This window comes from Salvia miltiorrhiza, chromosome 3 (genome assembly GCF_028751815.1).
Source record: "Salvia miltiorrhiza cultivar Shanhuang (shh) chromosome 3, IMPLAD_Smil_shh, whole genome shotgun sequence".
Taxonomy (NCBI): domain Eukaryota; kingdom Viridiplantae; phylum Streptophyta; class Magnoliopsida; order Lamiales; family Lamiaceae; genus Salvia; species Salvia miltiorrhiza.
In genome coordinates this window covers 44,828,173-44,900,261 of record NC_080389.1, presented here as the reverse complement: position 1 = coordinate 44,900,261, position 72,089 = coordinate 44,828,173, and the positions used below count along the sequence as shown (strand labels likewise).

Below are 72,089 nucleotides of genomic sequence, written 5' to 3'. Positions count from 1 at the left end.
ATTAAAACATGTAAATCAATAACCGAACCCGTTTATAATTTACATACACGTGCATGTCTCAATTCAAACTCAATTTAAAGTTGATTTTATTGGAAATTAAGAAGATAAATATTATATATATATATATATATATATATATATATATATAATTCATACAGTATAATATATTGCAACATATACATATAATATATGTGCTTTTGAGAATTATAAAATTAATAACAAATATACATCTAATCACTAACATTAATTCAATTAAAATTATTTATTGTATATAAATTATAATTTTTTTCTTCTCAGACATGTAAATCTATTTTTTATCGAGATAAAATAAATAATAAAATTTATTAATTTAGATTATATGTAAATTAATATTATATATATATATATTTATTATTAATTATATTTATTAAAATTAATGAATCTTTAGATAAAATGTAATAGTTATTAATTAATAAATGATGAAGATTATATATGGTAAATTTTGAAATGGTGATATTCTAGATATGCCACATAGGTTAAGGCTTAATCCTATTATAGTAATAGATAACTAAATCAACACTCTACTCCTTTTCTTTTTATAAAATCTTATTTCATTTTGGGGAAGTGGATGACAAGCGGCGTAACAATGGCCGTAAGTTTTTTCTTTTTTCTTTTCTTTTAATCTTTTAAGGAGAACATGCGTAGCACTGTAACAACGATATTTAAAACATAAAACAAATTTACCTAATCTTTTACTATTATGTAAAGAGGAAATGATGACTTCACCTATTTAAGCCCATTGAAAATTATTGTTACTGTGTCCTGACTTTTCTTTTAGTGATTAAGACTTCCACCAAGTTATGCAACAACCTAACTCGAATTATAACAAATTTGTCTTATGTTAAAACAAATTCAGAGCAAATCATTGAGTTTGATGGAAGATACGGACCTTCGCGCCATGCAAATAGCACGTTAAATTATAACGGGAGAAGTATTAGCTACATTTCGATCATTTAACGGTTCTAGCATATTTATTTCTTCATCTTTGAATTTGGTCTATCAGCATCTCATAACGAGTATAAACTTTCCTTATTTTTGACGAACATTTAACTCCGTTTAATATATATATATATAGGGGCGCGCTCCAGTGAGACCCCTTATTTTTCGTGTAACATGAGTACAATGAATAAGACATATAATACTAATGAACAAAACGCATATCTAATGAACAAGATGTATATACTGATGAAAAATAAAATTTAAAAAATTCGTAATGAATAAGACATATATACTGATGAACAGGGCCGTATATACTGATGAACAATACAGTATATATTGTTGAATAACAAAATTTAAAATATTATGCTCCCTCCAGGATTCGAACCCTGGGAAAAAAAATCACCCTCCAGATACAATATCAGCCATAAGATTGATAAAATAAACGCACAAGATCGTGCCCTAGATCTCACTAAAATTAGGGGGTCTCATTGGAGCGGCCCCCTATATATATATATATATATATATATATATATATATATATATATATATATATATATATATTGGGTTGCATTATACAGAAACACAAGATTAGATGGAAAATGGAGTCGCAATCTGGTTCGTCAGATCAATCTTGATCAAAGGCTGAGATTAGAAGGTAATATAATTAAAATTGGTAAGATTCATAATATCCCTTAATTTACTCTCTTCTCTCTCCTCTCTCCTCTCTCCTCTCTCCTCTCACGTCACCCCTCACCTATCTCCTCTCTCTCTCTCTCTCGTCCCCTCTCTCCTCTCTCCTCTCTCCTCTCTCTCTCTCTGTCTCTCTTAAAATCAAAATACATAATTAAGTTCATGACAAGTTCAACACAAGTTCAGAAGTTCAAGACAAGTTCAAGACAAGTTCAACAACACAAGTTCAGAAGTTCAACAAATTCAGAAGTTCAGAAGTTCAAGACAAGTTCAACACAAGTTCAACAGAATACGCCGCCGCGCTCTCGAATTTCAAGTCCGTGAACCCGCCGTCCGCCGCCATCCCCGCCGTGGCAAACGCCGTGGTCGAGAGCCCCATCAGCAGCTGCATCTCCACCACCATCGCGTAGCACCGCACCTCGCGGTAGATCACCTCCATCACCGGCAGATAGACGGCGAAGTAGATCCCCGCGCCTAGAATACCTGTTACAACCTTTTGTGTGTGTTCTGTGTGTGTGTGTGTGTTCTGTGTGAGAGACGAGAGAGAGAGAGGGAAAAAGGGAAGGGAGAGAGAGAGAAATGAGAGAGGTGAGAGGGAAAAAGTGACGAAAGAGAGAGAGAGGAGAGAGGAGAGAGGGATGTGAGTAATTTAAGGGATACTAATATTAGCTTTTAATCTCAGCCCTTGATTAAAATCGATCTAACGAACGAGATTATGACTCTAGACTTTGCAAATATTTATGTTCTTGTTGAACTCTTCCCTATATATATATATATATATATATATATATATATATATATATATATATTAGTTCTGAAGTGAATCTCACTCTAATATTTATCAATGTACGAGGAAGAATAAACTTCCTTTATTTGACACTTTTAATAAATTTTTATTTTGTTTGATATAATCCTGATATTATTGTCTCAAGCTTTGTAAAAAATAGCAAGTTTCGTGCCTTCGTATTTGATTGCTTCATTTAGTTCTATTTTTTCATTGGATTTCACTGCATTTTGCTATGTTGAAGAATAAAATTTTCATTTTCTCTTCTTTAATTTATTTCTATGTGCACTTGATTAATATGTGATGAGGATAGAATCTGGGATTCCTGTACTTCTAAAGAAAGATCCATCCAAGGCCCGAATATAGGTTGTACACAATTAAGATTAAATTGTTATATGTGTATTATTTTGATATTGTCGCAGGTTTAAAAGTTGTGTTGGGCAGATCTGAAGTAATTATAAGCCAAGTTCAGCCGAGCCGAGTGTTATATTTCAGAGCTGCATTAAATCTAAAGAGAGAAGTTAGATCTGAGGATATCAGTCAAAGTTAAAAGAATATCGAAGACACGTGACAGATTAATGGGTTTTAGCCAATGAACTTATATTAATGGGCTTTAGGGTTAAAATGGCCTAAAGACTTTAGGTTATTTCTTATGCTTATAAATAGGACCTTAGGTTATGAGTTAAGGGGAGCTTTTTTTCATTATTCTTTTTCCACAATGTAAAATGTAACCTTCCAAATATAGTGAAAAACCTGATAATCTCCCGTGGATATAGGTCTTAATGACCGAACCACGTAAATCTTGGTGTCTTTATCGTTTCATTTTATTTTCTGCTGTTGAGATTTAAACCCAACTCAGCAAAATACTAAATGGATTAATACTTATGATATTAAATAATAGTTTTAGAAGAAAACTTCAACCTGTGGAAAATAAAGCTAATGTTATGTACTTTTGTATATGTGTTCTTTTTTGTTGCAAATTTATCATGAGAAAATAAATAAAAAGATAAGAAAATTTTACCACACCCACATTTTTCTATTCTTGTTCTCTAGAATGGAAAACATTAAAAAATATTATCACAATAATACCCCATGATGCCAATAAGGCCTACGACAAAATTGAGGCACCCAATTAAAGACTCTCCTTTATGAGAGGTGTTGGCACCTGATAATTTTTTCACTTTTGTGTGGGTAGTGGTCCCACCTGCGTGCAATTATTTTCTGACCTTTGTGTGGTGTAGAAGTCTCATATGCGTGCGAATTGCTTATTTGATTATATATTAGATGATGATGATGATAATAATAATAATAATAATAATAATAATAATAATAATAATAATAATAATAATAATAATAATAATAATAATAATAATAATAATAATAATAATAATAATAATAATAATAATAATAATAATAATAATAAGGGTTAACTGCATATAATATCACGAACTTTGTCAGAAATTCATTTTTCCCACGTTCTTTAAAAATTTCATTTTTTATCAAATACTTTGACATTTGTTCAATTTCCCCACGATTTTTTTTTTGATAATCGGAAAAATGACATAGCGGTGACGTGAATTTAATTTCACACGTAACACTGACGTGGAATATATATGAATTTTAAATTACACATATAATATTAAACCATAATAAAAAGCCCTAATTTTTTTTAATTTCTCATTTTTATCGGACAAAAGGAATCAAAGATAACTTTTGGCGCTAGAAAAAAACGATTGCTTTCCTTTTCACCACCTCTGTCGAAGGGTTACTCTCCATATCAGTGTGGAAGTCTTTGTGTCGAGGTTTTCCAAACCAGCGGCGTCGATTGCTTCGTGTTTCCAGTCTTTCAAACTAGTTTGCCGATTGTTGGCGTCGGTGCTTTGCCCATTGGTGGCGCTGATTGCTGAAACGATGGTTTTAATGTTTAAACTGAAACACATAGTTTAATTTATTGGAATGGCGTGTGTCGGGGAGCCACATCAGCGCCACGTCGATTCCAAATTGAGGGTAAAAAAAATTGTGGGGAAATTGAACAAATATCAAAGTATTTGATAATTTTTTTTAAAAAAAAATTATGGGGAAAATGAATTTCAGACAAAGTTCGTGATATTATATACAATTAACCCTAATAATAATACTCCATAATAATAGTATCATGAATTGGAGTAACATGTAACAAAGAAAACTTTCATGTATCACAAGAAAAATTATCTACTATAGAGAACATGTGAAAAAAATTGTAAACTGAGTAAAAATATATGTTTTGCATAATTTTTCATCAAGATAAACGCATTCAAAAAGTACTGGATAAGAAAATTTAAGGCCACTTATTAAATTTTATTTTAATGGTGCACATATTTTTTATCTACTTCTCTCTATAGTGTAATTTTTTTTATAATACTCATTATTCCTTTCTTAAAAATATTTTTTTGAGAGGTCATTTTATAATAACAGTATCACACTACAAATCCATAATAATATTATTCATAATTGAAGTGAAAAGAGAAAAAAAAAATTCACAACATGATCATAAAAAATTATCCCCTCTAATGAAAATGGTGAAAAATAGCGAAAAGTAAATAATTATTTTCCATTGTTCATAGAAAAGAAAACGTCCTAAAAGTAAAATACCAATCATAGGTGTAAAGTGAAGTGGGCGAGCCCACAATTTTATCTATAATGACTTCCAGAGTCCAAGGAGCATTGAAAGGCCCATTTCTTTATCGTGAGCTACAGTGTGGGCCACCTTGTTTCCACTTTTTTTTAATTTTTTGGGGGTATTATCGTAATATATTTATTTTTAATTTATATACTGTATTTTATGAATGGGACTTGACGTTGTTTTCACGAATGTATGAAAAAAGAGTTCAAGTGGCTGAAAGTGAAATCTTATGAATAATTGTCATTTCTTCATTATTTATTTATTTTGAAACTTAGCTATGCAATTCCTTGAATTAAACTTAAATCGACAAAATTAAACGCATCATATATAATTAAAAAAAAATGCAATCCCTTGAAAAATAAGCGAATACATAATTTTTTTATTAATTCATTTTTAAAATTTTAATCTTTTAAGTTTTATTTTTAAAGTACATATGTGTATATGTATTTTTTTTCATTTCTAAAATTTTATTAATTTTGCCGTACATTTCTTTTCTTAATTATTGATCTATTAACTGTGTATACAAACCTAAAATTAATAGTATTAATTTATCATTATTAAGCTTGTATTTTGAGAATCATTTTATTAAACATATGATTTTTGGAGAAACATACAAGTAATTTGGAAACAGAGTAGAAATTTGGAAAATGATTTCTGGTGTGGAAGATGCATATGATGTGGCAGACAGGCGACGCGGCTAAAGTTGAATGAAGTAATCATCATTTCATGAAACCATTTATCTATATGAGTTCGGGTACATCCGATTAAGCCGTTTATTTATTTATTACAGTATATGAGATTGAATTTAATTATGACGTATAAATTAAATTTGATAAAATTTTGTAGGTGGTGACTGGTGGCTGACTAGGGGCCAAAATTGCCAGCATATTTTCCCACTTTCATACGGCTGAAAAGCGTGGATCCACATCACCCCTCCCCAAGAAGAAGAATCCCGTGCTTCCTCTATCAAACAAAAATATCCTCAATTCTTTTACATCCTACTGCCTAATTACTTCTTCTAACGTCTCAATTTTCTATATAGAACGTGTTATTTATAATATTTTAATCTAAAAATTATATATATTATTTAATTTTTTTATTTTTCTCTTAATTTACTTTATTTTCATGTATTCTTTTACTATTCTCTCCATCTCTCTTTTCATTTACTTTATTTTTATTTAGATTATTTATATTTTCATAATTTGCTTGCCTCATTTTTTTTTGTATTTGAGGGGGAAAGCGGTGGAATTTAAACCCTAGATCTCACTATTCACGGAGTTCGCACCGCTTAGTGTCCCCTTAGGAACGTGTTTCATGTTTTTAGAACGTCATAAGTGGGACAAAGGGAGTTCCGTTAAATGGTCAAAAGAATATTTTTCTTAAATTCATCATTTTGTAATTAATTTTAATCTGTATATATACTATTATGTTATGATATCGGAAATGGTGGAGGATAATGCAACGGAGACGATGAAGGGGTTAGCAATGGAGGAGAAGATAGGTGAGGGAAGTGTTGCTGCTGTACAGTTGCTAGAGAATTTTGTTCAATGCGTTAGTGGGGTGAAAGGAGTTTTGGAGGAGAGTGTTGACTGTTTTGGGAAAGAAGAGCAGATGTTAAGGAAAGCTTGGGATGGTTAAGCTAATCCACATGGCTGAGGGAGCTGGAATAGTGTGGTCTCCTTTCTTTTATATTTTAGTGGGGGGACCATTTGGTATAACTATTTGCATGGGTGTAAACAACCCTAATCAATGAATTAAGTATCGTTTCTTTCCTATCCAGCCTCCATTTCTTACCTTCTCTATCTCTCTGCCTAAACTTATATTCCCTATTCAAGATCATATTTCAATATTTGATACATCTAAGGAATCACATTACAATGGCTAGTAAACAACAAATCCATAACATTTGGTATATCAGAGCTTAGTTTGTGCATTGATTGTACAAATTTTGGTGATCATGGCTGACGGCACTCGCGTGAAAGAGCTTTTGGACGCACAGAAAAAGTTGGGTCAAGTGTTGCAAGACGAATCCATGAAGAGATCTGCAACAGAAGAAAAGTTGCAAGAACAAATCATAATCGTCGATCAAAAGATGGAGAAGAAAATGAGTGGAATTGAAGCCAAATATGATCATCTCACTACCACCTTAGCTGGTGTTAAGCTGCAGCTGCTCAACCTCGGAAAAGACAGATGATCTGGTATTCTGGGGCCAACTCATTCATCTACAAAATCAGGAGGTAGCTATATTAAATCTTCTGCTTATAAGTCAAAGTTCAAAACAGATTATTCCGCGCAATCTGACACGGGTGGTTCCTTGCATAAAGCTGATTTTCCTTGGTTCAATGGTGAAAATCCTAGGGCTGGATGATAAATGCAATAGTTATTTCACTCTTACTTCTTCTCTTGATGATGAACATATGGTGCAAATGGTTATTCATAACTTTGATGGAAAAGCAATACAATTGTTACAAAGTTGTGGTTATAACCACATTTCTGAGATAACTTGGGATCAGTTATCGCAAGTTGTTTCTGCAAGGTTTGATGATCTTAATGAGGGAAAGATTGTTATGGAATTCAAGAATCTTAAGCAAACAGGAGATTACGATTTATATGTTGAGAAATTTGAAGAACTGAGATCATGTCAGTTGTTGAGCTCTAATATGGTATTCTGTGAGGAGTACTTCGTTGTTAACTTCATTAGTGGTTTATCTGAGGAGATGCAAGGATTCATGCTACTATTTAAGCCACAATCTGTATTTAAAGCTTTTGAAATGGGTATGAGGCAGTTATCTACCCTAGAGGCATTAGCAAGGAGAGTTAAACCTGCTCCTAAAGGTTTTCCTAGCCAAGCTTCCACAAACAATAGGTCTGCTATGGTTGCTACAATTAAGCCACAGGCTACCAACAATAACAGGACTCCAATTAAGTTGTTAACTCTAACAGAAATGTCAGCAAGGATGGAGAAGGGGTTATGCTTTAATTGTGATGAAAAATTCTTTGCTGGACACAAGTGCAAACATAAGTTGTTCTTTATGGAAATGACTATTGAGCATGAATTGGCCTATGTGCAACATGATGAGAGTGTGGAGCTAGTACTAGCCGAAAATGAGCCAATTGAGGAAGTTCAAGTCAATATGCATGGCATTACGGGCAGCTTAAACTCTAGGACTATGAGGGTTATTAGAATGAAGGGAGAACAACAGATAAGGATCATTATTGACACTGCAGTACTCTTAGCTTCCTTTAAGAGAAGTTTGCCCAAGAGATTGGAGCTGCAACAGAAAACTCTACTCCCATTATTGTTAAGGTTGCTAATGGACATAAATTTAGCACAAGAAGAGCTGTGGATTTAAATGGCAGGTTCAGGGTCATACTTTCACCTATTCACCTAGAATCGGCTAGTGAAGGGTATGATATGATATTGGGGAGTGATTGGCTAGAGTTCTGCTCCCCAATTGTATTGGATTATAAGAAGATGACATTCACTGTGCAAATGGGTACCAAGAAAATTAAAATCAAGGCAGAAACTGACACTACCAAGTTTCAAAAGGTCAGTGTTCAGGGGCTGTTCCACATGATACACCACAATATCAAGGATACTGAAGAGATTTACCTGATTGATGCTCAGGTATTTTTCTAAAATGGATCTAAGGTCTGGTTACTTTCAGATTTTGGTCAAGGAATCAGACAGGTTTTTGACAACTTTTAGTACTCACCATGGGCATTATGAATTCCTATTAATGCTATTTGGTCTTTGTAATGCTCTAGCTACATTCCAATCCCTAATGAATCAAGTTTTTGGTCCTCATCGGAGGAAATTTGTTCTAATGTTCTTTGATGATATACCACTTGAGAGAGGTGTTGGGAGTACTCAGGGACAATTGTCTCTATGCAAAGAGGAGTAAATGTCAGTTTGACCAAGTGGAAGTACAATACTTGGGGCATATTATATCACATAAAGGTGTAGCTACTGACCCGGAGAAGATCTCTAGCATGGTCAACTGGCATGAACCTAAGAATCTTAAACAACTCAAGGGTTTCTTGGGTTATTACATGAAATTTATCAAAAATTATGGTATAATAAGCAGGCCATTAACATATTTTCTCAAGAAAGATTGTTTCAAGTGGTCTGTGGAGGCAGATGAGGCCTTTTCTTCCCTCAAAACAGCCATGACAACTGCTCATGTCTTGGCTTTACTTGATTTTACTCAAAAGTTCATATTAGAGACAAATGCTAGTGGTACTGGAGTGGGTGCTATCCTATTACAGAACAAAAGGCCCATTGCTTTCATGAGAAAGTCTTTATATCCTAGGAACCAGGCTTTGTTCGTTTATGAGAGAGAATTCTTAGCTATGGTGCTAGCAGTACAAAAATGGAAATCTTACTTGCAAGGCAACAAGTTCATAATTAAGACGGACCAACATGCTCTACGACATTTACTAGATTAGAAGATTATGAATCCTGTGTAGCATAAACGAATCACTATATTGCTAGGACTGGATTATGAAATACATTACACCAAGGGAGTAGAAAACGAGGCGGCTGATGCCTTGTCCAGATGTCAACAAAATCCAAAGGGTTGTTTCACTGTTACAGCAGTCTCTCCTAATTGGATTTTACAGGTGAAACAAAGCTACGAGGGTGATTTCCACTTTACATAAATTTTTACAATTAAACTCATTGATCCCTCCGCACATCCTTAGTGTCAGTTGGAGGCTGGTTTTCTCACTTACAAAGGTAGAGTGGTGATTGGATCCTCAGTAGGGTTTAGGGGTACTATTTTGGCAGAGGTGCATGGCTCGGCTTTTGGTGGTCACTCAGGTGTTCAAGGTACTTACTCAAGGCTCAAGCTATTTTTTTTCTAGCCACACGTGAAGAAAGAGGTACCAAATCTAGTACGAGAGTGGGATGTTTGTCAGAGAAATAAGTCTGATCTAACTATTTATCCGGGGATTGCCTATATTTCTATGGATTTCATGGAGGGATTGCCTAAATCCTCAGGAAAGGATGTCATTCTTGTGGTGGTTGACAGGCTCAGCAAGTATGCCCACTTTATTGCTTTGTCAAATTGTGGCAAGGTTGTTCATGAATAACATTTACAAACTACATGGGCCGCCTGTGAGCATTATGTCCGACAGAGATAAGGTATTTACAAGTCATTTCTAGAAGGAGTTGTTTAAATTGATGGGTACTAAACTAAATCTTTCTACGGCTTACCACCCTCAATCCGATGGGCAGACAGAAAGGATCAGCTAATGTTTGGAGGTTTATCTCAGTTGTATGGCTGGTTCTAATCCTCAACAGTGGGTTAAATGGTTATCACTGGCTGAGTATTGGTATAACACCAATTACCACAACTGCCTCAAGTGCACCCCATTATAAGCCTTATATGGTATACCACCACCACGCACTGGACTAAGGGCTTTCCTAAGCTCAAGCAATGAGGAGGTGAAGGCTTAGCTAACTCAAACACAAGCAATTGTGAATGCATTGAAGGAAATCTTAATCAAGCACAGGCACATATGAAATTTTATGCAGACAAGAAACGAAGTGAGCGCAATTTTGAAATTGGAGATTTTGGTTACCTAAAGCTCTAGCCTTTTCGCCAAAAAAACTTTGTATCGTTGAGGAAGAATTTGAAGTTGTTGGCGAAGTAATGCGGTTCTTATGAAGTTCTGCAAAAAATTGGGCCATTCGCATACAAGTTGGGGTTACCGGAGTCTTCGAAGATCCACCCTGTTTTCCACGTATCTCTGTTGAAGAAGTGTATTGGTCGGGATATTGTTCCATTTGTGGACTTGCTGGAGGTAGATACCGATGGGCACTACAAGCTCACACCTTTCGCTTTGTTGGAAAGCCGTGTAATTAGTCTCGATGGAAAGGAGGTTCCGTAAGTTTTAGTGCAGTGGTCTTCCGACGGTGCTGATACTTCTAGCTGGGAGGATTTGAAACCTTTCATTCGCCGTTTCCCAGATCTAGATCCTCGAGGTCTAAGATCTCAAAATGGGGAAGGTATTATGATAAAGGAAATGGTGGAGGATAAGGCAACGGAGACGATGAAGGGGTTAGCAATGGAGGAGAAAATAGGTGAGGGAAGTGTTGTTGTTGTACATGTGCTAGAGAATTTTGTTTAGTGCGTTGGTGGGGTGAAATGAGTTATGGAGGAGAGCGTTGTCTGTTTTGGAAAAGAGGAGTAGATGTTAGGGAAAGTTGAGGATGGTTCAGCTAATCCATGTGGCTGAGGGAGCTAGAATAGTATTGTCTCATTTCTTTTATATTTTAGTGGGTGAACCATTTAGTATAAGTATCTGCATGGGTGTAAACAACCCTAATCAATGAATGAAGTATCGTTTCTTTCCTATCCAGCCTCTCTTTCTTACCTTCTCTATCTCTCTGCCTAAATTTATATTCCCTATTCAAGATCACATTTTTATATTTGATACATCTAGGAAATCACATTACAACGGCTACTAAACAACAGATCCATAACATATTCCCTCGGTTCCATTATTATTATCACACTTATTATTTTGAATTGTCCTGTTATTATTGTCTCATTTTTATAAAATGTATTACTCCTTCCGTCCCAGTAATAACGTCCCAAATTTCTTTTTTATGCGTCTCATTTATAATGTCTCAACTCAAAAAATGAAATAATTTACTTTATCTACTTTTTCTTTCTCTCTCCCTATTTACTTTATCTTTATCTCTCACTCTCTCTCTCTCTCTCTTTCACTATTATTTCTATCTCTCTCCTCATTTAATTTATCTTTCTCTTACTTTATCAATATTTTTTTAATTTTGTGTCCCATTTTTTGGGACGTTATTATTGGGATGGAGGGAGTAATAATTAATCATTCAAAAAATATATTTCCTACCGCTTTTAGCTATTTTTTATTATCTTTTTTTAGTTTTCGTGTTAAAAACATTTGGGACAATAATAATAGAACAAAGGTAATATATGATAAGTTTGTAGTAGTATAACTCTACCTAAAGAATTAAATTCTCAAGGATACATAGTACTCCCTCCGGCCCAATATTGTTGGCCACATTTTCTTTTTAGTTTGTCCCACTATTCTTGGCCACTTTCTAAAAGTGGAAATGTTTAGTATTTAATTAGGTTAAATTAAACCCTATTTAAGTTAACACACACACACTAAGCGGCCTCCCCCAAACACAGCACCCCATTCTCTCCTCTTCTCCGGCGACCGATAGCAGCGCCTGCCGTCAGCCGTCGCCCCGCCTCCTGATTCCCTTCTCTCTCATCCTCTTCCTCCCCAGATGACATACACCGACGCACACACTCACCTCTCTCTCTCTCTCTCTCTCTCTCTCTCTCTCAGTTCTCTCTCTAGTGTTCTCGCTGACCACTCTCTCTTTAACCTCCGCTGCGGCACTCGTCGGCGACACCCTAAAATTGGCAACTGCGGCACCCAAATAGCCAGAGAAGAAGGTGAGTTTCGCTCCAAAGCTCCAATGTCCCCTGCAACCTCTGGAGGCGGCAGTGACCGTTTCCCCTCACCACACAATTTTGGGGGCTAGGGCTCCGGTTGGTGGCGAAGACAGAGGGCGCGACACTTCGGTGTCTGATTTTGAGGGCTAGCGCTCCGGTTGGCGGTGGCAAAAGCCGAGGGAGGTGACACCGCGTGGAGCGGTGTCAATGCCTAGATCTGAGGGTGGTCAGCTGTGGTGGTGGTTCGCCTACATCTGAGGACTGAGGGTGGTCGACGATTTATCTCTTCTCCTTGTTCGTCTCCGGCTTCACCTTGAAGCTCAGCTCTTGGCTGAGCTCTGGCTTGTCATCCAACTTCCTTGTGATTTAGATTTAGATTTAGATTTAGATTTAGGTGGTTTGAAGAATTGATCGGTGGTTTGAAGAATTGATCCACTATGGCAGAGATTTAGATTTAGGTGGTTTGAAGAATTGCAGAGATTTAGATTTTCCGGTGGGATTTTGTTAGATTCCAAGAGGGAAAGACCACACATAATTTACCCACTAATAAAGTGAAGCACCCATAATTAAAGGATCACTATTATTTTCTTAATCCCCGTGCCGAAAAGAATGTGGCCAATAATATTGGGACGGAGGGAGTAGTACTTAATCATAATTAAATAAAGGGATATTAGATTGTAAATATTAGGGTTGTCAATCGAGCCAACCTATCGGATTTCGGACTAGCCCTATCAGGTTACGGGTTATTCGGATGCGGGTTAATTGAGTTGAAAAAAATTTCGGGTTAGAAACTTTCAAGCTTAACCCTAAATGTTCGAGTTTCAGATTAGCCTATCAGGTTAGTCAAAGTAGTGTCACATTTCCTTTTTGGCAATATATTATCTTTCTATACCTATTATTTAATTAATTTCCACCAACTCATTTTATCTACTTTTTACACACTCCTTAATCTATGTGCCCAAAAGTAATGAGACACTATTAATGGGACGGAGGGAGTATTTTTTAAAAAAATTAACTAATACATTTCTCTTAACAATATTATATTTGTAATAAATAAATATACGCATAAATAAGTAAAATTTCAACATCGACTTAAATAATAAAGATATAAAAATGTAACATTTTGGACAGTGTCATGTATGAGATGCTAGTTGTTTTGCTTTATTTACTGGTTGGGGGTCTACCTAACCCCCTCACCCTTGGATGTTTCTTTTTAATATATATATATATATATATATATATATATATATATATATATATATATATTAGATGGAGAATGGAGTCGCAATTTGGTTGCATTCTACGAAAACACAATATTAGATGGAGAATGGAGTCGCAATTTGGTTCGTCACATCAATCTTGATCAAAGGTTGAGATTAGAAGTTAATATAATTAAAATTGGTAAGATTCATAATATCCCTTAATTTACTCATTTCTCTCTCCTCTCTCTATCTCCCGTCACCCCTCACCTCTCTCCTCTCTCTCTCTCTCTCTCTCGTCGCCCCTCTCCTCTCTCTCAAGTTCAACACAAGTTCAGAAGTTCAATACCACAAATTCAAAAGTTCACAGAATTATACGTATAAGTTCAATAAAATTATTTACAAAATCTGCCGCCCCCTTCCTCTTCTCCGGCGAATGTTCAATGCACGGAGAAGGGGGCGGCGGCCGGAGTTCAGAAGGCGGCGGTGGTGGCTGAACTTGGGGCGTTCGAAGGCGGCGGCGGTGGCTGAACTTGAGGGCGTTCGAATGCGGCGGTGGCTGAACTTGATGGGGTTCGAAGGCGGCAGTGGCTCTGAACTTGAAGGCGGCGGTGGATCTGAACTTGTGGGTTGAACTTGGGGCGTTCGAAGGCGGCGGTGGTGGCTGAACTTGAGGGCGGCGGTGGCTGAACTTGAGGGCGTTCGAAGAGGCGGCTTCCGATTGCTGAACTTGGGCGGCGGTGGTGGTGTGAAGAACATAGATCGGACGGAGGGAGGCGGCGGTCGAAGAGGCGGCTTCCGATTGTTGAACTTGGGGGGCGGTAGCTTTGAACTTGAGGGCGTTCGAAGGCGGCGGTGGTGGTGTGAAGAACATAGATCGAACGGAGGGGGGCGGCGGTCGAAGATGCGGCTTCCGATTGCTGAACTTGAGAGATGACGGAGAGAAGCGGCGGTGGTGGCGTAGAGAACAGAGAGATGACGGAGGGAGGCGGCGCCACGCTGAGGTCAGAAGAGACGGCGCCACGCTGAGGTCGGAAGAGGCGACGCCACGCTGAGGTCGGAAGAGACGGCGCCGGCGGCGGTGGGCTTGCCTGCCGCTGCGTGGGTTCAATGTGTGTGTGTGTTCTGTGTGAGAGACGAGAGAGAGAAAGGGAAAAAGGGACGGGTGAGAGAGAGATGAGAGAGGAGAGAGGAGAGATGAGAGAGGGAAAAAGTGACGGAAGAGAGAGAGAGAGGAGAGAGGAGAGAGGGATGTGAGTAATTTAATGGATACTAATATTAGCTTTTAATCTCAGCCCTTGATTAAAATCGATCTAACGAACGAGATTATGACTCTAGACTTTGCAAATATTTATGTTCTTGTTGAACTCTTCCATATATATATATATATATATATATATATATATATATATATATATATATATATATATATATATAGATATCAATCCTATGGCTGCTATTGTACCTAGAGGACATATTTTTTTCTCAGGGTTTGAATTTTGGAGAGAGCGAAATATTTTAAATTTCGTTATTCATCAGTATATATGTCTTATTCATTGAAAAATAAGGGTCTTAGTGTCTCACGAAAAATAAGAGTCTCATTGTAGCGCACTCCTATATATATATAGGGGAGGGCTAGAATAAAAACACTCTTAAATGTATAAAATATAAATGATTTTCAGCCCTTAGATAATCAAGATCTACGATTGATTCGTAGCCCTATTGGATGAATTCGTGGTCCTGAGTTCGAATCCCAAAGGTAACAAAAATTTATTTTTCGCAATTTGTAACTCTGTTGGATAAATTCATACGTGTTCTATATAAAATTCGTACATTAAGAAACATTTATATTTTATTCTAGCTGTTATATATATAGGGAGAAGATTCATGGAGAATGTTGAATATTTAGATAATAGAGAATTCGTGAAACAAAAACGAACAAGTCTACAATTTTAATGAACAAATCAATGTATCACATGAACAACATTTTGCCCTGGGTTCGAATCTTGATGGTGATGAGTTTTTCTCTATTTTTATTAAATACGTCTGGTTATTAATTATGTTGATCTGTTCGTAAAATGTATAGATTTGTTTATTCTCTCGTAAAAGATAATTCTCCGTTGAACTTGACCCTATATATATATTAAATAAGTATCAATGATTTAATTTTTATATCTAAATATTTTATGTTAAGTATTGTATTAAAAATACAAAGAAATGAAATGATGAGACTTTATAATATTATATCATTTTTTAATTTTTATATCTAAATATTTATGTTAAGTAGTAGGGTTTCGGGCTAGCCCATCGGGTTAGTCGGGCCAACCCTATTGGGTGTCGGGCTAGTCGAGTTATAATTTTTATCGGGTTGAAAATTTTCAACCCTAATCCTCTCAAATTGACGGGTTAATCGTGCTGGATTGACATTCGTAGTAAATATACAAACTTTTAGTCAATTCTTAAATTGCACATAAATATTATTTTTGATATGACAATACATAAACTTTTAATTTGTTACTCCCTTCGTCCCACTCCAATAGGCTCAATGAAAATTTTTCATTTTAGGTTGTCCCACTCCAATAGGCCCAGTTTTAATATGGAAATTTTTAAGGCTTTATTAAGAGCATCCGCAACACTCTACTCGATCACTTACTCGAGTAGAGCGTTGCACTCGAGTAGGGGCGTTGCGGGGGGGGGGGGGGGGGTTACTCGAGCAATACTCGAGTGCTCGGGTAGCACTCGAGTAGGCACGCTCTCAAATAAAAATAAAAAAATAAAAAAGTTAAATTTTTAACATTCCAATGGCTATTTGGCTGAATTTAATTTTTTTTAATAGTGAACGGCTATTTTAGCCATTTGGCAATTTTCCTTTTTTTTTTTCTTTCTTTATAAATACTACTTCTACCTCTCCCATTCATCACACCCCACTCCTTCTACCTCCTTCAATTTTTCTTAAAAAATTCCATCTTTGTTCTTCCAAAAATGGCGGAACCCCAACATGATTCTTCGCCTGATTCCGACGATGTAGTTGAAAGGTTCATAGAGTGGGTAGAGTTGCAGAAACAAGTGCTTGCTCCATACTGCTCCCAACCGGCGCCAGAGCCGGCGCGTGTGAAACGTCCTCGATCATACGTTCACCGTGATCGTGAGGAGGCCCATGTACGTCTTATGCAAGACTACTTCAACGACAATCCGACGTACGGTCCTACTTTTTTCCGGCGTCGTTTTCGAATGCAGAAGGAGCTGTTCTTGCGCATCGTCGATGTTGTTCAAGGTGAAAATACTTTCTTCCAGATGAGCACTGATGCAATCGGTCGAGACTCTCTATCCCCTTTGCAGAAATGCACATCGGCTATCCGCCAATTAGCCACCGGGGTTAGTGCGGATGTTTTCGACGAGTATCTCAAAGTTGCCAAATCCACCGGGCGTGTATGCCTCAAGAAGTTTAGCAAGGCGGTCATCCGGGCTTTCGGAGCCCATTACCTGCGACGTCCGATGCCGGAGGACGTCCAATGCCTCCTTCAGATGCACGAGGCGCGACACGGCTTTCCCGGGATGCTCGGGAGCTTAGACTGTATGCATTGGGCGTGGAAGAACTGCCCAAAGGCGTGGCACGGCGCCTACACACGCGGTGATTAGGGAGAGCCCACCTTGATCTTGGAGGTCGTTGTATCCCACGATTTGTGGATTTGGCACGCCTTTTTCAGCAACGCTGGTTCAAACAACGACATCAATGTACTAAATCAGTCGCCTCTCTACTCCGACGTGTTAGGAGGAACGGCGGCGCCGGTGGTCTTTCATGCCAACCAGCGCGAATATCGGATGGGCTACTACTTGTGTGACAGTATATATTCGGAGTGGCGTTGCTTCGTCAAGAGTCCACAAATGGCGACCAATCCGAAGGAGGTGAAAAATGCAAGAATCAGCACAAAAGGATGTCGAACGTGCCTTCGGAGTCCTTCAGGCTCGGTGGAGAATCATTCGAAGTCCGACGCGCAATTGGTACGTGGAGCACCTCAAGGACATCATGTTGTGTTGCATCATTCTCTACAATATGATTGTGGAGCACGAAGATGCGGCTCTCAATTGAAGAGATGACGACGGGGCGTCTAGCAGTGACTCGACGGAGAGTGCTCGACAAACACCGGTGTCCTTCGAGGAATACGTGCGAAGAGATTCAATTCTTCGAGATAGACATCTACATGCTCAGCTCCGAAATGATTTGGTGGAGCACCTTTGGGCACGTTTCGGACCTCTAGGGTCGGAGTAGTTAATTTTTAGGAATTATTTTTATTTCATAAAGTTTTATGTAATATTTAGGATTTTATAATTAACGCAATTTAAATTTGAAATAAATTGTGTTATTCAAATTTGAGCAATTAAATTTAAATGAAAAGCATAAAAATCAAAACTAAAAAAATCAAGTAGGCTATCAAGTAACCCCAATGTAGCACTACTTACTCAATGTGGTCCACCACTATCAAGTAGGCTATCAAGTAAGCTCATTGCTATTTAGTCTTTTCATAACAAATACTCTTAAAAGGTTATTTTTTGGTGGACCACACCACATTTAACTACCAAAAAGTAAATTTCTTAATTTTCGTGCCGAAAAGAAATGAGTCTATTGGCCTGGGACGGAGGGAGTATGATTTTACCATGAAAAAAAAAATCCTAAATTTAAATCTCCATTTATCAACCAATTTCCCATTTCTCTATTTTTGCTTCCCCATCTCTCTATCGAACCTTTCTTTCTTTTGATTGGATGCTGCTGGCGTCCTCTAAAAATTCGATGATGTCACTACCATCGTCTACATTAGGGCTGGGAATCGAGTCGGGATCGGGTACCCTACCCAAAAAAATTGGGTACCCGACCTCGAGTAAGGCCGGAAACTGATACCCGACCCCGAACCCGATTTCGTAATCGGGTACCCTAATACCCGACTCGGGTACCCGAGTCAGGTATTCGGGTACCCTAAATTACCCGAATACATTGACATAGTGAAATTCAAGGACCAAATTAGCAGCAAATTCAAGGAGCAAATTCAGCCGAAATTCAACATTGACATAGTGAAATTCAAGGACCAAATTCAATTATTCAAAGCAGCAAATTCAATTATTCAACATTGACATAGGAAATTTGTATTAAAGAAGAAGAAGAAGAAGAAGAAGAAGAAGAAGAAGAAGAAGAAGAACTGGTGTGACGATTGTTGGAGCTCGGAGGCGGCACGGCTGCTGCAGGCGACAAGCTCGGCGCCGGCGGAACGACGGGAACGACATGGCGACTGGGCGAGGGTCGCGGTGGAACTGCGGGGGCTGGGAGCGAGTGGGCGACTGCGGGCGGACGAGGCGAGGAGAACGGCGATGGCGGGCGGGCGAGGCGAGGAGAAAGGCGACGACAGGCGGGCGAGGGGCGCCGCTGGGTCGCCGGATTTCTGGATTGAGAGGGGCGGCTCGGCGGAGTCCTAGGACTGGGAGTCCAATTCAATTTAAACAGACTAATAGTACAGCACAGTAAAAGTGTTACTCTTACACTTACACTTTTAGTTTCATATTTTTATTTAATTATATTTAACTAAATAATTTAAATATATTAAATAAAAAATCGGGTATACCCGATACCCGATACCCGATTTTTTTGCACCCTAAATACCCGAACCCGATCCCGACCCCTAATTTTTTGGGTATAGGGTACCCGATACCCGATTTTTCGGGTCGGGTAATAGGGTACCCGATTACCCGAACCCTATCTTCCCAGCCCTAGTCTACATCAAGTCATCATCTTATTCGATTCATTGCCATTGACGACCAACACCTCCATCTGACCTGGTGATTCTGAATTCGCTGTGTAAATGTCTATAATTTCAAAAAATAAAATTTTCGCTATATAGCTCAGTACCTTGAATTCATTCAACAAAATGACAAATCAAATGAAGGTTGGAAATGATCCATATTTTATATTTTAAAAGAAATTTTTATGTTTGCTCATTCCTTTATATATATATATATATATATATATATATATATGTATATAATTATAATTATATAGGGAGTGGTCAAATAAAAAGTAACGAACCATTTACATTTAATATATATAAAATAGTTGCACTTTTGTGCTCCTAGATTCAAATTTTATTATTAAATTAAGATTTTATAAAAGAGAAAAGAGAAAAACGAAACAAAGAACCCTTGAGAGCACAAAGGAGCAAATTTTATAGAAAATATATACAGTTACAATGTATTTATAAAACCATGAAAATATAATAATTATTTTATATACTAAATCATTTAAATGCAATTATTTGATGGTCCAGTACAGTAATTTTATAATTCATGATTTCATATTAAATGAAGTTTTTATTATAACCTAATCTTATAACTATAACCACTATTGCACGTAGGTCTAGTTTTGCAAAAAGAGCCAATTTTTGATATAGTCATATTGAACAATGAAACTAAATATTTAATCATCTATCTTAAAAACATGAAATTTGACCATTTTTTGCAATTTCGGACTGTACTGCACTTAATTTAAGCGGATTGGACCGATTTGGCGCGCGAGTTTGAGTTGTACTTTTGGCACTATTGTTATAATTTGTGCCAAAAAGTACCAACATAAAGCAAAACAAAAAAAAAAATACTAAGTAATTTGGTATTTTTGGTACTAAGGTTATAATTTGTGTTAAAAGTACAAAATTACTTAGAAGTTAGAACAAATGAGAATATTAGTGTCAAAAGTATCAACAAAAAAAAAATCAAATAATTTAGTATTTTTGACACAAATGATGACAATATTAGTGCCAAAAATACCAAATTATTTGGTATTTTTTTGTTCTAAGTAATTTGATACTTTTGACACAAATTATAATTATAATTATAATATTAGTGCAAAAAGTATCACTCGAATTCACGCTCAACCCGGACACTGAACCCGATCTTGTTCATCCAATTTTTTTTTTTTTTGAGTTAAAAGGAGAGATTTTGTTAAACGCACTCCAAATTTCAATCTAAAATTAAGAGCAATACAATCTAAAATTATAAAAAAAAATGATCAAAAATTGTATTTTTAAGATAAAAGGATCAAATATTAAATTTCAATCCTCAATTATTTGAGCGCATATTCTCTTGCAAAAATGTATGACTATTATCAGGCAGAATAAATTCTCTCAAAGATTTATCCACTTCTGTGACATTTTTGTCACACAATTTATTACCCCTTTTTATTATTGAATAAATACTTCTTTGATCTATCGATGTCGCAAAATTAACCAGAACTGACACATATTTGTGTATAGATGAGAATTTTTTCGCCAATCTTGATAGTCGTACTATCTTATGAGTCAAGTTTTATAAAAGCTGTTAAAATAGTATCGTCTTTTTGTGTTCATTATAGATTAAGGCACCACATGATAAAAATAAAATAAAATTAATTCATATTTAAAATTCTATTTTTAATATATATAAATGCCATCTAATATTACATTTACTTAAGAATATAATAACAAACATATTAAGACAAATAAATATTTTTTTTCCCACACAATTAAACATAAATAAAAGTTAAATAATCTAAATCATATTTGAAATTTTAATTTTAATAAACATAACTAATTATTCCATATAATATTAAAGAGGTCTAAAACGAATCAATACAACATGTTACTTTAATTGCATTAAAACTTATTATACTTAAAAAATTCATATACATAAAAAAAGCATAAAAATAAACACAAATTAAAATATTGAAAGCGAAATAAAATCAAAATAAAAAAGAAGACAAAGAAAGAAATATGGATGTAAGGAGAGATAAATACAAAACATGAAAATAGTTAGTTTTTTAATTATTAATTTCAACCTTTATATATTGGTAACTTGTTTGTTTTAAATCTATTTATTGGAGTAAATTTTTTATATTAAATTAAAAAATTATCATGATTTTTAATTTAAAGTACATATTGGATATTTTTCATGAATCAGATGTACTGATATTTGAAAAATATTTAGAATAGAAAGAAGAAAAAACGAGGAGAAAGAAATTTGGAGAAAAAAGATTGTTATTAAAATTATATTTTTATACTCCATTCGTCTCACAAAAACATGAACGTTTTTCCATTTTGGGGTGTCTCACAAAAACATGAACCTTTCCATTTTAGTACATCATGGCCCACCACTACTTTTCCTTAATTAATTCATTACTCTCACAACACCTTTTAAAGTGAGACTCATTTTCCACTTACTTTAACTCTCAACTAACATTTTTTAAAACCCGTGCATTTTTCTTTGTTCATGTTTTTGTGAGACGGAGGGAGTATAATATATAGATTATCATGAACACCTCTCTATACAATTATCGAACTAAAAAAGAAAAAAATGTGGCGCGGTGGCTACTGACAAGCGCCACCGCAGTTAACCGATTTTATTCATAGGCGAAAGAAAGGAGCGGTGGAACTAATTTATAAATATTTAATACTAATTATTTTCATAGTGGACAATGTAATCATATCATATGCGTATGTGTGTAGGACTATTGAATACTGAAATCTCATCTAAATTTAGAAAGAATTTTAAATACATGTTCACATCGTGGCTACACGTCATATCTTATCAACCAATTCTTATCCATCACTATCACTACTATTAAATTAAATTGCATCTATTCGAATTATTTCATGTCACCTGCTTTGTTGCTATATGTCTTGCTTTTGCTTATATGGTACATTTTTCAATTAATTTTTTTTTTCAAAAAACAAAGTACAGTATTAAAAGGTAGAGAAGATTAATGAACTCATTTTCTTTTTGGGAGAAGTACATTTCGATTTTCATCTCGTTCTCAAATCTCACTGTTGCATTACATGTTTTTGTTTTTTGTTAAAACGGAATCTATATTATATATAAAGCAGCAGTTTCAACGGTAATATTTTCCCACCAATTTTTTTACAGTTTTTTTCTTTCAAAAAATTTAAATAAACGTGTGGTGAATCCGTGTGTTTATCTTTCATCCAAATCTTCTTTATCCAAAAAGATAATTCCTCATTCTAAAAAAACAAAAAGGATAATTCCTTTATAACTCAATCAATAGAAAAATCTGAACTGAAATAGGAAGAAAGATAATTTTCCCAAAAGGTCAATCAACCAAATACTGGCCGATTCCAAAGTTGAAACATCAAATTAAAGAAAAGGTGCCTGAAAATTTAGATTTTCATTTTCTTTTGTCAAAAAACAACACAAGTATTCACATTTTACCTAAAGATTTCTTCTTGAATTTTTATTTTTTTCCCCTTTCTTCATTTACTCTGCTCTCCAATCTCGCCATCTTTGACGAAGCCGGCCGGCGATTAAGTCAGGCAACATTTACCCATGCGCTTAAAAATCATCGTCTTTGCGAATAACACCTCAAGCAGCGACGAAACACTGAAAATTGTTGACGAAAGAGGCCGACAAAATCAATGTGCCGCACAAGTTACTCGACGATGGGAAAGATGAATACGCTGATAGAGAAGAGATATGGCAATAAAAAAAAAAGAATAAGAAGAAGAAATACAGAAAAGAGAAGAAGATTCAAAAACAAAATGAAAAGTAAAAAGTGAAAAACGCGGCGCCGTTGGAGTAAAATGAATTAGGGTTGCACTACGTTTTGTTTTATAGTAGGAGAAATAATTATATTTATTTTTATTTTTTCTATCAAGTTTCTGTTTTTAACTTTTGTTTTTGTATTGTTAACTCAAGTATAATAAACTTTTAAAAATTTGGGCTTTTGATTTTTGAGCTATTTAATTGCGGATTTCAACAATATAATTTGGACTTAAATAAGTGTGGTTATAAATAAAACCATAACAATGATATTAAAATAAACTTAAATTAACACGATCACGATGTACTAAAAAAATTAACAATTTTAACTAAAACATGTATCAATTCGGAGTCTCAATTTTAGCTATTTTAGTGTTTTTAATTAAAAAAAATTTGGTCAGAAAGTGTTTTTAATTAATATCTACGGTAGTTTGTTTTAATGTATTTTATTTTTCAAAGTATGTTACATTTTATTGATTTAATAATTATAATTTTATTACATTTATATTTATTAAGAAACAGATTTTGGTATAATACTTTTATGAAATTAATGATTGAAATTTTTTTGGGTGAATGTGTAATCTATATCTATATCTGTATCTATATAATATATGAAAGGGGAGTTTTTTTTCCCTCCATATTATTCCTCTCTTTTTTTTCTCTCTTCTTTCATCGTTTTTTTAATTATTTTTATCTCTATTTTGTTATATATAATTTATTTATTTTTTCTAAATATTATCAAATTTGATTTATGAAGAAATATGCATCTTAAATTTAAGTTTGTGATTAAATATTTGATATTGCATAAAAATCATCAAAAATGAATTTAAAACAAATAAGTTATGAGAACTTCAAAAATGTTTATTTTCTTTCTTTCCGTTAAAGTTTTACAATTTTTTTATTTAGGTTTATGTATGAAAATGCTTATTTATCTATTATGTGTAATAATCTATAATAATAATGTGTAATGTTAATTTTTATTATCAAATGATGTAAAATCATTTAATAACTATAATTATCATATTACTTTATACAGAGTTGAAAATTTAGGTTTTTATTATGTAGTACTTGATACAAATTATTTTATTTTATAATTAATCTATTTATACTAATTTATTTAAATATATCATTTAATTTGAATGTTCATCGTGCATCGCACGAATGGGAGTACTAGTTTTAGATAAAATTTTAACAAATTCAACATCCCAATATCTAAGTTCCACGTTATTGATACATCACTTTTTATGCACGATAAGTATAGTTTTATTGTGTGCGTGTATTGGGTCAATGGTAGGAGGTAGGGCTGTCTAAATGGATAACGGGTTTTGGATAATCCAATAACCGAACCGAAATTCTCGGGTTTGGATACCCAATAACCGAAATTTTCGGTTATCGGGTCGGTTTCGGTTAGTGATTTTTAAAAAATTTCGGGTATCGGTTAACCCGATAACCGATTCGGGTTAACCGAATACCCGAAAATTATTTTATTAATTATTTAATATATGTATTATATATAATATATTTGTAAATTAAAATTAGAACTTTAGAAATTAGAAATGAACCAGAGGCCAGAACCCCAAGTTCCTCTTCAGCCCGCCTACTCCCAGCTCCCTAAATCCCGTCGGTCGTCGCTTCATCCGCCTCCTTCACCCTCTTCAACGTCCGACGTCGTCCACCACCCTCCGTCGGCTCCTTCCCTAAGCGCGACCTGCCCTAAGCGCGAGTCTAGTCCAGGCCCCTCCGCCACTCCGCCACGCCGCCGAGCTCCGGCAACCGACAGTCCGGCAAGTATGGTTTGTTGAAGGGTTTCAAATTAATCCTATTCCAATTTTAGCTGCATCTGAAATTAGATTCATTTTTTTTTTGGAATTTCTTTGAAATTTTTTTGACACATGAAATTTCTTTGAATTTCTTTGAAATTTTAGATGCATATGAAATTAGATTCATAGGGGTGGCATTCATTTTCTAGCGTGATGTAGCGTGAAATTAGATTCGAACTAATTGCTTTGGAATTGCTTTGGATTTGTTTTGCTTTGAATTTACTTATGAGCTGGATTTCTTTGAATTTTCTACCCGATTTGTTTTGCTTTGGATTTACTTATGAGCTTTGAATTTTATTTTTTAAGTGGGTATTTCGGATACCCAAATAACCCAATCGGTTAACCGAAGCGGTTATTGGGTAACCGAACACCTAAAACGGTTCGGGAACGGTTATTGAAATTTGGCAATTTCGGGTTCGGGTAACCGAAAATTCGGGTACGGGTAACCGAACCCGAACCGATCGACACCCCTAGTAGGAGGTAAATGATCAAGACTTGATGAGGTCCTAGATTCGAGTCCTTCGTCACATGGTCTTTAAATTTTTTATTTACTTATATAATTTATCAAAAAGAAAAATATATATAGTTTTATTAATATATATCAAAGTTTTTATTTGTTATCATCTTAGTGTTAATGAATTATCAGAATTGGGAACGATACACTTTATTTGTTAGGTTGAATCTAATTAATGTATTTATAACTTCATATTCATTCAATGCATTTCGTTCGTAACCCCTATATTTAGTAATTTTGTTATTTTAGAAAGGCAAAATTTAGAAAAATAAGCCTAAGTAACCACCATAGCACTCCACCAAGTTGATTTGTCTTCAACTTGATTCATTCCATAATCATCGAAACAATTTAAATTCTTGCTTATCCATCGAAGATAATGTTTAGGTTAATTGTCGAATTATCCTATCGTCTTAGTTATTGACAATATAAATATAATCATTTTTTTCCAAATGAGTCGGGGTTCATCATTCATGAATTTAATTAAGAAAATAAAGAACTGTGTTTTTCTAAAAGGTATTGGAGTAAACAATTTCTCTAGAAATAAAGCTGTTTATTCATATTCTTTTGGTGATGATTTACAGATGGAACGTGTGAATCGTGATCGAATTTGACTAATAATTTATAAATCGAACATATCATAATAAATTTTCTCAAAAGAACATATCATAATAAAATTCATCAGTATAAATTTATCTTTACTACTATCGTAAAATAAAATATGATTATGCATTTTCTTAAAAAGAAATATGTATATTTCATATTTTACTCAACTTAAATATGTAAGATTATATTAATATGATGAAACAATGGTGTCAAATGGCCACATTGAATATGCAAACACAATATTTGGCCACTAATTGAAAAAACACAAATTATGGCCATTAATTAGGCAATATGCCTAATATACCCCTAATTGGGCGGACTGGGTAGGGTCAGGAGCGCGGGTCGCGTGCCGGGTAGGATCAGGCACGCGGGGTCGGGTTAGGCACTTATGGCACTATTAGTGCCATAAGTGCCAATGAATTTTTTTTTTTTACTCCCCCTGCCATGTCTACCCCCCCAGACCCCCGACCCCACCCACCCCCAAGCCAAAAGGAACTTTTTAAACACTTCCCCTAGGGTTTAGATATTCCATTTAGGGTTTAGATTATCCATTTAGGGTTTAAATGTTCCATTTAGGATTTAGATGATGTTGTTGTTTCTATATTTGTTCTGCATGTTTGGCACTTATGGCACTAAATAGTGCCATAAGTGCTAAAAAGACCATTTTACTTTATTTTATTTTGGATTTTCGTTGGCACTTATGGCATTAATAGTGTCATAAAATAAAATAACGAAAGTAAAATTTGATTTATTTTTATCTAGGGGGAGTAAATTTTTTTTTTGTTTTTGGCTTGGGGGTGGGTGGGGTCGGGGGTCTGGGGGGTAGACAGGGCAGGGGAAGTAAAAAAAAAATTTCGTTGGCACTTATGGCACTAATAGTGCCATAAGTGCCTAACCCGACCCGCGTGCCTGATCCTACCCGGCACGCGACCCGCGCTTCTGACCCTACCCAGTCCGCCCAATTAAGGGCAAAAACGTCTCAAAGCTATAAAAATGACCAAAATTTATGTTTTTTCAATGAGTGGTCATAATTTGTGTTTTATGATCCATTTTGGCTATTCCAAAATTTTACTCTAATATGATTGTGCGAATTTTAGTGTAGAGGATCCCAGAGTCTCCCTCCAAAGCTTAAAGATTGTGATTTTCCAAACCAAACCGTCTTTTTCTTTGGATATATTCTATCGCATATTCCTAACGACTTCTGGAATAAACCTTGCTTTCAATGCATGCTTCTTTTAAATTGCATGCCACAAAATAATTTTATACTTATTTTTAGTGCGCCGCGATTTTATTGGTCAAATTCGTTAAATTAAATTTTCTTAATGCAAATTACTTTTCGTGTCATTTGCAATTTATAGAGTGTACGAATGAAGTTTATTCAGTACTTGAATTGTGACCGTTGATTTGTCATAAAAAGAAATGGTATTATTATATTTTAATTTACCCATATGAACTTTGGTCAAATTTATGACAAAGCTTTATTCAAGAACCACCAAAAATGACCGCGTTTTTTTTTTTTGATAAAAGATGACCGCGTTTAATACTGATGGAAATTGAAATTGCTACTGTTTGACACGAGCAGAGCAACCGTTCTAGTTTATACATACATCTGCCTGTGTTTAATCTATCTTCTTGATTTATGAATACAAGTTCTAATAGAGATTCATTCCAATCAAACAACAAAATAAAGTACTTTTTTTTATATTATTTAACATTTATCCTCAGGGTTGATTATAATAAAAAACACAGCATTTATCCAAACATATTAATTATCTCGCGACTTCTAAAACATTGTACATACAAATATATCCTAAAATTTTCAGCACCACTACAAAGGCCGTTTCATAAATAAAACGTCATTGTTGTAGGAAGCTGGAAGAAATTGTGGATATTGTAAATACAAAAACTAAATATTTTATTTTGACGATTAATCATTTTGAAATAAATTATTGCGAATGATTTAGAAGAAAAAAGTTAGTATAATTTATATTATCTTCCAGTTGTAGCATGTGCATGATTTAGAGGTAGACACGATTTCGAGTTTTTGTATGATTAATATAGGAAAGGTATTGAGTGATGAATAATAAAATGCGAATTGTGAAGAAGGAATATCCAAACGCATAAAACGGATTTAGGAAGGAAAAAACGAATATTCTGGGGGGGCGATTCCGGCCTTCTAGGCTCCTTAAATACCCTTTGTCCAACCTCTTTCCCTCACAACAAATTCGACAATTCCAATTGTATCCTCTCCTCCTCTCTCGCTCTCCGTCTCCCTCTCTACATCCACAATGGCCCTCAAAGCCGTTCACGTCTCCGACGTTCCCAATCTCGATTGTGTCCACGACAATGCATCTTTCTCTCTCTACCCTTCGCGCTTCTCCAAAGGTACGTAACCGCTACTATTGTGTTTGTTTCTGAATTTCGTCTGAGACAGCGCTTTCGGATTTCCAGGTGTGGACATTGAGAGGGCAACGTCGTTTAAGGTGCCGAAATTCCTGGTGATCGGGCATAGGGGGAACGGGATGAACATGTTGCAATCATCGGATTTGAGGATGAAGGCAGTTAAAGAGAATACGATCCTATCGTTCAATACTGCCGGAAAACACGCCGTTGATTTCATCGAGTTTGATGTTCAGGTAAACATTCTTTTTTTTTTTGTTTTTTTCGAATGGAGTTTCCGGTTGTGATTTTCTGTAATATTTATGTTCCCTTCGCCGTCGCCGTACTCCGTCGTTTTTGAACTACATTGTTTTTTGTCCAAGATGCTCAAGTTTAAAGCCTTTTCGCCGGAATTCGCCATTTTCAGGTGTTGTTTTACGTAATTTTGGCCGTCTTCGTTAAAATTTGTCTTTTCCCCCCTTTTTCTCTGACTGCTGTTCAACACGGTGCCTTGTCGCCACGTACGGCACGACGACGTTTTGTCTTTCAAAAAATTTCATCTTCCTTTTGTTCAATCTTAAATTTTATTTTTCAAAACCAAACAAATTATCCATAGCTGATCCCCAAGCCCGCTGATTTTCAGCTGCCTGATTGATCAAAAGAAAACAAACAAAATCATTACTCATTTAATTCGCGGTTGAATTTGTTGATATTCTTTTGTTTCCTGCCCTTGAATTCAACTGGTAGATTTGATGAATTCAGAAGTAGGGTCTGGTTAATTTGAAGATATCGTTTGTTAATTTTGTCAAGATACTGATTGGTTTATTTTTGTGGGGTTTTTCTTGTTTTTCTCGTTATGCGTGGATGGAATTCTATGTTTATGGTCTTTGCTCTTGAATAGAAAAAGTACTGGATGAGTACTTTTGAAGCAAGAGTATTAGACAGGGGAGTAAAGAATACAACTCTGGTTTTTGTAGGTGACAAAGGATGGCTGCCCCATCATTTTTCATGACAACTTCATCTACTCTGAGGAAAATGTATGAACATCTTCCCCTTCTTCTTCTTTCGAGTATAGTTTTTGATTGTATAAGAAACAAATCATTATAGAGACATGTTTTGAATTTTCAGGGAGCAATTTATGAGAAGAGAGTCACAGAATTGTCGCTGTCCGAGTTCCTCACATACGGTCCTCAGAGAGAGCTTGGTTTGGAGGGGAAGACATTGTTGAGGAAAACAAAGGATGGAAAATATTTAAATTGGGCAGTTGAATCCGATGAACCTGCTTGCACTTTGCAGGAGGCATTCGAGAAGGTTAACCCTTCTTTGGGCTTCAACATTGAATTGAAATTCGACGACTACATTGCTTATCAGCAACAGCATATAACCGATGTGTTACAAGATATATTGCAAGTCGTTTTTGATCATGCCAACGAACGCCCAGTTATATTTTCCACCTTCCAGCCCGATGCTGCTCTCGTAGTAAGGAGACTCCAGAACACCTACCCTGTAAGCAGGCTGAATGAACTCGATTTATTCGTACAAGAATTATGGCCATTTCTAATGTTTGTTGCGTGCAGGTGTTTTTCCTCACTAATGGGGGGAATGAGATCTATGAAGATGTAAGAAGAAATTCCTTGGAGGAAGCCCTCAAACTATGTTTGGATGGTGGTTTGCAAGGGATTGTCTCTGAGGTGAGGGGCATCTTTAGGAATCCGGGAGCAGTCAAGAAAATCAAAGAACTAAAGCTCTCTTTGCTCACATACGGCAAATTGAAGTGAGTATATACATACATACATGCTACATTTTGGTTGATACTCGTGTGGTTTAATTTAAGACTGATGATTTGGTGGTGTTGATTTCAGTAATGTGGCTGAAGCTGTGTATATGCAACATTTGATGGGGGTGGACGGGGTTATCGTGGATCTGGTGAGGGAGATAACGGAAGCTGTGTCGAAGATGATGAGGCCGAGGGGCGATGTTGAGGAGAAGATTGTAATGGAGGGAGAGGAGCAAGTTATAGTTGAGGGGAGCAGGCCCCAATTCTCACAAAGGGAGCTGGAATTCTTGTTGAAGCTCATTCCTGAGTTAATTCAGCAATAATAATGATACACACCACCACCATTGTATACTAGGTGATTTGAGGGATTAGTCTTGTGTTTCTGTGTGTGTGTGTGTGTGTCTTTTGGGGGAAGGTCTGTAGTTTCTTACAATGCACATAATTCTTTTTTCTTCTTTTCTATTTTATGGGTCTACTCCTTTTTAACTTGGGAGGATAGTTAGCAATGAGAATATGGTGCTCTATTTGTATCATTACTTGGATTATGTCTAGTCATTTTCTAGTTGTATGTCCTAACTCTTTACTCTCTTTTCTTATTCGGGTTTTAATGTCCCCCTCTGTGTAATGTAACATCTGTAGGGGCAAATTTTTATGACATTTTCTCTCTAATTTGACAAAATATATTGTTTCGTTAAATGTTTCATTTATTTCCCTTGCACGACTTCAGAAGAGAAACACATTCGTCAACAACAGTTCAATGAAAAATGAAATGTATTGAAAACTCAAAAATAAGTACTATGAATTTGAACGAATGTTTCATAAAATGTGAAAACATGGCATTTATAGGCTTGATAAAAATATTATTTTGAAAAAGAATCAATATCATAAAACGAAATAGTATCTAAAAACTAAAATGGCTTTGTCTTACCGTTATATTTCTAAAATAATCTTATAATATAATCGTCTTATTGTCCTGAGAACGATATGATAATTTCATTTGTCCTTTTGAAAACGATATGATCATTGGTAACTAATTTCATTATGAATTACGACGTGTACTATTTTCATTGTCCTAGTCCATTAGTTTCCCTAATGGTCCCACCACTATTCATATATTCTTTTAATTTATTTAACAAATATTTAAATCTTTCAACTTTTCCGAAGTTCACGGTTCCAAATTTTTCCTCAAAGGAACCGTGTGTAAGTTTTGGATTTTTCACTAAAAAGTGGTCAAAAATAAGAATCTTCTGTCGGTTATCAAATAGGGTTAATGGTCGAAAAATATACGAACTATGTTCGAATTTATATTTTGCACACGACCTTTCAAATTAGCTATAATATACTATTGATTTAATTGAAATGTGCACACGACGAAAACTCCGAGTAGGATTAATGTTGACCGGCAATGACATGAATAATAACAAAAGTTATGTGACAGTATGCGCGGCCTTATTTACACAGTGGCAATACATGTGTCTAAAACGACGTCGTTTTAACTTTAGTTTTAAATCCTAATTACCCTAATTTCATTCCCAATTAGTCCTAGGGCAAAAACGAGGTGGGGACCAACGGAGACTTGCCTGCCTTCGTTGAGGAGGACGGGATGCCAGCGAGTCAGGGGGAATCGAGAGCCGATGGCGTGATGGATAATATCGCCTGAATCAAGAGAATCTAAGGCATGACTTATGTTTCGTTTGTGTGAAAGTTTGAATCTGATTTGAGAATTGAGCTGATCTAGTTTCAGCATAAGAGTAAGAATGAAAGAGGGAACCCAGGGCGGGTGTCCGCCTCGCCAGAGACGAAGAGGCAGCAGCACGTCGGTTTCGAATTCCAGATAGATGAAGAAATTTGGGGCTATTTTGAGAGAGAATGTGATTGAGAGGGGTAAACAGAGGGAGAGAAGAGCAGATGCGTTGAAAATGCTCAAAACGACAGCGTCTTTGTCTAAGAAAATGCCTAAAAAACGACGTCGTTTTAAATGATTATCGGTGCATCCATGTATGCAAATCCGGGAGACACGTCATCTACAATTTATGTAGTGGTTAACGCAGTGTGCACATTTCAATTAAATCAATACTTCGTGTATTATGGAACTAATTTTAAAGGTGATGTGCAAAATACAAATTCGGGCATAGTTCGTGTATTTTTCGGCCATTAACCCTATCAAATAATACCTTTTTATTTTTTATGGTCTATCACTATTTCTCTTTCTTTTACGGGTTGAATTCATCTTCTCCACAAAACTAAGATCATATATCCCATATTCATAAACCAAAACTGTAAACCGTATAATCGTGCATTAGTTAACTTCACCGATTCATAATGAGTAGTGATATTGAATTGGATTACGATAAGGAGGATGAAAGGACCAAACAACAACATATTGCCGGGAAAAGAAACATATACAGCGCTACATCCGATGACTAATTTTGTGATTTTAAATGTTGTCTTTAGACTTAATGTTGAATTTTATTAGTTTTTAAATGTTGTATAATTAATTTCGTACATGAACTAACGCATGAATTGAGGCAATCTGCCTCACATCACGGTGATCTGTCTCACATCGTAGTCATCACCCAGATACATCAGCTCGTTCGACGCAGCTTAGTCCACACACGCCTCCACCGCGATAGGGAGATGACGATGTCTAGTTCAACTAGACTAGTTAAGATGAGGATCGTGAATCCATGATGGGAGAGGCTGCGACGTGTGATTAAGTCGTTTGCTACTTTGTAGAGTCCATACGTGATTGATTGCCTACTTGATACTGCTAAGGCAAAGAACCGTGAACGACCGTTGTATACCTATAAACATGCACAATTGAGCATGATGTTGTGCACGGTTTCAAGAACACGTAGTTTTAAGTCTTTTTACCTATTTGATTGGGTCCTAAACACTAAATTACGAATCCAAAAAATGTTTAAGTAATACTCCCTCCGTCCCGCCAAGATACTACATATTCCTTTTCGGGCCGTCCCAACGAAGATGCTACATTTCTATATTTGGCAAAAATAAGGAAATTTTAAACACTTAATTAACACTAATTAAGTATTTCTTTATTACATTCTCTCTCCTACTTTATCACTTTATTATTACACACTTTAGTATTAATCTACAACTCCTTAAATCCCGTGCCGAAAAGCAAATGTAACGTCTTGGCCGGGACGGAGGGAGTATCATTTAAAAATATAGAATGGCAATTGTGTACAACCGTATACTATAAAACATAATTGTGCACTGAAGAATTGAATAAATAAATAAATAAAAACTTATTTCACATACCTCACATAATATATGACTTCGAGTGAACTCTTTTCCAAGTTTCGATTAACCGTGCACGAGTCATTAGTTTGTTGTAGCAAGTTTTCTATTCGTGCACGAATGTTTCATTAATGAAACATTCGAAAATTGCAACGAAACACTTATTAATTATTCTTGCGTCATTAATTCCACACCAACTTATCTTACATGTAATGAATGTTCATTTAATTGATTGTGGTTTTGGTTTTCTAGGTGACAGTCAGCGAAAATTTTCCTTGCACATGATATCATAAAATCATAAATTTTCTTTACACATAAAATCATATAAAAAGTCAACGTGGTTAACGTTAGAGTTTTTGAGAATTATAATTTTCATTTGGGAAGTTCAGCCGTAAGTTTCATCAAATTTTAGGGTTTCAGTGCTGTGTTATTTTTGCAGTGGTGAAGGCAACAATATCTTTAGGGTTTAGGTTTTATAAATAACACTCCCTCCATCCCATTACTTTTGAGCACATAGATTCAGAAATGTGTAGAAAATTAATAAAGTGGGTTCGTGGATGTTGTTTAAATATTAGGTATAGAGAGAGAACATATTGCCAAAAAATGAACGAGACATTTGTAATGTGATGTCCCAATATGGAAAGTGGGACATTTGTAACACTACAAAAAAACGCGTAAATACCGAAGAAAATTACCGACGGCGGCGCCGTCGCCGGCAATTACCGACGGCACGGCGGCGGCAAAAAACGCGACCCGCCTTTTGACTATTACCGGCGCATTACCGACGGCAAACGGGCCACCGCTAATTAGCGGCGGTTACGCCGTCGCTAATTTAAATATATATTAATATAAATATATATTATTTATTACCGACGACAATTGCCGTCGGTATTTACCGGCGGCAACCGGCCGCCGCTAATCACCACCGCCGGTGACATCGGGCGATAGCACCACCGCCGTCCGGCCAAAATTACCGACGGCATTTTTCCGCCGCTAATTACCGACGGCAAATGCTAATTACCGACGGCATTTGCCGTCGGTAATTAATTTTATTTTTTTTATTTTTTTTTATTTTTTTATTTTTTTTTTCATTTTTTTTTCATTTATCATCTAATAAATTGATCAAAGATAAAAATACAAAAACATTAAAATCAAATATATATTGAAATACAAGTGAAAATTTAAACATTGATTATTACTAATCTAAGATTATTACTAAGAATTCAAGATTCTTAGTAAGAATAAGAATCTTATAATTATAACTTAAGAATGTTAATTTGATTAGTGATTCACTCATCAATCATCACTAATACAAGATTATTACTAAGAATTCAAGATTCTTAGTAAGAATCTTATAATTATAACTTAAGAATGTTAATTTGATTAGTGATTCACTCATCAATCATCACTAATCCAAGATTATTACTAAGAATTCAAGATTCTTAGTAAGAATCTTATAATTATAACTTAAGAATGTTAATTTGATTAGTGATTCACTCATCAATCATCACTAATCCAAGATTATTACTAAGAATTCAAGATTCTTAGTAAGAATCTTATAATTATAACTTAAGAATGTTAATTTGATTAGTGATTCACTCATCAATCATCACTAATCCAATATTATTACTAAGAATTCAAGATTCTTAGTAAGAAACTTATAATTATAATTTAAGAATGTTAATTTGATTAGTGATTCACTTGATTAGTGATTCACTCATCAATCATCACTAATCTAATATTATTACTAAGCATTCAAGATTATTAGTAAGAAACTTATAATTATAACTTAATAATGTTAATTTGATTAGTGATTCACACATCACTCATCACTAATGTAAGATATTACTTAAGAATTCAAGATTCTTAGTAAGAATCTTATAATTATAACTTAAGAATGTTAATTTGATTAGTGATTCACTCATCAATCATCACTACTCTAATATTATTGCTAAGCATTCAAAATTGTTAGTGAGAAACTTATAATTATAACTTAATAATGTTAATTTGATTAGTGATTCACTCATCAATCAACACTAAGGTTATGAATGGTGTATAAACTAGATTGATTAAAAAAAAATCGAAAATTAATAATAAATTAATTAATAAATATTTTTCCGACATAAAAATAAGAACGGAAACGAGCCCAATCCGTAATTAACAATATTTTTTGTATATCATCTCGACATATTCTAAGGTTATGAATATATATGATATTGTATATTGAAGTAGACTTTAAATGAATTAATAGATACTATATATATCAATAATACGAGTGTTCTGTACTGGTGACCATTCGAAAAGAACTTCAAGGTTAAGCGTGCTTGACTTAGAGCACAACTAAGATGGGTGACCGACTGGGAAGTTCGTCTAAATTATGCAATACTGTATAAATACCGAAATAAATTGTGGATATACAATAAAATAAACAAATAAATAAAATAAATAAATAAAATAAAAAAAATAAAAAAAATAAATTAAAAAATATTACCGAGGGCAAATGCCGTCGGTAATTACCGACGGCATTTTGCCCTCGGTAATACCTTGAACAACTCCGGCGTGTGCGCCACCACCGTCCGGTGGAAATTACCGACGGTGATCTCGCCGCCGCTAATTACCGACGGCAAATGCCGTCGGTAATTTTCCGGCAACTCTCCGCCGTTCAACGGCGGAAATGCCGGCGGCATCGCCGCCGTTAATTGCCGGCGGCGGTCGATCGCCGTCGGTAATGGCGTTACCGACGAGCCGGTTAGCGACGGCGAGTTGCCGCCGGTAACGCCGCCGGTAGCCTTTATCACCGGCGGCCGTGTCTTATTACCGACGGCAAAATGCCGTCGGTAATCGTGCGTTTTTTTGTAGTGTAATGGGTGAATGGAGTACTCAATAAAATGAGTTTTTAAATTAGATGTCAATATATATTATTCACTTTTTGACTTTTCATGAGGGTGTTTAGTATTTTTACCCTAAAATGGCTACTAAATTCATGAATGAGGATAAAAATCTTATAAACTTTATGATTTTGGCTATTTCTATGTATTACCACTATTAATATTCATTCCAACTGATCACTAATTTCTTAGCACAAAATACCGCAATTAACACGGTGCAATTGTAGCAAATAATCAGTAACCGTGTATCGTATCCACAGGGACTTAAAATCGAAACAACCCTAGTTATTCCCTAAACAAATTACTACAGTAGACAAGCAAACATAATAAAAAGAAAGTTTAATTAAAAATAGAATTTAAGAAAAAAAAATTGCGGGTTTGGCTCGACCGCCCGGTGACCCAATAGGAGTTGGATTGGGCTTGCTATTTTGAGGCTCGATCATATTTTGGACCGGCCCGACCCGGTATAATTCAAAAGCCCAGTGGATTGGGCCGGACTGGCCCGACCCGACCCATTGACAACTCTAGTATTATATAAAACATATCTTATTGTATTTAGTTCTATTTCAAACAATCATAAATTGTAAAATAAACTGAAAACAGATTTTTCATAACCGATCAATTTTTCGTAACAATTTAATGTGTTAAAGATCAAAACTTTCCAACCTAACATAAATCATGCATTTGTACAAATTTATCCATGATACAAATAGAGGCAAAATTATCAATACTTATCAGAACCGATCACCTACCCACCGTGGGCATGCATAACGTGCCCACCATGATGTGGCAATTGTAATTATAGTGAGATAATTTTAATTAGAGTAAGATTTATTAGTTATCTTTCCTAATTAAAATTGCCACATCAATGGTGGGCACGTTATGCTTGCTCACGGTGGGTAGGTGATCGGTTCTGATAGTAATAATAGAAGCTTGAAATCGATTTTTGTTTGCTGCTCTGACTATATTAACTTATTCTACGTTGCTTGGGCTTGAATTATAATTACAACGCCCATAAGCTTGTACATTTCTCCTTAAGACCCAACACATTAACACAGCAAAACAGAAAGGGTGATTCTATTCATGGCCCTCAATTTATATTTTATAGTCCCATATGTAAAATAATAATTACAGATTTACTATTTATATCTACTTCATAGCTTCAAAATTAAATTAAAATAAATTTAGGGTAAATATAACCTTTTGGCACATCGCTTGAACATTTTTTCAAAAATGTCTCACCCTAAGACTAATTACAAAATAATATTCATCGTTTTATTTTTTATTTTTTTCTTATTTTTGACCCACAAAAATGATCCAACAACTAAAAAATGATGTGTTCCGGCAAATAGTCATATTGTCAATACAAAAGTAAAAATAAAAAAATCACACATACAAATCCCCAATCTCAAAACTAGTTTGTTTCACAAAGGAATACACTTTCAATTTGTGCTTGGATGACTCATCCACCACAACCATCAATCAGCCAGCAGTGAATCCTTCGCGGTGATGAGAAGGGGTAATGTCTTAGCTAGGTCATGCGTAGTGCGCTTACCTGTTAGGATTCGAACGTCGAGTCAATTAGATCGCTTCTCTTTAATTTATACTGCCAGTTCCACATTTTTCTGGTTTATCTTTTCCAACTAGTATTTAGATTTGACAGATTGTTCACACACTTTTTGATAAACATTACTTTATATTTTTTTTGTTTAATTTTTTAGTCACTAATTTATGTTCTTTCGAAAATCCCAGGAAAATGCACTCATCTTGATCAAATTTGAACCTATCTGGTAGAGTTTGTTTTACAAATTCTTTGGAAAATGCACTAATCATGATCAAATTTGAACCCATTTGATAGTTGTTTTACAAATTCTTTGAAACCAACGGTCCAACACTTTTTTTCTCTCTTGCTTATCTTCCTTTAAATTTGCAAACTCATTTTCTCTCACTAAGCATAGATCTCTCTTTGTCCTAATCCAAAATCAGAACCACCAAAATTTCGCACAACAACGGAAACGATTGAAATTGTTGACGATTCAGATAAAGAGAAAGTGGTGTGGCTCATCTATGGCCAAACCAGACGAGGTGCGGAACTAGGTGGGTGGAGTTCGATGGGAGTTGCTTTGCAATATTTATTTGAAAAATATTAAATTTCCAAGTTATGAAAAATCTTAAAATATATATTTATTTATCGAATTTATAATATATATGTCAAATTTTCTAGTCGTGCCCCTAATTAGATGGATGATTCATGCCGAATAAAAGAAAATGAATTATTTTTAATTCCAACAAAACGATTTACAAAGATTTTATAAAACGTAGTTATTTAAATTTTTTGTGCATTTCATATTATTTAAATATGAGTACGTTTATATGTGAAATATTTTACATATAATTAATATTGATTCTTACGAGATTTAATTATTTTGGGTGTTGGAGTTTGATTTTATAGGCCCTAAGTTTCAATTACCATTCTTATTTCTCATCTCTGCTCAAAATTTCAATCTTCACATTCTTTTCTAAGAGCATCTCCAGCGGGTGTGTCAAAGGAGGCGTCGATCCGGGTCGCCAGGGTGGTGGCCGCGCTGGAGATGCGGCGTGGTTCGAAGCAGCGGCGAAGCGAAGACACGAGGCGAAGGCCGATTTTGTGCGGAGCGTGTATACCACGCTCTGAAATTTAAAAAAAAAATGAAATCAAGAGAGACAATTGCAGAAGGGAAGAAGAAGAAGAAGAAGAAAAAGAGAGGCGGTGGGAGACCGTTGCAGAAGGGAAGAAGAAGAAGAGAAAGTGGCGGTGGGAGGCAGTTGCAGTAGGTAGAATTTTTTTATTTTTGTTTTTTGAGTTTGAGCCGATTTTTTATTTTGATTTTTGATTTTTAAAAATTTTAAAAATCTAATTTTTTTATCATAATTTTTATTTTTTTTATTGTATTTAAATTATGTCTTTAAATTATTGTAATGTTTAATTTTATTTTTAATAAAATTAGAAATTTAAAAATAAAAGTGTAGAAATATGAATTTTGTGGAAATGTGGATTTAAGCACCCACCTAAGACACAATGCATTGGAGAGGGGTGTGTCTTAGGTGGGGCCCACTCCTAAGACACCCCTCTAAGACACCACCATTGTGGATGCTCTAATAATCGTATGTTATATACTGTTTTCATATGCAAAGGATAAGGAACCACATGCTATATATCTATCTCCATCACAGAACCCACTTCAATTTCTTTATACTCCACCAAACATCTCCGTCATTCTCCACCAATCCACCTAACGTACTCATTATACCACAAAGCTTTCCACCCTATACCACTTTAAATTAACCATGATTAAAATGGCTGTCTTGTCTCCCAACTCCTCTCTCAATTTCAATTCAAATCCTAATTGTATTTGAAGGTTACTCTTTCACTACCATTTCAACCTCAAACAAGAAAAAGAAACCATGTGCAGAGCCTTTCAATCAGAGGTTTATTAGCAGCAAATCCAGCAACTACACCTTTCAATTTCAGCAAAACAAATCAAAGGTTAAAATATTTCAATTTCAGTACCACAAACATTTTCAGACTTCAAATTCATGATAAGCAATAACAAACCTTTTCATCCACATAGGTATACATATCGATTATACTTATATGAAATCACTCAGAATTTATATATGTACATATGCATATTTTAAGTATAACTTGAGTTGGGATGTTGCTGTTGGATTTGAGTGAGTATCTGAGTCAGTGCGGCGTCGGGACTGCTGGCCGTCCGGCCGAATGGAGAAGAAACAGAGGACCGGCGGTGGCGGCTCTCGCTGCTGCTCGCCGGAATCGGAGATGAGGCAATAGAAGCTTTGGGGCTTTGTTTGAGCTCGGCGGCGGCGGCTTTCCGGTCGTGCGGTCTGACGGCGATAGTGAACCAACAATAGTCTAAAGTTTCTTTTTGCTGTTTTCGTTTTCATTTATCAATGGATACACTGCTGAGTCTTCAAGCTGTGCCGGCAGCCGCCGCTATCGGCGGACCTGTGGTGGCTATAGGTGGAATCACTTTGTTTTTCATCAGAGAATATGTCAAGGATCAAAGGAAAAAATCTTCCAGCTTCCCTCCACCGCCTAGTACTCTCTCTTTCTCTGTCTCTCTCTCTCTCTATTATATATGAATGATTTCTTTTGCATTGGTAGCTTATGAGTTTTGCGGCGGAGTTTGACTTTAGAGCTCAGATCTCTACACTTCAAATTCGTGGAAATAACTGAAATAGCAATTTATATGTATTGTTAAACGAAAATATAGGCTCTCTGTTACATTAATGGTTTTTAGTAAGCTCAGTTTCAAGTGAAACAGTCTAATTTATTTTTGATCCGACTTTCATATTTTACGCCTGATCTGAATAAGCAAGATGCTGCAGTGCAGATTCTAATAAAGTTTTTTTTTAGAGTACAGAGGATTGATATTGTTTATATAATTAATCAGTGACTCAAAACTCCCTCGTGTATCTTTTGCCAGAGTAGTGATCAATATAAGAATCATGCTTTGACAAATTTTGGCACATCTCTTTGATGTAAAATATTTCAGCTTATATCAAACATATTCCATGTAGAGAAAAACGACGATAAATTTTTTTTAGCCATGTGCCATGTGGTGTTGATGTCAAATTATTTCGTTTGTGATAAGAGAATGTTAATATAAAGAATGTGGGTTTTGATGCAGAGGTACCAGGCTTACCAGTAATTGGAAATTTGTTGCAATTAAAAGAGAAGAAGCCCCACAAGACTTTCACCAAATGGTCTGAGAAATATGGTCCAATATATTCTATAAGGACAGGCGCCAACACCATGATTGTGCTCAACACTAATGATGTTGCCAAAGAGGTCAATTTCTTTCTGCTTGTCTCTCAAATTTGCATGTTTCTTAAGTACTTTAGTGCCCCAAATTTGTTCATGAGAACAAATATTAGCAAATGATAGATGCTAGCTTTAAAATTTTCAACACAGTGTTTAGTATTTTTGTGCTTTTCCCTTATGCATATGTTGTCTATTGATTGCAGAATACATACTAAGCCATACATGATTTGTCTTGCTTTAGGCTATGGTCACGAAATACTCATCTATCTCAACTAGAAAACTCTCGAAAGCTTTGACAATCCTCACTTCTGATAAAAGTATTGTTGCTATGAGTGATTACAATGAATTTTACAAGGCAGCCAAACGCCATTTGCTTACAAGTACTCTTGGACCTACTGCTCAGGTTTGTGCTTCCTAGAGGCTTGTTCGTAGCTACATTTATGTATATACAGTAGAGGAGACTAACATTGATCATGCTCTGTTTACTTCAGAAACGCCACCGTGTCCACAGGAATTTAATGATAAATAACATATGTGATCAGTTTCTTGCTCATGCCAAAATGTATCCTTCCGAAGCAGTAAACTTCAGGAAAATATTTCAGTCTGAGCTCTTCGGATTATCAATGAAACAAGTGCGTCTGCCACTTTGAATGGCTCTTTTTCCCCCTCCTTCAGCTCTAATGTTCTTACCAAGACTTGTAACATAACTAATCTCTGTCTTTATTTATGTGTAGGCTATTGGGGAAGACGTTGAATCCATTTATGTGGAGGACCTAGACACCACCTTGTCAAGACAAGAGATGTTCAAGATACTAGTTGTTGACCCTATGGAAGGTGCTATTGATGTGGACTGGAGAGATTTCTTCCCCTATCTCAAGTGGATTCCTAACCAACACTTCGAAAACAAGATTCAGCAGATGCATTTCCACAGGGAGGCAGTCATGAAGGCCCTCATCGAGCAGCAGAAAAAACGTATTGCTTCTGGCAAGGTACATATATTTCTCTTTTCTACATGCGTAGTTGAAGTTTGTTTTGAAACTGCTCTTAACAATAAATGAGACGACAGGCAATCAACTGTTATCTAGATCATCTGTTATCCGAAGCTGCAGACACATTATCGGAGCAGCAAATACTGATGCTTCTATGGGAAGCCATCATCGAAGCATCGGACACGACGTTAGTGACCACAGAATGGGCCATGTATGAACTTTCTAAAGATCCAAAAAGACAGGTGACATCTTGCTTTCTCCCTCTCAGTATGATTTACTAATTTGTGTGCTGGTATTAATTATGTATTGTTATTTCCTTCCAATGAAACAGAACTATCTGTTGTCGGAAATCCAAAATGCATGTGGATTCGACCAACTCAACGAGGAAAAGCTATGCCAGCTACCATACTTGGCCGCAATTTTCCAAGAAACACTGCGAAAGCACAGCCCCGTCCCGGTAGTCCCGCTGCGGTACGTGCACGAAGAAACGCAGTTAGGAGGGTATACCATTCCCGAAGGCAGCGAGGTTCCATGTTTTTTAATTTTTTGAAGCGTCTTACTAATTGAGTTGCACTTCGTTGTAGAAAGACTTTGATGTCATGTACAAATTACGACAAAGAATCTCCTTTGCAGATTGCTATAAACATATATGGATGTAACATGGACAAGAATGTGTGGGATAGCCCTGAAGAGTGGAGGCCGGAAAGGTTTGTCTTCGGTAAGGATGATACGACGGAGTTGCACAAGACGATGGCATTCGGCGGGGGGAAGAGAGTATGTGCTGGAGCTCTTCAAGCCATGACAATCTCTTGTATAGCAATTGGTAGATTGGTGCAAGAGTTGGAGTGGCGACTCGGTGATGGAGAAGAAGCAAATGTAGACACTTTGGGGCTAACTACTCATAAGCTTCATCCTTTGCAAACAATCATAAAGCCACGACTAAGGGATCGTGTGTGTGTCTCATAGATTCGGATCGGATGAACTTTGTTTGCAGTTATTTTTCCTATTTTCTGAAAGTTAGTCGAACTCTTTTGTGCTATTGCATGGGAAATTGTGTAGTCTTGTATTGGACCACACCATCCCATATTCTCATCTTACGCTATCTTTTTTTTAGAATAATTTGTGGTACGAGAGCATCTCCAATCTCCGATGCTAGAGCTCTTTTATTGTTTAGCTCACCTTTGGTTGAGTGTTTTTAAAGGTTGAAAAGAGATTCAATTAATTGAATCCATTAAACTCTCTCCTCACCACACAAACTCTCTCTCATCTCCTCTTTATCATTTTCCTCCGCCAACCTCTGTCGTCTGATTACTCTCGCCGTCGTCGCCGCCTGTACAGTCTTTCTCCCATCGAACTCCACCCACCTAGTTACGCAATAGACACGCAACCGACCTCGTCTGGTTCGGCCATAGACGAGCCGTACCACTTTCTCTTCATCTGAATCGACAACAATTTCAATAATTTCTGTTGTGCGAAATTTTGGTGGTTCTGATTTTGGATTAGGACAAAGAGAGATCTATGTTTAGTGAGAGAAAATGAGTTTGCAAATTTAAAGGAGGATAAACAAGAGAGAAAAAAAAGTGTTGGACCGTTGGTTTCAAAGAATTTGTAAAACTATCAGTTGGGTTCAAATTTGATCATGATTAGTGCATTTTCCAAAGAATTTGTAAAACAAACTCTACCAGATGGGTTCAAATTTGATCAAGATTAGTGCATTTTCCAAAGAATCTCTGTTTGTAAACCCTAATTTTATAACTTCCAATCCATAGTTTGTTCAACTCCTCAAGCAACACGTTGTGGTTCTCCACCTGCTGAAAATGAACGAAACCGAAAGGTTTTCCTTTCAAGTCTTTCTTTTTTGGACATAATACATCTGTTGGCTTCAACACTGTTCCAAACTTTCTCTTGAGGAAATCTGAACTGCAGTCTACCGGTATGTTGTTGAAGGAAAATGACACTGTTCCATCGCTTCTGTTTCCTCTACCTTGACCCTCACTTTGATGAGTATTGCCTTGGTTCCGGCCGGTTGCTGCCGCATTCTGCCTATCAACTCTCCTGTGGTTGGGGTTTGGGTATTTATGGTTGGGATAGTATATTTGCCTCGCCGGAGTTCTCTCGGGATGGGTTGAACCTACTATTCTCCTCCTCACCACTCTCCACTCAGTCTCCATTAACAAATGTGTATTCTCTCGGGATGGGTCGAATATGATGTCTCATACCTGTATATTCTCGGAATCTCTCTCGTTCGGGTGTGTTCCGGTTCATTCATGTGCCCCTCCGCTTGAAAGTCTTAATCGGAGCCGCTCCTTGTCCGTGCCTCTTTGCACCGATGATCACTCCGTACTTTGTCCCCGAGTGTCACCGAAATAAACTATTAATATAGTGTGAATGTAATTATAATATCTAGAATAAAGAAGAAAAATTGTGATCAACCTTAGATAGTCTAAATTGGGATTACTTAAGGTAGTTTTGCTTATAGTCCATGTGAATACGATGTTCGACTTATTGTTTATTACTACAATTATATTGTGTCAGTTGCAGTATTTTTGTTGCTAATAAAATAGTGATCAATCTTTTATGTGAGTATTAAACTAATTAAAGTAGAGTAAGAGTCTCACATACTTTTACTAAATATAGAAATAGATATCAAAATGTGGGACATACTAAAATATGAAATATGAATACTAAAAGGTGGGACGGAGGGAATATATTTTAGATGCGTTTATGTTTATATAATTTAAGTAACATTCTAAATAAACATATGAAAAAATTGATCCAAAAATTTCATATTCAAATTTAAATAGATTACTAATATATATATATATATATATATATATATATATAATCTAGCAATAATAAATCGTATCATCTATATAATACAAAAATATAAGTGTAATAAATATGTTTCCATAAAGTGAAGAAATAAACTATTAATATAGTGTGAATGTAATTAGTTATTGGAAATAATAACTAGAATAAAGAAGACAAAAATTGAAATTTACAAAATATTTTATTTCCTAAAAAAAAATAGAATAAAATTTTATGGGATTGTCACACAGAATAGAAAATCATTATCGCAGGTTAAATATATATTGCTATTATATATTTATATATTTGGTCGATGTTGATTGTTGAGTCTAGGGAGGGGGCAGGTGCTGCCGGCGCCGGCGTGTGGTGGCGGCAGGCGGCGCCGGCGGGGGGGGGGGGGGGGGGGGGGTTAGGGTTTGGGAGTGGGAGAATGGAGAAGATGATGAGGTGTCTAAATTTTCTTTATCATTTTTTTTATTTTTTTTCCACATGTTCTAAATTTGCTTAGGTGTCACTTTTCGGCTGCCACCTCATCGATTCCGGCTGCCACCTTGTAATTTCCGGCGCCGGTGTCAGTAAAAACCGGTCACGGGACAAATTCCAGACAAAAAGTAAATGTTAGGTATTTAAAAGAAGAAAAATAAAAAAATGTGCAAAAACCAATTCCGTGGAAACGTTAGGAATTTACAGGCAATTAGCCCTAAGTAAAACTTGAAAAATAATTGAATCACATTGCATAAAATAAAAAGTAAAGCAAGTCCCCCTCAACAATAAATAAGTAAACCAACGTCGTTGGTGTCTTTAACACGTCTGTTTGAAGTCAAAATATTGAATTGAACTCAAATTGAGGGTCAATCAAGACGTTCGGTTCGAGCCCGACTAGGAATAGGATTTCCACGTGGCCTCTTACTTCATTTTATGTTTCTAATAAACCAAAATATATTTTTATTATGAAAGTCATTATTTTAACGTATAAAAGCGAATTTACACTTTTCAAGCGAATCACATGTCAACCAAGAAGTTTGTGTCCGAGTAGAAATAGGATTTCGACGTGTATTTTTACCTTTTTTCAAAAAAATAAAATAAAATAGTTTTACCAATTAAAGGTCAATGAAGACGTTCGAGTCCGAGTAGGAGTAGGATTCTCAATTAAAATTTAAATATAAATACAAGGCAAACCTTAATTTGGGATGTAAAGTTTCCATATCTTTTAAAAAAAATTCAGAAATTCGCTGCGTTTTCTCTTATATATAGAGCAACATCATTTGTTTCAAGATAGCCCACAAGAAAATTTTCCTCTCTCTCTAAAAACCTGCACTCAAAATCAAGAGAGGATAGAGATTTGTATTCTCTCTCGAGTGAAAATGGAGAGGGCAAGAAGTGAGGGCGAAAATGGAGGTGTGAAACTTCCAATTGGGTTCAGATTTCACCCCACCGATGAAGAGCTATTGCTTCACTACTTAAAGAGGAAGGTTTTGTGTTTGCCATTGCCCGCCACTGTCATTCCTGAATTGGAAGCTTTCCACTTCAATCCATGGGATTTGCCTGGTTACTTGCTGTTTCTCTTTGCTCATTTTATGGTTTTCTATTTTCAAGATTTAAGTCTGTATCCTTGAGAGACCATGTTGTTTCTTGATTTTTCTGCAAAAGTTGCTGAATAAAAGTGTAATTTGTGGTGAAGGTGAGTTGAAGGAGAAGAGGTATTTCTTCTGCAAGAGAAAGAGGAATTTGATGAATAAATGCAGCACTGATTGTGGGTACTGGAAATCAAGTGGCAAAGGCAAGCAAATTGTGGGTGCAGAGACCAATAATGTGATTGGGATGAAGAAATCATTTGTTTTCTATCAGGATAGAAAGTCAAAAACTCAATGGATTATGCAAGAATTCTCCCTTGTGGGCTTTCTCAAAACACCACTCTTGAATCAGGTTTGGATTCATACTCGTTTACTATGATTCTTGTCTGAATTGGGCTTAATCATATTTGTGTTTGATGCAGAGAGTGGCGATGCAAGTGGGAGATTGGGTTGTTTGCCGTTTGTTCCAAAGGAAGAGGAGACCAAGAAATCATTCTAACAATAGCAAGAATGAGTTGGGAGTCTCCATTGCTCAAACGACGTCGTGTTCCAGTGGGATCACTCACATCTCTTGTAGTGATTTAGATCAGGAAGCAAGTAGTCGTAGTGCTACTTTTTTGTGAGAGATTCGTCTCGTTTTGTAACGCACAACAAAAGGCTTATATTGGAATGGAAGCTCTCTTCTTTTCATTTACTCTGTTTTCTCCACTATCATAAAAACCTAAGGCTTTGCTAAATTTCATTAAACACGTTTTATGCGAAATACAAGATAAAAGGGATTTTCTTCAATTACAAATCTTGCCAGTATATTAGCCATTTCATTGGAATAAAGATTATGTTTCACCTTTTGGATCTATGCCCTTTCCAAATGCCAATAATTACTTTTAAGGCTGTGTGAAAATGATGAATAACAAAAATTTATGCCTTTAAATATCTTCTTTTTTTTCAACATTTGTTAAAAAGAGATCCTCACAAGTTTTTCTTCCTTATTTTCACTTCAAGGATGAATAATATTATCACACCCAAAATGGAGGGATAATACTATTCATCTTTGAAGTGAAAATAAGGAAGGAAAAATGGTGAGCATCTCTTTTGTGTCAAATATTGGAAAATGAATGAGACATTTAAAGGCATACATTTGTGTTATGGATAAATTTATCCATTAAAGTAAACGCAGCCTAAATACTTTTAAGCTCGTCTTGTTAGGAATGATTAGAATGTATATAAATCCAAAAATCAATTGAAATAATTAATACAAATTTGAGGAACTTTACCACCTCTTATGTCAGTGTATGTAATACTAACAATCTTAATATAACAAATATTAATAATATTGTTAACTAAATTATCCTAATATCAATTAAATTGGTATTATTAAGTAGTTTAACTATAAGCACATTTTAAAATTTTAAATTTTATACATAATCTTAATACATCATACCAAACAACATAGTACTCCCTCCGTCCCGCTCCAAAATTTTCCTTTCTTTTGAGCACATAGATTAAAAAATGCGTATAAAGAATAAAGTGAGTATAAATTAAGTAGATAAAGTGAGTTGGTGGAAATTATTTAAATATTAAATATAGAGAGAGTGAGTATTGCCAAAAAAGAAAATGAGACATTTGAAATGGGACAACCTAAAATAGAAAATGAACATTTGAAGTGAGACGGATGAAATATATTTTACAGATATTTTGATACATTTTTATTAAAAATGATATATTAACATGACATTATATTCAAACATATTACACTTTATTTCATACCATGTAGTAAACGAGAGCCTTATAAAATACTCATCTTCGATATTCGCGGTGTTAATCATAAATATATAAATTTAAATATACCGATAGAAATCAAATATAAAAATGTCGATTTAAATATATTGATAGAATTCCAACTATGAAGTTTGAATTGGCAACTCTACCGAGGGTAAAGGGGGCACATGCACTGTTCCAAAATGCCACAATTTTTCTATAGACCTTTTCCCTCCCTTAGAAAAGCAACCATAAGTTTTGATCAAAACAATCATTTAACACAAAAAAGTGGCATCATTTATTATTGCCAGAATCTGACGCTTATTTCATTTAAAAAGGCAAATTGATTTTTGAGGAGGAAAGAACAGGAGACCAAGTAGAAAAAAAGAAAAAAGAGGCATCCAAAGAAAGGAGTTTGTATTCCGATCTAAATTAGGTGAAATTTATGGGTCATTCATTTGTTATGATTGTGTAGAAATATAATAAAAAACATGATAGTTATGGTATAAATGCCTAATTATTCTATTTAAAAGTGTTCAAAATGACTAAAGACGACTCATTTTGTATTAGGACACGTTGAGCCTCAAATTTAGCCGTACTTCACAATAAAACACATACAAGAGCAACTGCTGAATTCCTAAGTTAAAGATCAATGGTAAAGAAATGAAGAATGAAGAGAAAATATCTCAACGATTATATCATGCTTTTTAATTTTTCTTTTATCAAATTAGTATACAATGCACAAGGTCAATTTTTTAGTATCAAAATTTTTACATAATCATTTAAATGTGTTGTAGAACATCTGCCCTCACCACATTTTCATAAACGTCATTTTTTCACCACATTAATAGAAATAGAAACTCAAAAGTGTGACATTATTAACAAACGTGATATTATTTGTTATTTTCCTAAAATAAACAAAAGTCCCATATTATGTGATACCACGAAGATAAGACAAGAAATTTTTAAAAATAAATTGGTGGTGGTTAATGGCATCTGTCACATGTTGGTTGATTCATTGCATATTATTCAATTGGCATCTTCAACTAGGCGAAGGAAAGAACTTAAATCAGCATTAATCCCCACCTAATATATACTTGTTCCTTTTAGGCGGAATCACACCAACTTTAGCTATTCCTCAATTTTTTTTTCATTTATATATTTCCTTAAATTCAAGGCCCATCATTTTGGAATTTATTTATTCGTACCCAAAGGATACTATAACCAGATATATATAATTAAAATTGATTGGGTTGCAAAGTGAACTCAAGTCCGTCACGTCAAATTATAAAATTAAATATTATTTGTTTATTATTCTCGGAAATGGGTTTCATGTTGTAGGGTTCGATGAAGAAGACAGGTTGGTCTGAGAGAAATTTGAAGGCTTAGGATAATGTTAAAACATGTCAAAGATTCTTTATGTCAACCAATTAATCCACGCTACCTCAAAATCGACTCTATTTTTCTTTTTATTTATATATTTATGTTTGTTGTAATATATAATATACATTGAATATGTACTAATCGAAGATCAATTTGTCACACATTATTTTTGATAATCTATCTTTAACGCCGCTAATATTTGATTCATTTTAACTTTTTCTTTCTTGACAATATATATTATCTTTTATTCTAATACCTCATGATTATGATTGAGAATATTAAACTACAAATTACATAAATTTTGAGCTTGATGTATTTATTTTTTTCTCAATAAATTTAAATAAATAGAATAGAATAGATTGAGCTTTGAGTTTATATAATTTATATATCTGATAATTTCAATAATATTATTTGAATTATTAATATAAAATAAATTATAAAAACAGAAAAGATAAAATATCATTGTTGATTAAATATCAACGGTACTAATCATGAAATGCGCTGATGAATAAATGAGATCAATCCTTTATATTAATAATTTTACAAATTATAAATTTAATAATATCCATCACTAATGTAAAGGTGAGGAACTGAAGTTCGATATCTTCTCCCCTTACCCGAACTCGAAAAAATACAAACACATTAAGAATAAGATTACTCAATTTCTACATTTCAAGAAATTAACAACATATTTGTGTGGTCTTGTGTCCTGCGCCGCTAAGTCCAAATTCGAATTATCGAGACACACTAGTATTTACGGGCGACTCAAACATCGGGCCAAAATATTACTATAATAATCTACAAAATACATGAAAATATAGTTTCAACGATTATTTCTTTTCATCAATTTTAAAAAAATAGTTTTTTTCCTTCTACTTCTGCCTATTTTTTCGCAGGCATGCAAATTTGGTTGGTTTTCCCTCCACTCCACTTTTTTTTTGTTTTTTTTTTGTTCAATTTAATTAATAATAAAATATTTAATATATATATCAAGAAAATCATGATAAAATTTTTAATATGGTACTTGGCTTATGGCACCAAAAGCGAATGAAGCGAGACATAAATTCTATTCAGGAGATACTAGCGGTCCCAAGGATCATTCCAGTTCGAGTTCGAGCTACAAAGATGATACCCAGAACTTGAGAGGGGCAGACAAGAGTGATAAGGGTACTAAGCTACTGGATATTAATCATTGTGATGATATGGGGAAGGGAGTGGGGAGAATGGAGATATGTCCGGGCAATCAATGAACATGGATGAATCCAGAGAGCAGGAGGGGGTGGCTTTGATTGGGGAGGGAGAGGGGGATGGAAGAGGGTCCGAGCATTTGATGAACATGGATGAATCTGGAGAGCAGGAGGGGGATGGAGGAGGGGAAAAAGTAGTTGGGGTGACGGGACTGGAGAAGAAAGTAACGGGGAATAGGAAGGAGACGTCTTGGAAGCGACGAGCCAGGAGTTTTCGGGAGAGTGCTGCTGGAAGAGGCGGTAGAGGTGGTAGGGGAGGAAAAGGGTGGAACGGGGAGCGAGGGGGCATTGCTCCAGTTGGGTTTGAAAGGGGAAGGAGAAAGGGTAAGGCGAGCCGTGGAAATGAGAGTGAGCAGGATGAGGGCAGAATGAGTGGCTCGAAAAAACGAATGGGGAGTTACGGGCTTGAGGTGGACTCAGAAACTCCCCCATGCAAGATTCCATGTCAAACCACAGATGATGACTTGGCAACAACGGTGGTGGCCCAATGAATTGTGTAGTTTGGAATGCTCGGGGTTTGGGTACGCCTCGAGCATTCCATAATCTCCGCCAGTTGGTTTCTGGCGTGAAGCCGACCCTTTTATTTATTTCATAAACAAAAGTATCTGCTAGAAAGTGTGACAGGTGGAAGTCTCTGCTGGGGTATGAAGGCCATTTTGTTGTGGAACCGGTTGGAAAGAGTGGTGGATTGATGTTGTTTTGGCGCAATCCACTGGTGGTGGAAGTGAAGATTACTCAGTGGGGCATATTGATTTCATCATTGATATGAATGGTAACAAATGACGTTTTACGGGCTTTTATGGTAATCTTGACTCTACAAAACGACAGCATTCCCGGGAGCTCCTTAAGAGATTGGGGAAGAATTCTAGAGATTGCCCGTGGATTGTGGGGGAGGGGGGATTTTAATGAGATTCTACGACAACATGAAAAGAGCGGTGGTCAGAGGAAGTCGTGGACTCAAATGGTGGGATTGAGGCAAGCTCTGGATGTTAGTGGGCTCAAGGATTTAAGACAAAATGCTGAATTCACATGGTATAACAACCGACGAGGTGAGGAGGTTATCTATGAACTGATTGACCGCTTCGTTATTAATGAACAAGGAGCAGAGGTTTTTGGTGATCGCATGGCGCCTGTTCTGGATTCGTTTGGGTCAGATCACCGTGTTGTTCAGCTCTCTATAGAGGAAAAAAGAAGGGTAGACGAGGCGGGGGGTACAAGAGATTTTATTTTGAGTAGAAGTGGATGTTAGAGGATTCTTTTGTTGCGGACGTGCTTACGAATTGGCAGCTGAGCCGGGGGTTGCCAATTCACGAGAGGCTTAATCATTGTAAAGGGTTCTTGAGGAAATGGGAGAGATCAGAGTATAGTAACCCTACGAAGTAGTTGGAAGAGCTACATGAGAAAAGAGTTAAACTTCTTAACAAGATTGGAGAGAGAGGGTCGGATAAACAGCTACTGGATCTTAATAAAACCATCGAGAGAATGACGGACGCTGAGGAAATTAATTGGAAGCAGAGATCTAGAGCAAATTGGCTAAGTTTTGGGGATCGAAATACAAGGTATTTTCATACCTTTGCTTCCGATAGAAAGAGGAAAAATAATATTGAGGAGTTGGTGGATCCTTTTGGTGAAGTTCAAACTAATGATGCGGATATTACTTTTGTCATTCAAGAGTACTTTCGAGAGCTTTTTACTTCGGCTAACCCGGGGCAGCACATTTTTAATGAGGTTATCTAGTTTCTTACTAAAAGGTTTGATGATGAGGAAGACATGATTCTTACTGAGCCGTTCACTGAGGAAGAGGTTAGACGTGTTGTTTTCCAGATGAACGCACATAAGGCGCCAGGCCTTGATGGCTTCCCTCCGGTGTTTTTCCAGAAGTACTGGGGCGAGATTGGGCCAACTGTGACTAAAGATGTTCTGGGCATTTTGAATGGAGGGAATAATATTAGGGATTGGAACAAAACTCTCATCGTTCTCATCCCTAAGGTGAAGTGTCTGTTGAGAGTTGGTGAATTCAGGCCTATTAGCTTATGTAATACAATCTATAAGATTGTTACTAAAGGCATAGCTAACCGTTTGAGGAAGGTGTTGGGAAGTGTTATTGATGAGACGCAAAGTGCTTTTGTCCCGGGATGTTTGATTTCTGATAATATCATGGTTGGCTATGAGTGTATGCATTGGCTACGACATCAAAAGAATGGGCAGAAGGGTTTCACGGCGGCCAAACTCGACATGAGTAAAGCTTATGACCGTGTGGAGTGGGGATTTTTGGAGGAGGTGATGACGGCGATGGGGTTTCCGCCACACTTAAAGGGAGTTATCATGGACTGTATTACTACGGTGGAGTTTGCGTTTGTGGTGAATAGTAGGGTTTATAGGTCGGTTTCTCCATCCAATGGTATCCGACAAGGGTGCCCCCTCTCACCTTTTTTATTTGTTATATGAAAGCCTTTACTACATAATTTTGTGCAGAGAAGACTCTTTGATGGTATTCGAGTTGCTCGAACCAGCCCGATGGTATGACACATTTTTTCGCTGATGATAGCCTACTGTTTTTCAAAGCTAATGAGAGTGGAGCGGAGGTGGTTAAAAAAGCTATCGATATTTACTCTAGAGCTTCAAGCAAGATGGTTAACATTGAGAAATCTGCTGTCACATTCAGCCCATGCACGTAGCAGAGAGATTTGGAGATGGTGGTGGCGGTTCTTAGGGTCAAGGAGACTCAGGGGCAGCCACTGAAGTTGATCCCTCCACTTCATCTCAAGGAACTTCTTCATCCAAGAAGAAATCCCGGGCACCTCACATCCCCCCAGCACTGCCCGTGGAATATATTAAGATCAAACGCAAGTTGTATCTGAAGTATGACTCTGATGAAGAGACAGATGGCAGGATCACACACTGGAAATGAAAAGAACCTCGAAAAGTTATCTTCGAGCTTCCTGAAGACACTGAAGATCCAATCCAAGTATTGCTAGATGTCATCTCAGATCAAGAACTGGAGATCGAGCAACTCAAGCATGAGAAATAATGCCAAGAAATCTAAGGTGCCAAATTCTTGAGAAAAATGCTTGAAGTCGAGTCCACCCTGACTGCTGACATGATTGACCACGATGTTCGCCTTGGTGTTCTCAATCACAAACTTCTCCAACTCCGTCAAAAACACTTCTCACATGTTAGAGAACTTATTCCCATCACAGTCATTATTCCCACACTTCAAAAGGACCTCAAGGCACTTCAAATTGAGGTGCTGGAAGCTGAACTTCAGTCAAAATAACAGCTTCTTGATACTCAACATCGTCTCGATAGTCTTCGCATCGAATTCTTGAAGGAATTCATGACTGCAACCGACGCCAAACTTCTAGTTGCAGAAGAGTTGCGACATGTCCATGTCAGAATTGTGCAACTGGAATGTGAACTCTGGGCAGTCTGTGAATCATCCAATTATGCTCTCATTCAGAAGATGATTACTGACATCCAGGACCTCCAAGCCAAAGTTGGCTCTCTCCCTGGTGATGATGCCAAAAAGGGGAAAGAGTATTCGGATCCTATTTTTCCTGAACTCCCCGCAGAACTTGCAAAAGCTCTTGCTCTACCTCTCTCCTTACCTGCTCTTGCTCCTATTCCATATGCCTCTGCTTTCTCCATATCAAGTAAATACAGCAGAAAAAGGCCTAGAGAAGAAGATGCATCAAGAGTTCCTGAGCCTAAAGCCAAGAAAGCTTTGAATCTTGCTGGCAATGCTCCTCCTCCGCCTCTCATTTTCAATCTGCAAGAACAACAGAGAATAAGGCCCTATAATCAAGAAAGCCTCCTGGTATCCCATCTGGACAGATATGAAAGAATAGATAAATGGGTACCTGCAGATATGAATGATTGGTGGGAAAAGTTAAAGGAAATTTATACCAAGTGGGTAGTCTTTGCTAATCTGAAACAGACCCCTGATTTCCGAAGACAAGCCTGGAGATACTTCCTAACTAATTGGGTTGAAATATCAATGATCGAAAGGCTTTTTGCTGCTCAGAAGAACGCAAGGATTCAAATGATTCCCTATCCACTGAAGAGATTTGTGTGCCCTCCAAGAGTCAGAAATGGTGTTAACCGAGACATCCTTAAGAGGGAAGTCAATGCTGTGTGAAGGATATGGAATGTGACCAAGGACAGTAACTCAAAAGCCTTTCATGACATGTGGAAAACTGTCTTTGAGTTGTGATGTCGCTAGTGATGATGAAGTCATGGCTGAAGCTGTTGCTTTTATGGATAAATTTGATCGTTTATTTCAGCCTAAGTCTTAGGCATTTCTATTTTGTTTAGTCAGTATGTGTTGGACATAATTTTGTTGGGCTTGGGTCTTTGCTGACTTTGGGCCCTTGCATGGGCTTTAGGGTTTAGATTTTGTGTATATATTTGGTTTTTGTCGTCACTTTCAGCAGCTAATTTGGGGAATGAAAATTCAGAAATTGAGTGGCCTCTCAATTCGCCAGCAATTCTAAGCTTTCGCTACGTCAGTTGGTATCTAGAGACCAGTACAATTCTTAGCGATGCCACCCCGTCGTCAACCACAGAACCAGGCAGATGCTCGTCGTGACGCCGACATCGCCCTGTTGAATCGACAGGTTGAAGCCCTTACGGCGGGTTTTGAAGACCTACGGGTTGCTGTTTCCAACGCATGGCCTGGCCCGCAGCACCATGCCGCACCAGAGCATGCTCGTCGCGCCGGTGGCCACCATCGGCATCGACCTCACCCACCAGTTGAGGAACCTGACCTCGATTCGGACACTATGTCTGCTACCCTCTCCGACGTCAATCCTTTCGCTCCTGAGCACGCTTTTCATGGGAACGACAGTAGGCGGTGGGAATCGGGATTCAAGCTCGATCTCCCGGAGTTTACAGGTAGCCTCGACCCATCAGAATTTTTGGACTAGATCAACGCCGTGGATGAGTTATTGGTGTTCAAGGCTGTCCCCGATCATCGTCGTGTGGCACTTGTGGCAACCCGATTTCGTGGGCGCGCGTCGTCCTGGTGGCATCAGTTGAAGGTCACCCGTCAACGGCAGGGTAAACCTCGTATCACGTCTTGGTCGAAATTCCGCAAACATCTTGAGCGTGAATTTCTTCCTTTTAATTATGAGAATACGTTATATCAACGCCTACACACTCTTCGTCAGAATTCTCGTTCGGCTGATGCTTATACCGAAGAATTCTATCAGCTATTGTCTCGTTTAGATATTCGTGATTCTCCTGCTCAGTTGGTGTCTCGATATATTAGTGGGTTGAAGTTATCATATCAGGATACTTTGAATCTCTTTGCTCCCGTTTCTGTCGCAGACGCACACCAGCGCGTTGTTCTCTTAGAAACTCAAGCAAGTCGACGTCCTGCTAATGTCTCTACTTCCTCGCAGTAGCGTGCCCCTGCTCCCTCGGCGAGCTCCGCCACATCCACGACACCACGTCCGCCGGCTGTTGTCGGTCCCACTTCTGATCGTTGCTTTACTTATGGTGAAATTGGACATCGACGCGCTGCCTATCCTCGTAACCGCAGCCAACACGCACTCCTTACGGAAGACGTGCAGGACGATTATGATGGCCCACCGCATTTTGATGTGGAGCATGTGGTACCATTGGTCGAAGAACACGTCACTGGTGATAGTGGCCCCCTACTCATGCTTCGTCGTTCTTATCTCGCTCCTCGAGCCGTCGATCTGGACCCGCAACGCTCACACATATTTGCTTCTACTTGCACAATCAATGGTAAAGTTTGTCGTTTTATCATTGACTCTGGCTCTTGTGAAAATGTGGTGGCAGAAACTGCCGTGGCTAAGCTTAATTTGCCTACTGAACCACATCCTTCTCCTTATACTCTTGCTTGGATTCAACGTGGGAATTTCTGTTACCGTGGACCGTCGTGCTTTAATTCCATTCTCTGTGGGTTCTCGTTACAAAGACTTCGTATGGTGTGACATTGTTCCCATGGATGCGTGTCACTTGTTGTTAGGCCGACCATGGCAATTTGATCGATCGGTGTTCCACGATGGTCGTCTTAACACGTATACTTTTATATTTGATGGTGTCAAGATAGTGCTTCATTCTTCGTTGCCGAGTTCTCCATCACCAGGCTCTTCAGTGTTCCTCATTTCTCGCGCGGACTTATGGCGCGAGCTCTCTGCAGCACCTTATGCTCTCTTTCTCGGGGGGATTGAACGTCCCAATCAAGCCACATCGTCCTCTCCTGAGCTTGCTAGTCTCTTGCAAGAATTTTCTGATGTCTTTTCGGACGAGTTGCCTTCTGGTTTGCCCCCACTCCGTGACATCCAACATCACATTGACTTAATCCGAGGAGCTTCTCTACCGAATCGCCCTCATTATCGCATGAGTCCTACGGAACATGCCGAGCTCCGCCGCCAAGTAGAGGAACTTCTTCAGCGAGGTAGTGTTCGCGAAAGTTTATGCCCTTGCACTGTCCCGGCATTGCTCATTCCAAAAAAAGATTCTACATGGCGCATGTGTGTCGATAGTCGCACGATAAACAAAATTACGGTTCGTTATTGTTTTCTGATTCCATGCCTAGATGATTTGCTTGACCAACTTAGTGGTGCAGCCATTTTTAGCAAGTTGGATCTCCGTAGTGGCTACCACCAGATACGTATCCAGCCTGGTGACGAATGGAAAACAGCGTTTAAAACTCGGGAAGGCCTTTTTGAGTGGCTCGTCATGCCGTTCGGCTTATCTAACGCGCTGAGCACCTTTATGCGGATAATGAACCAGGCACTCCGTTCCCTTATTGGTGTGTGTGTCGTCGTTTATTTCGATGACATTCTTATCTATAGCCGCTCGTGGGAGGCTCACTACGATCACCTCCGAGCAGTGTTGCTTATTTTGCGCTCTGAGAAGTTTTATGCTTCACCTCAAAAGTGTATTTTCTGCGTCGACGTTGTGCTATTTCTTGGTTATGTGATTTCTTCTCAAGGAATTCGGGTCGGTGATTCTAAGGTCGCTGCCATTCGCGATTGGCTGTCCCCTTCAACTATCACAGAGGCTCGAAGTTTTCATGGCTTAGCCTCTTTTTATCGACGTTTCATTGCTCACTTTAGCTCTATTATGGCTCCAATTACCGATTGCATAGGCCAAAAACCTTTTGTTTGGACGTCGGGGGCGGAAGCTGCCTTTAACGTTATCAAGCATCGCTTGACCGAAGCCCCGGTTCTCCTTCTGCCAGATTTTGATCAGCCATTTGAGCTATCTTGCGATGCTTCCAAAGCGGGAATTGGGGCTGTTCTTAGCCAAGCCGCACGTCCTGTGGCTTTCTTTAGTGAAAAGTTATCTGGAGCCCGCTCTCGCTACAGCACATACGATGTGGAATTTTATGATGTGGTTCAGGCTGTCCGACATTGGAGGCATTATTTGTTCCCACGTGAATTTGTCCTCTTTTCTGATCACGAGGCGTTGCGTCATCTCGCCACTCAAGATAATTTATCTGCTCGCCATGCATCATGGGTTGCATTTCTACAAGAATTTACCTTTGTACTCAAGCATCGATCTGGAGCGTCTAATCGAGTAGCGGATGCACTCAGTCGTTGTTCTCTCGTCCTCACAGATTTGCGTGTTATGGTGCCTGGTGTTGAACTGTTGCCAGAATTATATCCCACCGATAGCTTCTTTGGACCTATACTTCTTCGTGTCCATGCTGGAGATGCAACATATTTCATTGTTGTTGATGGATTCTTGTTCAAAGGGACTCGGTTGTGTATTCCCGATGGCAGCCTTCGCTTCAAACTAGTGGCAGATTTACACAATGCAGGTCATGTTGGCCGTGATCGCTCTATTGAGCTTGTGCAACGCTCTTATTTTTAGCCTTCTCTTCGCCGTGATGTCACTCGTTTTGTCGAGCGTTGTCGAGTTTGTCAAGTCTCTAAAGGGACAGCTTCTAACGCCGGCCTTTATAGGCCTTTACCTGTTCCGTCTGCGCCTTGGCTAGCCATTAGCATGGACTTTGTGTTAGGCCTCCCACGAACTCAACGTGGCCACGACTCGATATTTGTGGTGGTGGACCGTTTTTCCAAAATGGCACATTTTATTCCGTGTCGCAAATCCTCTGATGCTCTTCATGTCGCTCAATTATTTTTTCGCGAGATTTATCGCTTACATGGATTCCCATCGTCTATTATTTCCGATTGCGACACTCGTTTCCTGAGTTTCTTTTGGCGTAGTCTTTGGCGCATGGCTCACACACGTTTGGATTTCAGTAGCGCTTATCATCCCCAAACTGATGGACAGACAGAGGTTGTCAACCGCTCCTTAGGCAATCTATTGCGTTGCCTTGTTGGTGAACATGTGCGCTTGTGGGATTCTCAGCTTCCTCAGGCTGAATTCGCTCATAACTCTGCTGTCAATCGTAGTACCGGCTTCTCTCCTTTTCAAGTTGTCTATGCTGTTCTTCTTCGAGGTCCAACGGATTTACTCTCTCTCCCTTCTCCTGTCCGAGCCGAAGGTCGCGCGGTGGATCTTATTCAGAATCTGCATCGTACACATGAAGCTACCCGTGCACAGTTAGTTGCTGCTAATGCTAAATACAAGAGTGCTGCTGATCGTCGTCGACGCCATGTTGACTTTGAGGTGGGTGATTTTGTTTGGGCAGTGCTCACCAAAGATCGTTATCCTGCACATGAATATAACAAGTTGGCGGCTCGTAAAATTGGCCCCGTGGAAATTGTTGAAAAGTTGAACCCAAATGCTTATCGCTTGAAGCTTCCCCCTCATCTCCGCACTTCTGATGTGTTTAATGTCAAACACCTCGTGCCTTTTCACGGTGATAACTCGGCTGATTCTGATGGTGGTTCCTCGTCGAGGTCGACTCGCTTTTTGGTGGGGGAGAATGATGTCGCTAGTGATGATGAAGTCATGGCTGAAGCTGTTGATTTTATGGATAAATTTGATCGTTTATTTCAGCCTAAGTCTTAGGCATTTCTATTTTGTTTAGTCAGTATGTGTTGGACATAATTTTGTTGTGCTTGGGTCTTTGCTGACTTTGGGCCCTTGCATGGGCTTTAGGGTTTAGATTTTGTGTATATATTTGGTTTTTGTCGTCACTTTCAGCAGCTAATTTGGGGAATGAAAATTCAGAAATTGAGTGGCCTCTCAATTCGCCAGCAATTCTAAGCTTTCGCTACGTCAAGTTGTATGATCAGAAGCTTTAGCTTGTTGAGTTTGTTTTATCTTGTTTTACTTTGTACCTTAATTGATTTCTCATCAGTTGTTCTTAAATGAAATGAAACTTCTTTTGATCTCAACCTGAAGACAGTATCTTCTTGTCCAGGCTCTGCTTACTTATTTCAGTTTTGTCCTCGCTTTGTTTTTCTTTGTTCTGTTTTTCCTCTGTGTGCAAGTTTATAGGTTATCTTGTTAAGGGGGAATAGTATTCACCCTGTTTAGTAACTTGCCTTTTGGTTTCAGTCGTTGTTTGTCTTAGAACTGTTGTATGGTTTTGGCATCATCAAAAAAGGGAAAATTGTTGGGAACTTAATGAAATATCCTAGCCCTAGTTTTGATGATACCAAAATCCTTAAGGTTTCTTTGTAGTAGACTAGAACCTTTCGAACTCAAGTGTTGGAGTTCATCTTCTAGTTGTTTAGTGTTTTGAAGACTGAAGACCGGAGGAATGAAGAATGAAAAACGAAGGACTGAAGACTGAAGAACTCGACTGATGTTCGCGATTAAAGGCAAAAGTCAAATACTGATATTTGACTAGAACGAGTTTCTCAACTGAAGAATCAGTTATGAATGATTCATCTAATGCTGGCTACGTGGAATCAACGGACTGATACTAAAGTCAAGTATCAGTTGACATTCTTCCTCGGACTGAACCTCCAACGTTAAAAGGAAGCCACGCAATCAAAGTACAACCGCATTAAATGCAGCGATACAGAGGATCGTCCTTTCTCTGCAGAGCATTTCTTTTTGGTGATTACCTTTTCAGAGGCACCTTACCTCTTGTACCTGAGTAGCCATTTCTCATCAAATAAGGAACCTCGAATATTGAAGCCTCAGCAAAATTCGAATTACTCTCCAACGGATGAATTCTTGAAGACCATCTCCGCCAACGGATCTATTCAAGACCTCTCCTATAAATAGAGCTCGAGGATCACTTCAATCTTCACTGATTCAAATACACAAGCTGAAACGCTGCCGAAATTACAACTCAACTAATCAAAGCCTTTCAAAGTTTGAATCGAAGAAGAGAATCACAAAGCCAAAATTAGTCAATTGCCGATTACATATATTCTCTTAGAACCTTAGGCAAATATTGTTTATCCAAAGCCTAAGTTACTGATTACAGAGAGCATGTTCTCCGTGATCTAGTTGGTAGTTTTCGAACTTCCTTTCAACTGAGCGAAAAGAGTGTTTGAAGTTGTGTGGAGTTCAGACCAGTGTTCTGACTCCAAAGAGATCTTAGTGCCCAGTGCGCGCTAAGTGTGTTTAAGAAATCCAACCCAGTGTGTTGGTGCTGAAACGTGTGTTTTTAGTTCAAGGTTTGTTGTACACCCGTAAGCATGAGCCCAGAGTGTTTGTCAGTGTGATCTACTGACCGTGGATGTAGGAATTGGATTCCGAACTACGTAAAAATTCCTTTGTCGTTTATCGCTTTCAGTTTTACTTTCTTATCTGTGCACAAACGTTCTTAACTGAAACTAACTAATCGCAAAGTGAAACATTAACCTGACAACGTGTTTCCATTTCAAAAGACAAAGTTTTCCGTTGCGTGTGTTATTAGTCTAACTGATAATTCTTCGGATAGTCAGTAAGATTCATAACACTTCTCTGTTCAATCCAAGACTGAAGCTCTACGAGTGTATCAGTTAAAGTCTTGACTTTAACTGATATCTTTACTGAAGTGTTTTTCAGTATCAGTCTTCAACCTTTCATTAACTGGTTCATCTGTCATACTTTTCAGTATCAGTTAACTGTTAAAGGTTGCATTGTGTTTGATTTAAAAAAAAAACTGCCTATAGTTGTATTCCCCCCATACACCTATTCTAGACCTTCTGGGACCCAACAATTATATAATTTATTTATTCATGTAAGTCTTATATTTAAAAGTTCGATTTTAAAGTCATTTTTTTTAAATGGGGGCACTACTAGACTAATATAAGTTCGATTGATAAATATTGATTTCAAAAGTTTCATAAACAGAAAATTTAATATTTTCAAATACAAATTAAAAGGAAAATAAAATAATTTTGGGCTGCGACAATTAATCTATTAGCTTTAGCTTTGCATTGATCCACTGGATATCCATAATTCAGCGAGTCTTCAGGATATCTGGAGTTTTAAATATTATACACCATCACCAGCCTCCACCTCAAGCACGTGCCTATCTATTTACCCTACCCACCGTTGATTGCTTCTGGGTGAGTATATGATGCTTGAATAAATTCCATGATCCTTCCAACATGATACGCTCTATATTTGACGCGAAATCTAGATGGAGAGCAAAACTATTATAGACCACAAATTCCACCTCCGAGTGCCCACTGATTTGTAGAATTCTTGGAAACTTTTCACATAAAATCTCTCATGGGTACTGTCTGTTCGCAAAGATCTTTCTAATCAACATTTTTGCCGCCCTCCGATGCTCATATTCAATCTCTGCAGAAGTTAGTAATATATATCACCGATTTTGAATTTGCTTCCGAGGAGAGTTTCAAGTTTGCAACTCTTGTAGAGGCTAAAATCTGCAATTGAAGATGGCATCGGCACGTCTAGATCTATTGGGCACTAGCAACCTGTCAACACAAGAATACATAAGAACCCTAGGTTGAGCATTGGGAGGAGGTGTTGACCGTAGAGCCTCCGACGCTAAAGTCGGTAATGGAATAGCAAAACAAAATGACAAACATAATGAAATAAGAGAGAAAGACAGGTTGGAATGAGTGACTATTCCAAGGTGTCAACGGCGTCGGAGGGTGGAAACGGTGACAGCGGGTTGTGATAGTAGAAGGTTAAAGGCGGAGATAGACCAAGTTGGCTATTTCCATCTCGTAGGAGTAATGAGCACGTTGACAGAAGTAAGGAGAATTCAAGAGATAGGGAGCCAGTCAGATTTTCGTGTCCTCTTTTTGACCTAGTCGGGCTGTTTATATAGTGGACATCCAGCCGCTAGGGTTTCTACAGTCTGACCTCATCCAAACCATTTTCTCCCAAGCTGTTGTGATTTGGACGGGATCATAATGATTCATCCTCTGACTATTTCAGCTTGGGGGAAGGAGCCTCTTAGGGTTGGCGGCTAGGCCTTTGTGACTTCGTCAACGCGCGCCTTCCAACATGCTTTACATATCAAAACAAATCTTTATACCTTAAATCTTGTAAGCATATTCGTACCTTAAATCTTTATTTTCATATTCGTAACAACATTACTTATAATTCGTGACTACATTAAAAACTTCTCAGGTTACAACATTACTTCCAGTTCGAGTATAAATTAAATTCGCAAAGTATTAAATATAATTCGTAGCAAAAATACTTCCAATTCGTGCATAGAATGAAAAATTTCCATGAATTATAATAAAATTAACAACTTCACACCTCTGAAATTCGTAACAATATTATAATTCGTGACTACATTAAAAATTTCCCAAGTTATAGCATCACTTACAGTTCGAGCATAAATTAAAATTCGCAAAGTATTAAATATAATTCGTAGCAAAAGTACTTTCAATTCGTGCATAAAATGAAAATTTTCTATGTTACGTGAATTAGAAAATCGAGATTCATTCAGTAGAGTGGTTGTGTCCAATTAATTCCTTATTTATTTCACTCCAAAGTAATCATTTTTTATAAGGAATATAAATCCTTCAATATTCACGAGCGTCAGAATCAGAAGAAAAAATATTGTTAGACAGAAGGTCAACTTTCAGATTTCACCTTTATATATATATATATATATATATAGGGATGAGATCAAGTGAGAATTACATCTTTTTATGAGAATGGGGAACCAATCACAACCCTTTATTTGGACATGAACAACGATTGTTCAACATTAAGTCATGAACATCGCTGTTCATGCGTCACATGAACAACGGTGTTCATGACTTACTATCATGAACATCGTTGTTCATGTGCTTATGTTCATGTATTTTATGTATTTGTTCATGGTTCTCCATGAACATCGTTGTTCATACGTTTTTGTTCATGTATTTTATGTATTTGTTCATTGATTTGCACATGAACATCGTTGTTCATCAGTTCACACATGATCCTCTCCCTATATATATATATGGTTAGGTTATAGTGATATTATTATTTTTTGTGAGAAGTAGGAAGAATGAATAAGTCAATATAAAATGTTGAATAACGATATTAAAAAAATTAGTAAAATTTTTGCTTTCTCTATAATTCGAACCCAAGTAAAAAACTTTTCCTTCCACGTAAATATCAACCATAGGAATCATTTCACACACACAAACACACACACACACACACACACACACACACATATATATATATATATATATATATAGGGTTGGTATCAAGTGAGAATCTTGGATTTTGTGACACTTAAGAACAATTATAAACCATTGATTATTGTTAATCTAATGGTTCTCATAAATAGATGGAAATTAACAATTATACTTTCATACCAAAATAAAACTTCCGATTTATACTAATAAGGGTTACTAGGTAATTACAATTGTGAATGAAAAAAGGAGAGATCTTAAAGATTTAATCATACCCCAATTTTACATGCATTGACCAGGGGAAAATAATTGCTGGGTAATTATTGGGTCTTTTCACCACCCTTTCACCTTCCTCCTTTCGTCCGCCATTTTTGAGTGTCAAGAAATTTGTTCAAGCTCCGGTGAGTCGTCCTCAGAGTATCGGTCTCCATCTAAATCGGTTAAACCTCGGTGATTGAACAAGGTTTGAGAAAGTTCTCCGTCGTTGTTTTGTCTGTGGTTTTTTTTTCCCCAAAAAATCTATGTTTGGTTGAACAAATTTCTTGAACAAGACTTTCAAATCTGGTGATATGGAGGCTTGATTCTTCCTCTGCGTCAGTTTTTTCATGGGATTGTTTTTTTTTTTGGATTATTTATGGAGATTTCTTTAACACAACAATATGCACACTTGCACGCACTAATCCCATGGAATAGAAAATTCAAACGAACACGAGGAATGAACAATAGTGTTGACATGAGCAAAAAATTATTCATGAAACACAATATTATGCATGCCTACACACAATAATCTCATGACAGACAATATTCACATGAATAATGCGCATTAACAACAGAGGTCACATGAACAAAAATTAAAAGCACATGAAAGGCAATATTCACACGAACAAGTTGCATGAAATACATTATTCACACGAATATCTGACATGAACAACAGGGTTCACATGAACAAATATTATAATACACACACAATAATTACACGAAAGACAATATTCAAAAGAACAAGTGGCATGAACAACACTATTTACATGAACAATTAGAACAATACAATTCAAGCATAGACACATTAACATCGAAATTTTGACGAATAAAATATAAAATCACAAAGATATGACCTTCTCCAAAATCGTGAGTTAGTGGAGTAATGAAAGATATGTTTGTTTGACCAAAATCTAAAATACCATAATTAAGGGATATTATTTGCATGGAACAAGGAAACTAACAGCTGGGGTGAATTGATGAAATACATAACTACCCTTTAACTCAATCTTTATAGGCTGAATTTATAAAGCTTCTCTAGCCGTTAGATTCACAGATTGGATGGCTAGGATTAGTTCTTAGGTGTCACAAAAATATGTCATTCTCACATGATCCTCTTTCATGTATTTTGTGTTTTTGTTCATGTATTTTATGTATTTGTTCATTGATTTGCACATGAACATCGTTGTTCATCAGTTCACACATGATCCTCTCCCTATATATATATATATGGTTAGGTTATAGTGATATTATTATTTTTTGCGAGAAGTAGGAAGAATGAATAAGTCAATATATAATGTTGAATAACGATATTAAAAAAATTAGTAAAATTTTTGCTTTCTCTATAATTCGAACCCAAGTAAAAAACTTTCCCTTCCACGTAAATATCAACCATAGGAATCATTTCACACACACAAACACACACACACACACACATATATATATATATATATATTTATATATATATATATATATATATATATATATGAGATATTTTCCGTAAAATATATGAACTTTCAATAAGTTCTGGTTTTTTTCAGTGACCTTTTAATTTTGAAAACAAATGCACAATCTTTTGATTTTTTTTTCTGATTTTCTCACGGGTTTCAAACCCCGCTGATAGAATCAGAGTTGGACGCCTGAATTTTCAGCATGGCATAATCAGCGGCGAACTAAAACTCTATTGTTTTTAATTGTATGAAACGACGTCATTTTCTGAAGAAATAACATCTGAGCATATTCAAATAAAAAACTAAGGGATTCATTTGTCATTTTCAGCAATTTAGGGCTCCCAATCAACATAGCCATGTCCATGGACTGCAACTCATGCTCGCCCTCAAATTCCGGAATGGCAGTCGAAATCCAGCAACGAATTTGCAAGCACAAGAGAGACATTGACTTAGGTTATTTCATAGTAAGAGAGAGATTTTAAATTCATAAAAAACGATATCGTTTCATTTCAAGCATGTACGACGTTGTTTCATTTGTGATCCACAGTACGTCAACATTATTATGCCATCTTAGGTTTAGTTTCATCGGAAAAAGTCTAAGTCGTCGTGGAAAAAATTTTAAAAATTAAAAGGTGTTGTATTTTTTCTAAAATTAAAAAGTTATGAAAAAAATCAAAATTTATTAAAAGTTGTATTTTACGACAATTATCCCTATATATATTTGATGAGAAACTTTATGTATATAGTACTCCCTCCGTCTCACTGTATCTGAGACTTTTTCTATTTTGGGCGTCCCACTGTAAGTGAGACCTTTCCTTTTTGGGTAAAAGCGTTTCCCTTTAAACACCTTTTCACTTTTTCACCTACACACAAAATACACATTTTTTAATTCTCGTGCCCAAAAAAATGTCTCATTTACAGTGGGACGGAGGGAGTATTAATTATACACAGATTTCACATTACATTGGATGAACAAACAGCTTTAAGTTTACTTGAGATTAAATGTTTTACCTCTAATCCGGTATATTTAATTTTTATTTATTTATTTTAGAATCGGTATATTTAAATTTTTGAATCGTAGTTTATCTTTATAGAAAAGTAAAACAATTGCAATTGGTCAAACATGAGTTTACTTAGATACATTTTTTTTTTTTTGAGTAGTACTTAGCGACATTTTTGATACGGCTGTAGCTCACATAACAAAAAAAAAATACAATTCTGATCAAAATATTAATTTTATTTTAGTGCACATCTCGAATAATAACCGAAGTTTATCCCCCGTCAACAAAAAAAAAAAAAAAACAGGGTGTGGTCAAACATGTGTTCAGCAAATAAAAGAGAGGCAGTTAATAAAACTGCAAACACAAAAAAATGAGCTGAAATCCTAGAATTTGTAGCCACAGGCCCACAGCTGTAAGAAAAGAACCGGTAAAGTTACAGCGGGATTAAATTATTGCGTAAATTACTGATACACAGCTAGCCTTTTATTACGGTCAAAGCAGTAGGTCCACTTATTATTACTACTATTATTACAGTGCAGTACAATCAATTTCACTCAAATTTTATACTTTACATAATAATCACAATCACAGGGGTTATGATAGCAAACGAGATTCTTTGTTGTAAAAACAGCACTAGGGTTAAGGTTGATGTTTGGTTTTAGTTTGTGGGGTGATGAATGAATGTGTGTGTGAAAATTGTTGATTTGTGAGGATGATGATGTCTTAAGATGGACTTCCCTATAATCTAGGATGTCCTTCATTACTTACTTCTTACGCCCCCCTTCTTCCGCTCTTCTATTTTTTCTCTCTTTTTTTTTTTTTTTTTTTTTTTTGAGGGAATTCTCTCTTTTTTTTAAATCTCCATGTTAAATTTAATTTGATGACAATCATTCTACGCTGACGGATGCAAAAATTAAAAATAAAAAATGGCGGGTGCTTGACTTTTGAAATTGTGAGTTTGAAACTCTCAAAATTTGATTTTTCTACGTTTTGATTTAGTGATGGAGGTTTTGTACAGTGATCATTATTAGTACTATAAAATAAAATACTGATATTTTATGAGAATAAAATAAAAATGAGCCAGTGTGGTCCGCCAGCACCAATGTATCCATCTGACAACAAATTGATATTTTCTAACTACCGATTACATTTTATTTTAGAAATTGGCAAAAAAAATATTAATTCGATTAGTCTTACACTCAATTACGTATGTATAATGGATTGGATTCCCTGGTGCATGAGCATAATAGTAGCATTTTTCTTGATAGTCAGGAATTTTATTTTATTTTTTAAATTGAAAGACTCCAAAGGGTGAAAGAGTGGGTAACAAGAAAAATTAGCAAATATATTATGCGGAGGGAAGTAGCCCAAAAGGGGCTAGTTAAGCCACTAAAAAATGTGAAATATTTAAATTTAGGATAGTTAACTAATGTGAGGAAAAGTCGTGGATGTGGTATCGTCATTTATCGTGGAGATGTAGGCAGAAAGTGTTGATTGAGTTATTGAATGTGTATGCATGGAGAAGGAATACGATACTAAACTCGAAATGTAGTAGGAATTATTGGAATAATGGTTGGAGTATGTTTTGGATGATGTATGTTGTTTTTTTGTGGGGAGAAATTATGGTTTGTTAAGGTGATTGTCTAGCAATAAGAGGGATTGCTTACTTAGGCTGCAACCCACAATAAAACATTGAATGTTTTGCAGTTGTGAAACAAGCATAATTAATGATGGTTAAGTGGGCATGTGACCGAACATGCTGTGGGGACGCCCACGACGTCGTTCTCCCTCTTCCTACAAAACTACTACACATTTTTTGGGCTTAAGGATTCTAACTCTTGTCTCCATGCATGCTCACTTCTCCGAGTTCTATTTTTTTTTTTTTGTTTTGTTCTGTTCGGATAAATCAGTTTTTCTTTTTCACGTTAAAATATTTCGACCTAACCCATTCGATTTCAGTTAATCCGTTGAACTCGCAAGTTTACCATTTCTTTTTTTACATCTATGACTTTTTTATTGATAGTATATTATTATAAGAAAAAACAGTTTGGTTTTTTTTTTTTAATCAAGACAATTCGGATCATTTTAGATACAAAAATTAGTGTTATTTCAATGTAAATTTACATAATAACTAATATGTGATTTCGTTACCGATAATAATTTGATATACATTTAACATTCTTTATATTTTATGTCATAAATGTTTGTTAGTGTCCACTGAAGAAAATCAAAACATATTACACAAGCATCAAATTCTTATCATCAAATTAAAAAGTAAAGTAATAAAGTTTGAAAATCAATTATTAAGAAAAAGTTCAGTTAATGGGGCCAATCCACTCGATTTTTGGGCCAGTCCTATCGAGCTCGGGCTATTTTTATTTCGGGCTAATTGAATTGAAGTATTTTCGAGTTTTCAGCTATAACTGTCACACCCCAATTCTTGAACAATAACTATAACCGGGGTACGACTCATCATTTAAAATGAAACAAGAGAAAAACCTTGTGAAATCCGAATAAAAGGGATAACAATCGAGCTTAGCCCCTTTGGATGAAGAAAGACAGGTATTCAAGTGATACGAATCAATAATAACTTCAGGATCACAAGTTTAGTATCATGCTTCAGATAACCAACATTCACTTATCGAAATACTTGAGAGTCAATAGTCTAGGCTCAACAAAAGATATTGTTTAAAGTCACAACATAATAGGTCTTAAGTTAGAGAACAAAAGACAGATAATGGCTAGTTCTACAGCAGAAGTCAAAATAAGGAGTTGAACTCTAGCCTCAGCTCTGCCCCGTCATCACCAGCCATTAACCTGAAAATATTTGAAAGTATTTTTGGGCTAAGTACTAATGTACTTAGTGGGCTGCAACTTTTGAAACATTTCACAATCTATAAGAGCAGTTTATCCAATCTTACTGACATGACATAAAAGGTTTTAAAGAGAAATAACTTCTATGCATGTTAAAACATTTCATATATATATATATATATATATATATATATATATATATTTTTGATTGCGCGCAGTTGTCACACTCTATTCTGTTACTCGCCGTGATCCCGGACCTTTTAGCCACCGACGGATCTCTGTCTCCCGCTTACTTGAACTGAGGGCGTAACCCAGACAAGTTTACTTTGACCTCGGGATGCTATCCAGGCAGGCCTCATATTTCTCATGCTCCGGAACACATCCAGCCGAGCACCCTTATAACGTCTCTGGTTAGTGCCCGATGGAGATCAACCCACCGAGTCAGCTAATAAGTGTACACAATTCTCAAACAACGTATTAGGTCATAAGAGAACCTCAATTGATTAACTGTACGAGCCTTAAACATGGTAGAGTGCACAAAAATATTTATTGGATAAACAGTTTGTATTTCATGAAACATTTAAGCTCATTAGCTCAATCATACATTTGGAAAATAAGCCCACCTGTATAGGCAATGTCTGTCGTTTAACATTATCTCTGAATTGGAATAGCAGCATCTTTCTTTTGTAATTGGAATTATAATTGAAACCAATTAAATACTTTTATTGCAAGTAAAAATGCAATTTCATGTCATGCTTAGCATATAATAAGTAATTTACTTAAAATATGCACATAATAATAATATGATATTATTATTCAAATTAAAATAATTAATCAAACTTAATAAGTCTAATTAATTAAAATAGTGCAGTCCATTAAAATAAGAAACTGCACAGCCCAATTGAATAAATTAATAAAGGTCCAAAACTTGAATAAAACTAAGCCCAAGTAGGCAAATAAATAAATGACTACAGCCCAACCTCGGCCCAAGACTCAAGCCCAGCCCTAGCCCAACACCCCCACCCCCCTTTTCCTCCCCCATCAGTCGCACACAACGCACACATCAGTCTCTCACCCCTCTCAACTGCTCCTCTCGCCGCTGTTACTCCATCGTGCCCGGCGACGAGCGCCGCTCCGGAACACTTCTCCCTCGAACCCCCCGTCACTCCCCCATGTTCTCTCTCCTCCTTGGCGACGACGGAACGCCGCCGCCTCCCTCGGCTTCTCTTTCTTGGCGACAGCAACCCATAGTTGCCGCCGTCCTGACCTCGACAACACTCAGCCCAGACCAGACCACCTCTCTCTCTCCAGCCGTGGTCGGGCAGCAGCGGCACCGCCGCCGTGCCCTGCCTTCCTCCGCTGAACCCATCGAAGCAGTCGCCCATCCCCCTAATCTCTGCTTACTCCGGCCGACAACAGTAGATGGAGCAGACTGCCACCGCCGTCCCGCCCTCAAATCTCCGGCCGACAGCAGCAGAAGAACCGCCGCCGCCGACCGCATCTGCCTCCCTCCACTCTCAACTCAACTCATCAGCAGACACACAAACACGACAAGCAAAAATCAAGGCTCAAGACTCCTTCTTTCTTCTCTTCTTTTAAAAACAATCATGCTCTGATGTATGCATATGAATAAATGAAAGTCATTCTATTGAAATGCTTGAAATGTGTTGCTGTGTATATTGGTTTACTGAAATGGCACAAACGAAGTGCTTGATTTAAGCTGTAAAAGCTAATGAGACGAAGGGTTTAAGAGGGAACCTTTAGGAACTTGGTTTGAATCACTCAGGATGTGAAATGGGTGCTGCCTGATTCTGGATTTGCTTGGTTGCTGGAATCGAGCTATGGCTGCTGCTCACTTGAATTCTTGCTGTGGAAAAGAAAGTATGAAAATCTTGGATATTGAGAATGCCAACTGAATTTGGCTTGAACGTGCTTAAGCAAGGGAATTTGA

The 72,089-nt window shown here is 36.6% G+C and overlaps 4 protein-coding genes and 1 long non-coding RNA gene across 6 annotated transcripts; all 5 read left to right on the top strand.

Annotated features, from left to right (window-relative positions):
• The first annotated feature begins 28,233 nt into the window (after window positions 1-28,233).
• On the top strand, window positions 28,234-31,106 carry LOC131015995 (glycerophosphodiester phosphodiesterase GDPD1, chloroplastic-like). The gene is made up of 6 exons (XM_057944538.1): window positions 28,234-28,656; window positions 28,723-28,907; window positions 29,628-29,687; window positions 29,779-30,156; window positions 30,228-30,424; window positions 30,513-31,106. Exons 1-6 carry the CDS (start codon window positions 28,560-28,562, stop codon window positions 30,748-30,750), a joined length of 1,155 nt encoding a protein of 384 aa, XP_057800521.1. The 5' UTR covers window positions 28,234-28,559; the 3' UTR covers window positions 30,751-31,106.
• A 6,853-nt stretch (window positions 31,107-37,959) lies between these two features.
• On the top strand, window positions 37,960-39,579 carry LOC131016038 (uncharacterized). The gene is made up of 2 exons (XR_009098834.1): window positions 37,960-38,095; window positions 38,563-39,579. It is a non-coding gene; the product is annotated as an uncharacterized LOC131016038 (long non-coding RNA).
• Window positions 39,580-39,747: 168 nt separating this feature from the next.
• On the top strand, window positions 39,748-43,629 carry LOC131015983 (ent-kaurene oxidase). 2 transcript variants are annotated; one of them, XM_057944513.1, is made up of 8 exons: window positions 39,748-40,678; window positions 41,271-41,431; window positions 41,646-41,807; window positions 41,896-42,036; window positions 42,139-42,393; window positions 42,471-42,635; window positions 42,725-42,919; window positions 43,027-43,629. In XM_057944513.1, the coding sequence occupies exons 1-8, from the start codon at window positions 40,531-40,533 to the stop codon at window positions 43,357-43,359; spliced, it is 1,560 nt and encodes a 519-aa protein (XP_057800496.1). In that variant the 5' UTR covers window positions 39,748-40,530; the 3' UTR covers window positions 43,360-43,629. The 2 variants fall into 2 exon arrangements, with proteins under 2 accessions (XP_057800496.1, XP_057800497.1); XM_057944514.1 differs by lacking the exons at window positions 41,646-41,807; window positions 41,896-42,036 and having other exon boundaries at window positions 39,790-40,678.
• A 2,709-nt stretch (window positions 43,630-46,338) lies between these two features.
• On the top strand, window positions 46,339-47,469 carry LOC131016010 (NAC domain-containing protein 83-like). The gene is made up of 3 exons (XM_057944561.1): window positions 46,339-46,749; window positions 46,883-47,127; window positions 47,198-47,469. The coding sequence occupies exons 1-3, from the start codon at window positions 46,566-46,568 to the stop codon at window positions 47,396-47,398; spliced, it is 630 nt and encodes a 209-aa protein (XP_057800544.1). The 5' UTR covers window positions 46,339-46,565; the 3' UTR covers window positions 47,399-47,469.
• A 3,478-nt stretch (window positions 47,470-50,947) lies between these two features.
• On the top strand, window positions 50,948-51,654 carry LOC131018861 (uncharacterized). The gene is made up of 2 exons (XM_057947559.1): window positions 50,948-51,083; window positions 51,128-51,654. The coding sequence occupies exons 1-2, from the start codon at window positions 50,948-50,950 to the stop codon at window positions 51,652-51,654; spliced, it is 663 nt and encodes a 220-aa protein (XP_057803542.1).
• Window positions 51,655-72,089: the final 20,435 nt, after the last annotated feature.

Coding starts and splice junctions, on each gene's coding strand:
- LOC131015995 (XM_057944538.1), top strand. CDS start 28,560: ATGGCCCTCAAAGCCGTTCACGTCTCCGACGTTCCCAATCTCGATTGT. Junction 28,657..28,722: donor CCCTTCGCGCTTCTCCAAAG/GTACGTAACCGC, acceptor TCGGATTTCCAG/GTGTGGACATTGAGAGGGCA. Junction 29,688..29,778: donor TCATCTACTCTGAGGAAAAT/GTATGAACATCT, acceptor TTGAATTTTCAG/GGAGCAATTTATGAGAAGAG.
- LOC131015983 (XM_057944513.1), top strand. CDS start 40,531: ATGGATACACTGCTGAGTCTTCAAGCTGTGCCGGCAGCCGCCGCTATC. Junction 40,679..41,270: donor CAGCTTCCCTCCACCGCCTA/GTACTCTCTCTT, acceptor GTTTTGATGCAG/AGGTACCAGGCTTACCAGTA. Junction 41,432..41,645: donor CTAATGATGTTGCCAAAGAG/GTCAATTTCTTT, acceptor GTCTTGCTTTAG/GCTATGGTCACGAAATACTC.
- LOC131016010 (XM_057944561.1), top strand. CDS start 46,566: ATGGAGAGGGCAAGAAGTGAGGGCGAAAATGGAGGTGTGAAACTTCCA. Junction 46,750..46,882: donor CAATCCATGGGATTTGCCTG/GTTACTTGCTGT, acceptor TTTGTGGTGAAG/GTGAGTTGAAGGAGAAGAGG. Junction 47,128..47,197: donor AAACACCACTCTTGAATCAG/GTTTGGATTCAT, acceptor TGTTTGATGCAG/AGAGTGGCGATGCAAGTGGG.
- LOC131018861 (XM_057947559.1), top strand. CDS start 50,948: ATGGCACCAAAAGCGAATGAAGCGAGACATAAATTCTATTCAGGAGAT. Junction 51,084..51,127: donor GGCAGACAAGAGTGATAAGG/GTACTAAGCTAC, acceptor GATATGGGGAAG/GGAGTGGGGAGAATGGAGAT.